This window comes from Erythrolamprus reginae, chromosome 2, assembly GCF_031021105.1.
Source record: "Erythrolamprus reginae isolate rEryReg1 chromosome 2, rEryReg1.hap1, whole genome shotgun sequence".
Taxonomy (NCBI): Eukaryota; Metazoa; Chordata; class Lepidosauria; order Squamata; family Dipsadidae; genus Erythrolamprus; species Erythrolamprus reginae.
This window is the reverse complement of record NC_091951.1, coordinates 251020902-251092990: the sequence shown is the minus strand read 5'-3', so window position 1 is coordinate 251092990 and position 72089 is coordinate 251020902. Positions and strand designations below refer to the sequence as shown.

The following is a 72089-nucleotide window of genomic DNA, read 5'->3' as shown; positions in this document are numbered from 1 at the left end:
TATCACGAGTTGTTCGTAAGATGAGGGGTTCGTATCTTGAGGTACCACTGTATTTGGTTGCTGGAACTCTGGACTTATCTCCAGTGAAGGACTACCAAAATTTTACTACCACACTGTGGGCGTGGCTTATGCAGGACGCCCTGCATTTTCTTTCAAATTTTTCTATTCAAATTGGGTGCTTTGGGGCGGAGCTCCACTTATGCTACCCCACTGCGTCACCCCCACCATCCAGGCAGTAGCCCCACCCCTGCTTATCACCATCTTTCCTCGTGGGACTTTGTTTGTAAACTCAGAGTGACGGAAAAGCATTAGTGGGTTGTGATAATGAGCAATATGGAAACCTTCCTTAACCACTGCCTTGCCCACCTGATGTGAGTTAAAACATGAACTTTTCTGGATAAAATCTGGCACATTGGGACTTCTGACACTCAGGTCGTCGACACAAGCACCTTTTCTGTTCAATCCATGAGAACCTCCTGCTATTCAGATGTTTTTTTTTCAAATCTCAAGTGGAAGTACTTACCATAAATGACTGAGGCAGCTATGGTGAGCAACATCAAGCATTTCACACAGTTTTCCACAGGGTTTTGGCTTCTGTGGAGGAAGGTAGGATCATTAAGGAAAAGTCAATAGACGGGAAAATTCTTAGGATAAAAATGCTAAGGATAAGAATGGGAATTTTGATAGTGGCGAAGGCCACTCAAGGGCATTGCTCATTCTTTTCCCAACCAGAGAGGTTTATTAACAAGTCATTCTGAGGGTTGCTGCTGCTTCATGTTTTTTCTCTCTCCTCTCTTTTCCTTGCTTGATATCTCCCATAAAACAATGCATGGTGTGATGTCATCAAACAGGTTGTTTCCTTAACCCCTAGTGCCAATGGTATCACACTATACATTATGGCTAAGCTAGCTGTTGCATGAGAAAGGGAGGAAAAACCTAGGACAGGGGTAGACAAAGTTGGCTCTTCTATGACTTGTGAACTTCAGCTCCCAGAATTCCTGAGCAAGTCATGCTAGCTCAGGAATTCTGGGAGTTGAAGTCCACATGTCATAGAAGAGCCAACTTTGCCTAGCGCTGACCTAGGAAGATGCATCTATTGAGTTCAACCAGTTCAGTGCTGTTTAAGGTGTTAGCGACATTGTTAGGTATCAGATAGGGGCCTTTCCCAAACTGGATATGCAGATATGGAATTGGAAATTGCCTGCATGTAAAACAGGTCAAGCATCAAATTCTAGGCAATGCTCAGGTTATTACATTGCTTGAGATATGGAAAAGCAGAAGTGAGAGTAAAATAAATAGTAGAGTTGATGAAAACCAGCAAGAGGGTCAGCAGAAAGACTACTTGTGAAGTAGAGGAAGACATAACATAAGCTTTTTTCCTGCAAGTAATGGAGGAGAGAGGCAGCTTGAGTCTATGCAAAGGATTCAAGAGGTCCATGGGTGTTTCAGCTGGGTTTATTTCAACATGGCCAACTCTCCATAGGATGATTCACTGCGGGACATGAATTACAGTAATATCAAAGAAATTATGGAATAGAATCACTGAAGAATGGAAAATTTAATATTTTAAAATTTATTTTAAATAATAAAATTGAATTGTTAAATTGTCCCATGGCGAGTTGTCCTGAGGTGCGTTAGCTATGGTGAGTTGGCAGTGGCAGGTTTGGATGCAGCAACTTGGCTGGGCTGGATTGATTGATTGATTGATTGACTGACTGACTGACTGACTGACTGACTCAATCATTCATTCATTCATTCATTCATTCATTCATTCATTCATTCATTCATTCATTTGTGTTTCTGAATGGTTGTCCCATTTCCATTCCCAACTCAGCCAGTGTGGACAACTTTCACCATCAAAGAAATTGCTGAATACATTGCCTGGAGAAGATACGTGGTTTGGAGAATCTGAGAGAAGTAGACTTGAATTTAGAGGGAAGGGCTTGGGACTAGGAAGAGAGAGAGAGAGAGCGAGGAACTGCAAATGGGACCATGCAGAATCTGTCACTGCACAACCCCATTATTATTATTATTATTATTATTATTATTATTATTATTATTAATTGGATTTGTATGCCAATTAATAATAATATTATTATTAGCATGCACACACACACCCGCCTCCCCCACACATGCGCACAGGCCTCACTTAAACCTCCAGACTTCTGTTTGGCCCATTGGGCTGGGATTTTTTTGCCGTCCTCAGGCTTCAGGAAAACCTCCTGAAGCCTGGGGATGGCGAAAAATGGCCAAATGGGACAACCGGAAGTTGGTTTCCGAATTTCCGGTTGGTCCATTGGGCTATTTTCCCAGCAAAAGGAAGCTTTCCTAAAGCCAAGGAAGAGCAAAAATGGCTGAAAAGAAGGCCGACAATCAGCTGGCCAGCACACACATGTATGCTGGAGCTACATAGGGCAATGCCTTGCATGCCCTCAGATATGACTCCGTGTGCCACCTATGGTACACGTGCCATAGGTTTGCCATCATTGAAATATAATATGGTAATGCTCCACATAATAAAATATGTAAATATCCCTAGCAAATAAGATCTTCCTGGGTTTTGATTATTGAGCTTTCTTGACTGGTTAAGTGAATCACTGCAGATGATGAATTAAAAACAGTTGGTTTAGTGAATCTGGCTACCCCATTGACTTTGCTTGTCAGACGGTCATAAAAGGTGATCATAGGATTTTGGGACGCAGCAATGGTCATAAATATGAACTGGTTGCCAAACATCTGAATTTTGATCACATGATCGTGAGGATGCTGCAAAGGATATAATTGTGAAAAATGGTCATAAGTTACTTTATCTAGTACTGTTACAACTTTGAACCATCACTAAATGAACTATTGTAAGTTGAAGACTACTTGTATATAAGGACAAAGGTGATTAATCTTAATCAGGGCCCCAGTATGGCCAAAATAACAACAAAACATTTTTGATATATACGTATGTTTGAAGTAGCTCCATTGAAACCCAGGAATATTTTCTAACAGTTTTTCAGCCTTCTGTTTTTGAAAATCTCTGAAAAACTAAACCACAGTTGGTGCAATTAAAAGACACAGGGTTCTACAAAGGAAGTGAGGCCTGGGCGATGTATTTCTGTAATATATCTGGGATTTGCTATATTTGGATAACAAAGCAGGCTGTTTTCCTAAAGGAATTTGGCAATATGTGAAAGTTCTTAATTTGGGGTGGGGGTAAAGAAAATTTGTATAAGGTGTCTGAGATAACTACATGCTGCAAGGCACCTTTTATCTTTCAGCATGGAGGGAAGAGCTGAAGATCTTGTCTCATTTTGTGTGAACGTTCCTATCTGTACCCAACAAACTGATTTTTGAAAACTTATTTGGAATGAATTAGCTTTATGGCTAATTTAGCTATGCATAAAAATTATAGTTTAGTGTGGGATAACATGATAAGTATGTACAGATAAATTTCTCTTACCCCATGGCTATTCCAAAAGGCAAAGGAGATTTGTTCCTACAGGATTGCACTGTAGTTTGCTATTACATAAAAATAACATTAAACATCATTTTTGAATTTCAACAAATCCAATGAAATCATATTGATGCAATCAAGCAGGAAAGAACTAATTTTTAAAATTATTTTTAGGTATTCAAGATGTACAATACTGGAAAACTTGCTATAACTATTATTATTATTCCTCTATGGATTTCCTATTATATTGTCAAGTATCATGTCCAGGTATGTATGTATGCGGAGTGTATCCTTTTGCTGATTAATTCCAATAACATATTTTATTTCTGATATTAGAAAGCTAGGCTTAGGATATGTTAAAGCCCCACCACCACCACCATCAGAGTCCTGAAATCAGTGCTGAAATGTGCCTTCTATTTTAGCTTCTGAGACACAACAGATTTTTTTTCTGATGATGCAGAAATGATGTTTCCTGATTGGAATAGTGCCTGTCCTTTAAGAAGTATTACTGTGCTGTGCACTCATGATTCGGTGTGGAATGGTAGAACAGGAGAAAAGAAGTGTACTATATTTTTTGGAGTATAAGACACACCGGAGTATAAAACGCACCTTAGCTTTTGGGGAGGAAAATAGGAGGGAAAGCCTGCCTGCCAGATATTCATCTGGCTAGTGTCCTTAGTCTGGTCAGTTTCAGCACATTATTTTATCCCCTGGTTTGGACTTTAAAAAAACCTTATTCGGAGCAAATAGCAATGAAAAAAAGCCTGCAAAGACTTAGGGCTGGAAAAACCTTTCTTAAGAGAGAGTAACAATAAAAAGTCTGCAAGCCAGTAGGACCTGGGAAGATCTGGGAAGATCGTTAGTACTTTGTTAGGGCTGGAAAAAAACTTATTTGGAGCGAGTAGTAATGGGAAAAAAGCTTGCAAAGACTTAAGGGTGGGAAAAAAATCTTCTGACCGATTAGCAATGAAAAAAGCCTGCAAGCCAGTAAAATCAGGAAGATCATTAGTGCCACATTAAGGCTGGAAAAAAAGGCTTCAAAAAAAGCTACATTCAGAGTATAAGACACACCCAACTTTTCAGCCACTTTTAGGGAGGAAAAAGGTACACCTTACACTCCAAAAATACAGTTCTTGAGTTTTGTTTTGTTGTTTTGGGGATTTTTTTTTACTATTCAGTCAATCTGAGATCCAGTGGTGGTACTAAAGGTGATCTTTTTCGTTCCAATCTGATATGGCCCCACCAAGAAAATGCAACATGCAAAAATCTTTAACACCATGCTATTGCAAAATAATAATTGTGAATGCCTAGAGTGTGATCAGAATTTGGTCTAAAATAGTTTTAAGGGGTGAGAGATTCTGTTTAAAGCATATAAACAACGGTGCGTTGTGTCAACATCTTTCCTGAAAACATTGAGTTAATAATTGTTTTTTGTGGAAATGGTACACGAACAGTTAGATTTCATAACTGTTAACTACTCTTTTAAGTACAATGGCTTTTAATATTTTTCTTTTCCTATAGCTATTCAGCATATTGCCTTGGAAGTATTTTCAGTAATACAGTGGTACCTCATGATACGAACTTAATTGGTTCCAGGAGGAGGTTCGTAAGGTGAAAAGTTTGTAAGACGAAACAATGTTTCCTATAGGAATCAATGTAAAAGCAAATAATGCGTGCAAATCCTTCAGGAAAACCCCAAACTTTAGAAGGGAGGTGAACAGAGGGCAGGGAGGAGCAGCTAAAGGGGGCGGGTGGAAGAAGCAAGGCTAGGCTAAAGGGTGAGTGGGAAGGAAGGAAGGCAAGGGGGGCGCCCCTCCCTTTTCTTTCTTCAAAAGACACTCTTTCAGTGCCTGCAAGCACGTTGTTCTCCTACTTTTGTTAATGCAGTCTTTCCCCCTCCAAGCCGTCCCTACCTTTTCTTTCTTCAAAAGACACTCTTTCAGTGTCTGCAAGCACGCTGTTCTCCTACTTTTGTTAATGCAAAGTCTTTCCCCCTCCAAGCTGCCCCTCCCCCCAAAAATCTTAAACACCGGGTTCGTATCTTGAAAAGTTCGTTAGAAGAGGCGTTCGTAAGATGAGGCACCACTGTACTTCTAGTCTTGCATGAACAACTTGCTTTACAGCAATTTAATTGAGTAAGGTCTGGGGTTTGACTTGACCATCTTGGAATGAGAAAGTTCCTCTGCTATAGTTATTTTCTCATGTGTTTAGGATCATTGTGCTGCACGGCTCACATTTGTGTAATACTATACGCAATACTACTTTGATATTATTGGACCCAAATCAGCATGGCTTTACTGAAGGCAAATCATGTCAGACTAATCTCATTGATTTCTTTGACTATGTCACAAAGGTGTTGGATCAAGGTGGTGCCGTGGATATTGCCTATCTGGACTTCAGCAAAGCCTTTGATATGGTTCCACATAAAGAGCTGATAGATAAATTAGTGAAGATTGGACTTAATCCCTGGATAGTTCAGTGGATTTCAAGCTGGCTGAAGCATAGACATCAGAGAGTTATTGTTAATGGCGAGTATTCTGAGCAGAGACAGGTTACAAGCAGTGTGCCACAAGGGTCTGTTCTGGGTCCTATTCTTTTTAATACGTTTGTGAGTGACATAGGGGAAGGTTTGGTAGGGAAGGTTTGCCTTTTTGCCGATGACTCTAAAGTGTGCAATAGGGTTGATATTCCTGGAGGGGTCTGTAATATGGTAAATGATTTAGCTTTACTAGATAAATGGTCAAAGCAATGGAAACTGCAGTTTAATGTTTCCAAATGTAAAATAAAGCACTTGGGGAAAAGGAATCCTCAATCTGAGTATTGCATTGGCAGTTCTGTGTTAGCAAAAACTTCAGAAGAGAAGGATTTAGGGGTAGTGATTTTTGACAGTCTCAAAATGGGTGAGCAGTGTGGTCGGGCAGTAGGAAAAGCAAGTAGGATGCTTGGCTGTATATCTAGAGGTATAACAAGCAGGAAGAGGGAGATTGTGATCCCCTTATATAGAGCGCTGGTGAGACCACATTTGGAATACTGTGTTCAGTTCTGGAGACCTCCCCTACAAAAAGATATTGACAAAATTGAAACATAGAAACATAGAAGACTGATGGCAGAAAAGGACCTCATGGTCCATCTAGTCTGCCCTCATACTATTTCCTGTATTTTATCTTACAATGGATATATGTTTATCCCAGGCATGTTTAAATTGAGTTACTGTGGATTTACCAACCACGTCTGCTGGAAGTTTGTTCCAAGGATCTACTACTCTTTCAGTAAAATAATATTTTCTCATGTTGCCTTTGATCTTTCCCCAACTAACTTCAGATTGTGTCCCCTTGTTCTTGTGTTCACTTTCCTGTTAAAAACACTTCCCTCCTAAACCCTATTTAACTCTTTAACATATTTAAATATTTCGATCATGTCCCCCCTTTTCCTTCTGTCTTCCAGACTATACAGATTGAGTTCATTAAGTCTTTCCTGATACATTTTATACTTAAGACCTTCCACCATTCTTGTAGCCCGTCTTTGGGCCCGTTCAATTTTGTCAATATCTTTTTGTAGGTGAGGTCTCCAGAACTGAACACAGTATTCCAAATGTGGTCTCACCAGCGCTCTATATAAGGGGATCACAATCTCCCTCTTCCTGCTTGTTATACCTCTCGCTATGCAGCCAAGCATCCTACTTGCCTTTCCTACCGCCCGACCACACTGCTCACCCATTTTGAGACTGTCAGAAATCACTACCCCTAAATCCTTCTCTTCTGAAGTTTTTGCTAACACAGAACTGCCAATTCAATACTCAGATTTTTCCCAAGTGCATTATTTTAAATTTGGAAACATTAAACTGCAGTTTCCATTGCTTTGACCATTTATCTAGTAAAGCTAAATCATTTACCATATTACAGATCCCTCCAGGAATATCAACCCTATTGCACACTTAAGAGTCATCGGCAAATAGGCAAACCTTCCCTACCAAACCTTCCCCTATGTCACTCACAAACATATTAAAAAGAATAGGACCCAGAACAGACACTTGTGGCACACCGCTTGTAACCTGTCTCTGCTCAGAATACTCGCCATTAACAATAACTCTCTGATGTCTATGCTTCAGCCAGCTTGAAATCCACTGAACTATCCAGGGATTAAGTCCAATCTTCACTAATTTATCTATCAGCTCTTTATGTGGAACCGTATCAAAGGCTTTGCTGAAGTCCAGATAGGCAATTTCCACGGCACCACCTCGATCCAACACCTTTGTGACATAGTCAAAGAACTCAATGAGATTAGTCTGACATGATTTGCCTTCAGTAAAGCCATGCTGATTTGGGTCCAATAAGTTATTGTTTTTTAGGTGCTGATTTATCCTCTTTTTGAGTAGAGTCTCCATCATTTTAACTACAACTGATGTCAAGCTAACTGGCCTGTTGTTACCAGCTTCTTCTCTACTGCCCTTCTTGTGGATAGGCACAACACTGGCCATTCTCCAATCCTCAGGAACATCTCCTGTTAACAGGGATTGGTTAAACAAATCATTCAGGGGGGTAGCAATGACAGATCTGAGTTCTTTAAGAACTCTGGGGTGGATGCCATCTGGACCCATTGCTTTATTTATCTTTAATCGTTCAAGTTCTTCTAAGACATCGGCTTCTAAGATCACTGGAGCTGAATCCGTACAGCTGGAAGCAATGCTATATCCCTCTACATTATTATTTTGTAATGTGTCTTTTGAGAAAACTGAACAGAAGTAGCTATTGAATGGGTCCAAAGACTGGTTACAAGAATGGTGGAAGGTCTTAAGCATAAAACGTATCAGGAAAGACTTAATGAACTCAATCTGTATAGTCTGGAGGACAGAAGGAAAAGGGGGGACATGATTGAAACATTTAAATATTAAGCAGACGTGGTTGGTAAATCCACAGTAACTGAATTTAAACATGCCTGGGATAAACATATATCCATCCTAAGATAAAATACAGGAAATGCTATAAGGGCAGACTAGATGGACCATGAGGTCTTTTTCTGCCGTCAGTCTTCTATGTTTCTATTCTCCAGAACCTGGTAATACAGTCACCGCAAAGGTGCTTTTTCAAGAGGCAACTGGAATTTCTAGTTTTTCACTTCTCATCCAAAGCAGCTTTTTCAGCGGCATGTTTTTTGCATCTTTGTGACAACCATGACCTGGGTAACTGACTATCTCTATAGACTCGCAATGGCGAACCTATAGCACGTGTGCCACAGGTGGCACATGGAGCCATATCTGAAGGCACATGAGGCTTTGCGCTATGTGTGCTGGCCAGTTTATTTTCAGCTTTCCAGAGGGTGGGGTGAAAGCGGTTTTCACACTCCCTACGCTTCAGGAAAACCTCTAGAGCCTTTGGATGGCAAAAAATGAGCCCAACGGACCAAACGAACTTGCAGTATGCCAGTTGGGCCATTTTTCGCTCTCCCTAGTGTTATGCCAGGCTTCTCGTTAATAGCCCCCAGTGAGAGAGGAATGCAAAGTCAAATACACAGAAGAAAGAAAAGTAGTTTATCTGAAACAGTGTTAAAAGCACACACGTTTAAGCAGAGTCAAATTTCTCTCACCCAGATAACAGTCATGGAATACGGTCAAAAGCAGGAACAAAAGAGAACAATGAAGTCAGCTGTGATTCCTCACAACTCCCCCTTCTTTGAGTCCACAAGAGTTAACTGTGAATTGTTGAAAGAGTCAACAGAAATCCTGGAATAGTCCAATCCTTGGCAATGATCTCTCTCCAAATGAATAAACGCCCACATGCGCACTCCCCAATGCCCATAATTTATCATCAACCCCATTAACCTAATTGCTTAAGAAACAGGTGTTCCCCCTTATCTCCGATGATACCTGTGCAGTTGGTCCCTTCTAACCATGAGCCTGCATATTCGGGCATCTATCCACCGATCCTCCTCTGAGTCTGATGACTCACTAATGGGGTCATTAACTAATGGGCTGCCTGCACCCATCTCTCCGTCTGATTCTGCTTCCCCACCATCTGACCTTGGCAATGAATCCTCACTATCAGAAGCTGCTGACAACAATACAAGTCTCTGTGACCCTGAGGATTCCCCTAAACCAACATCCAAATTCCCTGTTGCAGGAGCTGGCCCCGAGCCAACCACAACACCTAGGCTGTGGAGACTTTCCTGAAGCCTGGGGAGGGCGAAAAACAGCCCAACAGGCCTTCCCGAAGTCCAGAGGCTTTAGTGAAGCCTGCGTGCATTCCCAGTGAAGGCAGTACAGGAGGTTTGTGCATTTATGCGCAGATGGTGGGCGTTGCATATGGGCGTGGACACGCGCGCACATGCTATTGTGCATGCGCGTCCTTACTTGAGCAAAAAAAAAGGTTCACTGATATAGACATTTAGCTATGCATTTTGGAATGAGCACCCTTCAAATTGTGTAGGAGTATGAAGGAATGTGGAGGAAAAAAACCTGCAGGTTGCAGGAACCATTTGCGCTTCAGTTTCAGTTTCAGATGACATAGACTCATCACCAACAGCCTGCGCCTCTCTTCAATAGTGAAGGGACGCAGAGCAGAAAACATCTCGTGCAGCCAAGAAGATTCCACAGAATGTTTGCACTACTCAGGTGACCCTGAGGACACAGATAAACCTCCAAGTGACCTCAGCGACTCTCTAAAATAATGAGATTGACGATTGACGACCGCTCTGTGAGGAATATAAACCCTTTCATTCCCCACCATCTAGCCATAGCTGAAGAAGTTTCTTGGGTGAGAAGCGAAACATCTTCGAAGAAAAACAAGAAAGTTCAGTTGCCTCCTGAAAAACCACCTTTGGGACAACAATGACCTGGATGACTGAGAATCTCCATAAACATTTGGTAGTACAGTCCTGAATTGTGGCGTTGAAAGTGACCTAAGAGATTGAATTCTCTGAGCACTGTAACATTCACTGCTTCATCCCGATGTAGAACTATCAAGCTTTTCTTTGAAAACTTCCAGAGAAGGGGAAGATTGAGAGTTCCTCCTGCCAATATGTTTTTCTTTATATCTTTGAAGTTTCATCCCATTAATTCTAGTCTTACTCGAAACAAGTGAGAATGAGTCAGGACCCTCTACAGCAGGGGTCTTCCATCCAGTCTTGGCAACTTTTAAACTTGTGGACTTATTTATTTATTATTTATTTATTTATTTATTTATTATTTGTATTTGTATGCCGCCCCTCTCCGAAGACTCGGGGCGGCTCACAGCAAGTAGTACAAATCATAAATAATGCAATCAGTTAAAATATTTAAAGCTTTAAAAAACCCCATATACTAACAGACACACACACAAGCATACCATGTATAAATTAAACATGCCCAGGGGGAGATGTTTCAATTCCCCCATGCCTGACTGCAAAGGTGGGTTTTAAGGAGTTTACGGAAGGCAGGAAGAGTAGGGGCAGTTCTAATCTCCGGGGGGAGTTGGTTCCAGAGAGCCGGTGCCGCCACAGAGAAGGCTCTTCCCCTGGGGCCCGCCAAGCGACATTGTTTAGTTGACGGGACCCGGAGAAGGCCCACACTGTGGGACCTAATCGGTCGCTGGGATTCGTGCGGCAGGAGGCGGTCTCGGAGATATTCTGGCCCAATGCCATGAAGGGCTTTAAAGGTCATAACCAACACTTTGAATTGTGACCGGAAATTGATCGGCAGCCAATGCAGACTGCGGAGTGATGGTGAAACATGGGCATACCTAGGTAAGCCCATGACTGCTCTCGCAGCTGCGTTCTGCACGATCTGAAGTTTCCGAACACTTTTCAAAGGTAGCCCCATGTAGAGAGCATTATAGTAGTCGAACCTCGAGGTGATGAGGGCATGAGTGACTGTGAGCAATGAGTCCCGGTCCAGATAGGGCCGCAACTGGTGCACCAGGTGAACCTGGGCAAATGCCCCCCTCGCCACAGCTGAGAGATGGTTTTCTAATGTGAGCTGTGGATCGAGGAGGATGCCCAAGTTGCGGACCCTCTCTGAGGGGGTCAATAATTCCCCCCCCAGGGTAATGGACGGACAGATGGGATTGTCCTTGGGAGGCAAAACCCACAGCCACTCCATCTTATCCGGGTTGAGTTTGAGTCTGTTGACACCCATCCAGGCCCCAACAGCCTCCAAGCACCGGCACATCACTTCCACCGCTTTGTTGACTGGGCATGGGGTAGAGATGTAAAGCTGGGTATCATCAGCATATTGATGATACCTCACCCCATGTCCTTGGATGATCTCACCCAGCGGTTTCATGTAGATGTTAAATAGCAGGGGGGAGAGGACTGAGCCCTGAGGCACCCCACAAGGGAGAAACCTCGGAGCCGACCTCTGACCCCCCACTAACACCGACTGCGACCGGCCAGAGAGGTAGGAGGAGAATCACTGAAGACCAGTGCCTCCCACTCCCAACCCCCCCAGCCGGTGCAGAAGGATACCATGGTCGATGGTATCGAAAGCCGCTGAGAGGTCGAGGAGCACTAGGACAGAGGATAAACCCCTGTCCCGGGCCCGCCAGAGATCATCCATCAACGCGACCAAAGCAGTTTCCATGCTGTAACCGGGCCTGAAACCCGACTGCTGGGGACCTAGATAATCGGCTTCTTCCAAGGACCGCTGGAGCTGGAGTGCCACCACCTTCTCAACAACTTTCCCCATAAAGGGAAGGTTGGAGACTGGACGATAGTTATTAAGTATGGCTGGGTCCAGGGAAGGCTTCTTGAGGAGGGGGTGCACGAGCGCTTCTTTATAGAGTGTTGGAAAAACTCCCCTCCCCAAGGAAGCATTGGTAATCTCCTGGGCCCAGCTCCATGTCACCTCCCTGCTGGCCGAAACCAACCAGGAGGGACACGGATCCAGTAAACAGGTGGCGGAACTCACAGCTCCAATGGCCTTGTCCACTTCATCAGGTGTCACCAGATCAAACTCTTCCCAGGCAGGTGGACAAGTACGTACCCCAGTCACCTCGACTGACTCATTGTCAGTCGACTCTGTTTTACAATTGGAGTCGAGGTTGGCCCGGATCTGAGCGACTTTATCAGTGAAAAACGTGTTAAAGTCCTCGGCACTACTCTGCAAGGGCTCCCCAACTCCCCCCTGGTTAAGAAGGGAGCAGGTCACCCTAAACAGAGTGGCCGGGCGGGATTCCGCTGATGCAATCAAGGCGGCATGGTACGCGCATCTTGCCGCCTTGAGCGCCACTTTGTAAGTCTTAATGAAAGTTCTTACAAGTGTTCGATCAGATTCAGACCTACTCTTCCTCCATCGCTTCTCTAGACATCTCTTTTGGCGTTTCAACTCCCGGAGCTCCTCGTTGAACCATGGGGCTCTACGGGGTCTAGCGCCACGGAGAGGTCGCAAAGGCGCAATCCGGTCAAGAACCTCTGCAGCAGCCCTGTTCCAGGCCTCCGCAAGAGACTCCGCCGAACTGTGGATGAGTGCCTCTGGAATAACCCCAAGCGCCGTCTGAAAGCCCTCTGGGTCCATGAGGCGTCTGGGGCGGAACACCTTCATTGGTTCTGCCTCCCTGCGGGGAAGGATTGGAGCCAGGAAGTCAAGCCATAGTAGAAAATGGTCTGACCATGACAAAGGCAATGCTTCTAAGCCCCTTAGTCTCAGACCATTTCTCAATTGCTCGGAAAGGAATACCATGTCAGGTGTGTGCCCTCCCTTGTGAGTCAGACCCTGTACTACTTGAGTCAGGTCCATGGCTGTCATGGTGGCCATGAACTCCTGTGCCAACCCAGAGGTTTCGCCGAGTGACGGCAGGTTGAAGTCCCCCAGGACAATGAGTCTGGGGAACTCCACCGCCAACCCGGCTACCTCCTCGAGTAGCACAGGCAGGGCTTTTGACATGCAGCTGGGAGGCAGGTACATGAGAAATAAGCCCACCTGAACCCCTAAGTCCAACTTCAACAAGAGAGACTCGCAACCCGCAATTTCCGGAGCAATGAGTCTACGCAGGCAAAGGCTCTCCCTGGCTATAATAGCCACTCCTCCCCCCTTCCCTGGGGTCGAGGTTGATGCCATATCTGAAACCCGGCTGGGCAGATTTCAGAGAGAGGAACACCTCCCTCTGGGCCCAGCCAGGTTTCAGTAATACATGCCAGGTCGGCCTCCTCATCCAGGATCAGATCCCGGATGAGCTTTATTTACCACCGACCTGGCATTAAGCAGCAGCAATCTGAGCCCAGGGCCAGAGTTACACTCATCACCAGTGCCCAAGATTGGGCTCACAGAGCCAGAACAAGGGACCGTCATTAAGCAACGATCCCTCGCTCCCCTGGAACGGCTAACTCTGTGGCCCCCGCCATATCTGCCTCTCCCCAGCAACACAGGGATATTCCGACCCTCTGCCACCCCAGAGATCGGTGCCCCTTCCTCTCCTGTCTCCCGAGCGTCAGGTGGGCCAAATCTATCATTCACACTACTATCAATCAACTCATCCATACCATAACCCCACCCACCCCCAACAACCCAATCATACCAATCATTCCATTCATACCCACAAGTATATTTATCCCAGTCATCCATTACTTAGAACCCCAATTATATTAAAAAGCAATTAAATTAGTAACAATATAAAATAGCAATTAATAGAAATATTAATATTAAAACACCATTAAAACTGAATAAAAATAACAATAAAAATACAGAAAATACAAATATAGGTAATAGTGAATAATTCAATTCATTTGGAAATCCGGTCAGCAGCAACTAATAAAAGTGCTAAAGTTCTCAAAATGCCAAGTTTCCCAAAGTGCCAAGTTTTTCAAAGTGCCAAGTTTTTCAAAGTGCCAAGTTTCTCAAAAGTGCCAGGCTTCTCAAAGTGCCAAGTTCTCAGGGGCAGAGGTTATTCAAAAGTCAAGGATCATTCAGCATCTCTCTCTCTCCCCCCCCGCCCAGAATAGGGAGGGGGCGTCCATGTCTGTATAACTCTCCCACCACCAGACCTTGATCTACCAGTCCTCCTCCCTTGGTCTCCTTTCAGTCTCCTCTCTCCTATCGCAATGGTCGGTCCTCCGTCCGCCAGGTCTCCTCCAGCGCCGAGCGCACCCACCGCACAGCTGCTCGGCATCCCGGTCTGCCTGGCTGGTCGCATTGCCCTCAAGAGCGTCCTCCTCCAACACAGTCCAACTCATTCGGCTCACCCGACTCACCAGCTTGTTCATTCATGGAACTCACCCCAAACTCCTTCACTCGTCCCCCCAGCCTCAATCTTGGCGTGGGAACGTTCCCGGAGCGAGAGAGGAACTCAGGAAGAGGACTCAGAGGTGGGGCACTTCGCTCGCTCCACAGCGGCCGCCAACTTCCGAGCCCCAGCTGATCAGGGCTCTCAGCTCTCCGCTCTCCCACGGCAAAAACAGGGAGAGGACGCCGCACAGGAACCGGGCATCAAGATGAAGAACCTTCGGCCCACCGAGTATGCACGCCGGCTCACTGAATATACACGCCGGCTCACTGAATATGCACCCCGGCTCACCGAATATGCACGCTGGCGGCCGCCATCTTCCGAGCCCCAGCTGATCGGGTGCTCCCAGCTCTCAGCTCTCCCGCGGCAAAACCAAGGAGAGGACGCCGCACAGAAACCGGACACCGAGACAAGGAACTTTCAGCTCACTGAACATGCACACTGGCCTTCAAACTAGTTCAAAACCACCTATATTTTTGATGTTAAAACCTTAGCCCAGCGGAGCAGCGGCATCCCTCCTTCCTTCCCGCTGCTCCGCCGGAACCGGAATCCTGGCTGAGGAATTCTGGGAGTTGAAGTCTACAAGTCTTAAAACTTCCCAAGATTGGAGATCCCTGCTCTACAGTGTGAAGCCCTTCAAATATTTCAGCTAGCTATCACATCTCCTTTCAAACCTCTCTTCTGCTAACCTTATCTAGATCTTTTAATCATGCCTTCGCTTGTAGGACTTCAATGCTTTCACCAGATTCCAATCTCTTCACCATGTTGGTAGCCCTTCTCTGGATTCACTCCAGTTTAAAAAATGTCTTTTAAACTGAGTGGTGTAGGACTGAACATGATAGGCCTAAGGCTGAATGCAATTTTGTGTAATCTGATATCTGTTTATCTTGAGGCTCCTTGAGATATCAATTGCTTTTTTTTTCTTTTTTGCAGCTGCATTATACTGCTGTGACATGTTGAACTTCTACTCCACTAGAACAGTCAAGTTCTCCTTATACAGTGGTACCTCTACTTAGGAACTTAATTCATTCTTTGACCAGATTCTTAAGTAGAAATATTCTTAAGTAGAAGCAATTTTTCCCATAGGAACCAATGTAAAAGCAAATACTGCGTGCAAACCCATTAGGAAAGAAATAAAAGCTCAGGATTTGGGTGGGAGGAGGAGGAGTGAGAGGAGGACAGTTGCTGCCAAAGGAAGAAGATAAAATGAGGGGAATGAAAAAAACCAAAACTTTAAGGCTTAAAAAATAAAAAAGGACTCTGAGGTGGTGAGGAGGAGCACACCCCTCTAATACACCTGGCGTGAGGTGCCACCCATACACTGCCTCCCATACACTGGCTGCTGCTATCTGCTGCCTCTTCCTTCCCATGCTGAAGGGCTCCCTCCTCCTGTCACTCGTTCGCTTTGTAGCCGCCGCCTTTCCTTTGCTGTGGTCCCAGTGGTACTTGGCACGCTGAGCGCAGTGCCAAAGGATCTCAGTGGACATTTGAAAACCATCGGAATTGACAAAATCTCCATCTGTCAATTGCAAAAGGCCGCTTTACTGGGATTGGCAAACATAATTTGCCACTACATCACCTAGGTGCTTGGGAAGCGCCCGACTGGTGATGAAATACAAAATCCAGTATAGTGATCTCATTTGCTGTGTTGTATCAAAATAATGATGATGATGATGATGATGATGATGATGATGATGATGATGATAATAATAATAATAATAATAATAATAATAATATCTGCCAGCACGCAAGCTGTTTCCCTGCAGCATGTGTGTCGCTGCCAGCCAGCTGATTTTTGGTTCATGTGGAGGCTCTGGGAAGGCATTTTCAGCCTCTAGTGGGGGCAGGGGAGGTGTCAAGGTTCCAAGTAACATCTGAACTAAATCAGAATCTGAGTCAAAGTACTCCTCAAAGTTTCAATTTATTTCCGAAGCCATCCTGGCACTCACACTGGGAAACCTGAATCTGAGTTTCCCATTCAGTTGAAAGTTCACATCCCTTGTTCTCCCCACCCACAAACTTGTCACATTGCCCACTCAGATAGTGCCAGCGGGGCAAGTCCTTCCTCCGCTTCCGCCCAGGTGGGTGGGTATAGGATGGCCTTGAACCACTCGAAAGAATGCTTTGTGGTTGCATCTGTTCCCTCATGAAAATCACCCCTCCCAAGTTCCCATAAACATCAGGCAAGTGTGGCAAGCTACTGATTTGTCACCAACTTCTGCACTCGCTTCATGGGTGTCAGAAAGCCTCTGGAGCCTGGAGATGGTGAAAAACAGGCCTACTGGGCCCACCGGAAGTTGGAACATGGGCCATTTTCAGCCTCTAGAAGGCCTTGGGGGTGGAGGAGGCTGTTTTCGCCCTCCCCATGCTCCAAGAAAGACTGTGGAGTCTGGGGAGCGCAAAAGCAGACTTAAGCCCCCCCAAAAAAGTTGGAAAACAGGGGAGGGGGACATGCATGCATGCATGGGGCAATGCGTACATCATGTGTGCATGTGCAGAGGGGTGCATGGTGCATGAGGGGCATTGAATTGTGGGTGTTGGCATGCACACACGCTTTTGGCACCCGAGGGGAAAAAGTTTTGCCATCACTGTCATAAGGTCTTATAGCTCACTAGTGGACAAGTAGTAAAGAATTTTTCTGAGTCCATGTGCTATCAACTAACATTGTTAGGATTGAACCTGAGAGAAGACAAGTCAAACACTCTAGTCCAGTGATGGCGAAACTTTTTTTCCTTGGGTGCCAAAAGCACCAGTGTGCGTGCACTATTGGGCATTTGTGAGTGTCCACACCCATTATCCAATGCCTGGTGAGGGTGAAAATGGCTTCCCCCATCCCCCAGAGGCCATGAGCACCCAGTTTCCCAACTTCTAGTGAGACTGGTAGGCCCATTTTCCACCCTCCCCCACCTCCTAGAGGTCCTCTGAAAGCTAAAAACACCCTCCTAGACTCTGTGCAAAAGCTAAAAATCGTGCACATGTGTGCTGGAGCTGAGCTATGGCAACATCTCATGTGCCAGCAGATATGGCTCTGCATGCAACCTGTGGCACATGTGCCATAGGTTCGCCATCACTGTCCTAGTCAATCCTGGCTTTTTGATAATTCAATTCAATTCAATTCAATTTATTAGATTTGTATGCCGCCCCTCTCCGAAGACTCGGGGCGGCTCAGAACAGTAATAAAAAAACAGTATAACAATGGAACAAATCTAATAATAAAATTATATAAAAACCCCAAACAATTTAAAAAACCATACAGCACATACATACCAAAAATAAAATATAAGAAAGCCTGGGGGAGATGTCTTAATTCCCCCATGCCTGGTGATATAGTGGTGGGTCTTGAGTAACTTGCGAAAGACAAGGAGGGTGGGGGCCGTTCTAATCTCTGGGAGGAGTTGATTCCAGAGGGCCAGGGCCGCCACAGAGAAGGCTATTCCCCTGGGACCTGCCAAATGACATTGTTTGGTCGACGGGACCCGGAGAAGGCCAACTCTGTGAGACCTTATTAGCCACTGGGATTCGTGCGGTAGAAGGCGGTTCCGGAGGTATTCTGGTCCAATGCCAGGTTTATTACCAACACTTTAAAGGTCATTACCAACACTTTGAATTGTGACCGGAAACCGATCGGCAGCCAGTGCAGGCCACAGAGTGTTGTAGAAACGTGGGCGAATCTAGGAAGCCCCACGATAGCTCTCACGGCCGCATTCTGCATGATCTGAAGTTTCCAAACACTTTTCAAAGGTAGCCCCATGTAGAGAGCATTGCAGTAGTTGAACCTCGAGGTGATAAGGGCATGAGCGACTGTGAGCAATGACTCCCTGTCCAAATAGGGCCGCAACTGGTGCACCAGGTGGACCTGGGCAAACGCCCTCCTTGCCACAGCCGAAAGATGGTGTTCCAATGTTAGCTATGGATCGAGCAGGACGCCCAAATTGTGAACCCTCTCTGAGGGGGTCAATAATTCCCCCCCCCCAGGGTAATGGATGGACAGATGGAATTGTCCTTGGGAGGCAAAACCCACAGCCACTCCGTCTTGTCTGGATTGAGTTTGAGCTTGTTGACACCCATCCAGACCCCAACAGCCTCCAGGCATCAGCACATCCCTTCCACTGCTGTCTTGTCTTCATAAATTAAGTTTTTCAGTTTTTAAATCTCCACAAGTAAATGAAAATGTCTTCAGCAGGCACTCGTAAGATTAGCCTCCCAGCCTTCTGACTATGAATGAAATAAGGGTAGAAGAACACATAGGGTTAAAAAAAATGGACCCAAGTGACTTTTTTTTTTTTGGTGCTTTGAGCAATCAATAAATGAACGGTCATAAGTCGAGGACTACTTCCCTGGAGGCCTGCATGTGTTTATGTTCAACAGGAAGGAAAGCTTTCTGAGACACACACATACACATTGTGTGTGTGTCCGTCCGTCCCCCCCGGGCTCACCAGCCCGACAATGAGAGTTGTGGCCCAGTTTGAGTTTCATTATGGAGGGATGTCATGCCATCATTGACACGGAGGTGAGAGTTGGTTCCACACTCCTTGACCAAATGCTTGACAATCCCCAATATGACCCTCTTGGCAAGCTAAATACGGTGTGTGTGTGTTTGTGTGGGTGGCACCATTCTTGGTTTGAGCGTTTACCTAACTGGAAAGAAAACTAACTTCAGATTGTGTCCCCTTGTTTTTGTGTTCACTTTCCTATTAAAAACACTTCCCTCCTGAACCTTATTTAACCCTTTGACATATTTATTTTTTTATTTATTTTTTATTTTAGTCATTTGTCCAATACACAAATACATAGGAAGAAAAATAGACATGTGGTAATATATATAAGGGTAAAAGTTAACTAAGAGGAGAGGATATATGAAAGGAAGAGAATATATATGATAGGTGAAAGAAAGGAAAGACAATTGGACAGGGGACGAAAGGCACACCAATGCACTTATGTACGCCCTTTACTGGCCTCTTAGGAACCTGGAGAGGTCAATTGTGGAGAGTCTGAGAAATGTTGGAGGTTAGGGGTTGACACAATTGAGTCCGGTAATGAGTTCCACGCTTCGATAACTCGATTGTTGAAATCATATTTTTTACAGTCAAGTTTGGAGCAGTTTGTATTAAGTTTGAATCTGTTGCGTGCTCTTGTGTTGTTGCAGTTGAAGCTGACGTAGTCATTGACCGGTAGGATGTTGCAGCATATGACCTTGTGGGCAATACTCAAATCGTGTTTTAGGTGCCGCAGTTCTAGGCTTTCTAGGCCCAGGATTGTTAGTCTATTTTCGTAGGGTATTCTGTTTCGAGTGGAGGAGCGAAGGGCTCTTCTGGTGAAATATCTTTGGACATTTTCAAGGGTGTTGATGTCTGAGATGTGGTATGGATTCCAGACAGATAAATGTTTCAATCATGTGCCCCCTTTTCCTTCTGTCCTCCAGACTATACAGATCGAGTTCATTAAGTCTTTCCTGATAAGCATAAAACATATCAGAAAAGACTTAATGAACATGATTGAAACATTTAAATATGTCAAAGGGTTAAATAAGTTTCAGGAGGGAAGTGTTTTTAATAGGAAAGTGAACACAAGAACAAGGAGACACAATCTGAAGTTAGTTGTGGGAAAGATCAAAAGCAACCTGAGAAAATATTTTTGTACTGAAAGAGTAGTAGATACTTGGAACAAACTTCCAGCAGACGTGGTTGGTAAATCCACAGTAACTGAATTTAAACATGCCTGGGATAAACATATATTCATCCTAAGATAAAATACAACTTTTAATGGGAAGGTTTAAAACAAGAACTGTTGAATGAAAGAAGCCAGAATGAGTTTATTTGCAGAAATCTAGCACACGTTGACTCACTTAGGAAGTTTGGGAAAGTTGTCACTTTGGTGACATCCAACCACGCTTTCACACTAACCATAGGTTGTATGACACAAGAGAAGACTGAAGAGCCTCCGTGGTCCAGTGGTTAGAGTGCAGTATTGCAGGCTATTTCTGCTGATCACTGGCTGCCAGGAGTTTCGCAGATTGAATCTCAGGAGGCTCAAGGTTGAGTAAAATGAGGACCCAGATTGTTGGGGGCAATAGGCTTACTCTCTGTAAACCGCTTAGAGAGAGCTGTAAAGTGTGAAGCGGTATATAAGTCTAAATGCTATTGCTATTGCTATTGTATCTTTTCTTTTTTTCACACCTCCCTCTCTCCCTCTGCATCCAATCAACTGGTGGATGGGCAAATGGCAGTTGGCCGTCTTAGAACTCAGGCTGACAATTGACATATAACGGATGAAGGAAGGTAGTGAAATAAGAGCCGGGGAAAGACTCAGAAGTTATTGTGGAGTGCCAGAGATTGCTGGGCGAGGCCTTTCTCTCTGAAGTAAGGGGACCCTTACAGGTATGCTGGGGTACAATTTTCCTTATGGTCTACAGCAGTGATGGCAAACCTTTCTTTCCTCTGGTGCCAAGAGAGCATGGGTGCGCGCTATTGCTCATGCGTGAGTGCCCACACCCATAATTCAATGCCTGACGAAGGCAAAAATAGCTTCCCCTGTCCCCTGGAGACCCTCTGGAGGCAAAAAATGGCCTGTTCCCCAACTTCTGGTGGGCCCAATAGGCTCATGTTTTGCCCTCCCTCACCCCTCCTGAGGCTCTCTAGAAACCAAAAACTCCCAGGGCCTCTGTGTGAGCCAAAAATCAGCTGGCCAGCACACACATGCTCATTGGAGCTGAGTTAAGGCAATGGCTCACATACCAGCAGACATGGCTCCGCGTGCCACCTGTGGCACCCATGCCATAGGTTCACCATTACTGGTCTACAGCTTCCTTTGTTCCCTTCCACAAGCAGGCAATTTCCTCGGTCAGCTGAAGAGGGTTCATTTCTGAACTCCCTCCCAGATTCCCACAAGCAACCTCAATGGGGATCCAAGCAGAAAGTTTTGTTCCCAATCCCTTTTTGTTTTTTTCATTCTGTTTCTCCATTTAATTAAGAAAATAGGGATCTCTGGAAGAATCATCCACAAGGAATCACGAGCTGTTTATTATATAAAGTAAGACTGACCTCTAGTGAAAGTATCCAGCACTTCAACTCATTTATTTTTCTTCTTCTTCACCTGGCAGTAAATTTGTGTGATTTGGAAAAAATAGAATAAAATTTAAAAAGTCCTTTAGCTTTGAATCCTCATATTTCATACTGAGAATTCCTCCCAAAGAAGGAAAAAGGCATTCTCAGAGATCTGATTTTCTGGATCAACTTCTATTTCAGATGGTGCAGAAAGTACGATCATCTGTTAATAGGAAAAAAATATAGCAAAATGTTAGATCTTTTCACAACACATACGTTCTCTGGATTGTGCCAAAGAAGATGATTATAACAAGCAACTTTTTAGAAGAGGGTTAGTTAGAAACAAAGGAAGGTTGGTTTGATGTATTTAGTAAACCATTATCTCCACTGCAGGTCCAAGAACTGAATCTGGGATCAATTTATTTGTTTGTTTGTTTTATATTGTTTTATATTACTCACCCATAGTGACTCAAGGAAGCTTACAGAATATAAAACCACATTTGAAACAATAAAGCTAATAAAAAGAATCAAATAAATCAATATAGTATAATATAATAAAATCACCCCCTACCCCATTCCCTACCCTGGCAGTAGCAGATCATACGAGCCATTTAATGGGCTCCATCCCATTCTGGGTTCCCCAGGCCCATTGGCAGAACCAGGTCTTCAGCGCCTTCCGCAAGTGTAAAGAGTAGGGGCCATTCTAATCTCTGTGGGAAATACAGTGGTGGCTTGCTCCCAGTTCGCCCGAGTTCTGCGAACTGGTAGTAGTGGTGATGGAAGGCTCCACCCACCTGCCCAGGATGCATGCGCAGAAGTGTTTAATGTGTGCACAAGTGCATGCATGAACCAATAGCAACATGTTTTAGGACCCACTACTGGGAATGATGTTCCAAGAAAGGGAGCCACCACGGAGAAAGCCCTTCTTCTGGGTCCCACCAGGTGTATCTCCCTCGGGGATGGGACCTACAACATTCCCCGCCTCCCTGTTCTGATGGCTTGGGTAGATGTGATCGGTAGGAGATGGTCCCTCAGATATTCCTGCTTTTGCAACTGAGACAAAGTATGTACCCTTCCTTTCTGATCCTTCCCTAAATAACTTGATTAAAGGATTTTTGTGATGGACACATGAGTTTCGGCTTCTATTTGGCTAACACCAAAAACGCCTCTACGAATATGCAGAAGTATGCTCCAAAGAGGAACAAAATTCTCTGCTGGCAATACCATATGCCCTATTGTGATGTCATGAGATGATCATGTATACTTCACTGTAGGCCTATTGTGAATCACACGCTGGAGGTCAGGCGGTTAATCTGCACACATCACAGAAGTGCATTGGAAAGACAGAATGGAGGCGATTTTGATGAATGTGGAAAGCAGGGTGCTTGTTTGTGCATGTAACTTTTTGGTGCTGAGATTTTGAGAGCACAATAATTTAGAAGCAACCAACAGAATTCTTTCAAAATACGTCCAATCGTCACGTTGTCCTTTCAGTCATGGATGGGAGACGCTCTGTGCGGAGGTATCCAGCTCAAGCAATGCCAGGTTTTCAAGATAACCCTGCTGAGCAAGGTAGCAATTCCAGGGCAAAAAGAGGATCGGGCAAGACCCAGTCAAAGAAGTAAGAAGAATGCATGGATTTAGTTACTGTAACATAATGAATACCGTATTTTTGGAGTATAAGACGCACCCTTTCCCTCCCTAAAAGAGGTTGATAATTAGGGTGCATCTTATACTCTAAATGTAGCTTTTTTCCAGCCCTAACTAGCTGCTAACGATCTTCCCAGCTCTTACCTTGCAGGCTCTTTCATTGTTTCTCTCTGTGAAGAATGTTTTCTAAGCCCTAATTCTTTGCAGGGTTTTTTCATTGCTCTAACTTGCTCTCAATAAGTTTATTTCCTGCCCTAACCAGGTACTAACAATGTTCACAGCTCTTACCGGCTTGCAAGCTCTTTCACTGTTATTCCCTGCTAAGAATATTTTACAAGCCCTAAGTCTTTGCAGGGTTTTTTCCATTGCTCTACTTGCTGCGAATGTTTCTTTCCAGGTGCTAATGATGTTCCCAGCTCTTACTGGCTTGCAAGCTCTTTCATTGTTATTCTCTCTGAATAAAGTTTTTTTAAAGCCCTAAGGAGGGCTTTAACTATTTTTCTTCACACACACACACACACACACACACTGCTCAAAAAAATAAAGGGAATACTCAAATAACACATGTAGATCTGAATGGATGAAATATTCTCATTGAATACTTTGTTCTGTACAAAGTTGAATGTATACAACAGCATGTGAAATTGATTGTCAATCAGTATTGCTTCCTAAGTAGATAGTTTGATTTCACAGAAGTTTGATTTACTTGGAGTTATATTGTGCTGTTTAAGTGTCCCCTTTATTTTTTTGAGCAGTCTATATAAAATGTATGATAGGTCAAATTGGGCTGCAAATAGATGTAGAAGTTTATGAAACTGGGACCTCTTTTGCAAGGGAGAGAGCTATTATTGTTGCAATATACTGTATTTGTCAGTGTTCAACTAGTAGGGATGATATGTTTTATTTATTTTTGTCATTTTAACTCACATCTTTTTGAAAATGTTTTAATTTAGTTTAGCTTCTGTTAATTTTTTCCCTCTTTGGATTTTGTGCTTTAATTATTGAATATTAAAAAGTATTGGGAAAAAGTATAATTTAAATGTACACATCTCCCTTTCACAGTCCACATGAACTCACATGAACAATGAAAACAATACAATGAAATTTTGGGAAAGATGGGTGTAACAATGAGGTTAAAAGGTTTTTCATGCACCTCCCCTGGATCCTGTCTTCATTGCTGCAGGACAGTTACACCATTTTGGGGAAACTGTAGGCTAGAACCAATTTTTAGGAATAGCAAATAGTATTTTAATATGCTTTGTTGACACAATGGATGGAGTGAAGACACTAAGGAACATCATTCTTAGGATAATGCATTGTATTTCAGGCAGCCCCCAATGACAGCTAAAAGCATGAAAAAAGCTTTATTTAGGAGCCGTGGTGGCACAGTGGTTGGAACACAGCATTGCAGGCTCACTCACTGCTCACTGCCAGAAGTTCAAACCTGACCGGTTCAAGGTTAACTCAGCCTTCCATCTTTCCGAGATCGGTAAAATGAGGACCCAGGTGGTTGAGGGCAATATGCTGACTCTTTAAACCACTTAGAGGGGACAGTAAAGCACTATGAAGTGGTATATACGTCTATGTGCTATGGCTCAATGCTAAAGTGTTCGTATTTTTCACGGTAATTAAAAAAGCCGGCACCCCAATATAACAGTACATTTGTAGAGCATTTGCAACTCTTCTTCTTTCAGCTGGTTCCTGCTTAATTCTTCAGGAGGTTGTCCAAGGACATCTACTACCTCATCTAGCCAGATGTCTTCAATTTATGATCAGAGAGAAGACAAGGGGGGTAAGTCTAAGAAACATTTAGGCTTTGGATACCCACTAATGATTAGAGGCCAGGGATTTAAAAAAAAAATCCAAAGAAAATATGTCAGGATTGCATCTTGAATCTTTTTGCTAGTTTAGATCTATGCAGTGTATACAAATCCACTAAAGTAGGAGTCTCCAACTTTGGCAACTTTAAGCCTAGAGGACTTCAATTCCCACAATTCCCCAGCCATCACTGCTGGCTAGGAAATTTTTGGGAGTTGAAGTCCCCCAGACTTAAAGTTACCAAGGTTGGAGACCCCTGCATAATTTTGCATTTACCCTCATATGTTATCTCTCTTGCAATTGATGCATTCAAGAGGGCCAAGATACAAGAATAGGAAAGAAAACAAACTACTGTACAGATTGTAGAAATGTATATTGATGCAGATGGAAGTCAGATCAGATACTGCAAATCCAGTCTGTCTACAGAAATTATTGATATAGGATGATAGTGATGACTGGATAATGAGAATGGGTTTTCTTCGACAGGAGTCATCATTGCTGGTGAGAGTTGCTGTAGCCACTCGTCATCTGATTCCACAGCTTCATCTGAAAGTATGCTGAGTATGTAGCAGTTCCACTTTCCTACAGCTTTCCTGAAAATATGGTGCATTTCATAAATAAAGTTATTCAAGCAGAAGTTAGACCAGCCTTTAATCAGGGATGGAAGTTAATCCTCCAAGACAACTTCCAACTTTAGAGTATCATATTGTTTAGTCTTTAAGACATCATCATCATCATCATCACAACAACAACAACAATCCTAATAATAATGGAATAATATTTAAGTAGATTGGCAAATACAAACTCTTCTGGAGTTTCTTTCTTATCTACTTGACCCAACAATTGTCCCAAAGGTGCTTTTTTGATAGAATGATAGTAGCAAGTTGCTTCACCTCATGCTTTTCTGGAACACCAGTTCTGTAATACAGAATCTTATGTGTTCGTCCAAGCCTATAGTAAGCTCTAAAATGCAGGAATGACCAATTTGAGAATATCCTCACCCATTTTACTCATCTACTGTACATCTTCCTATATGTAGAAAGGGACAGTTCATCTCAGAAAATGTTCACTTCTAAGGCTGACCCATTGGATATAATAAATGAGCATTTAACTCTAAAAGTCCATCTGCTTTTAGTAAGATTTAAGAAGGCCTAATCTTCTCTGGATTGAATCTAAGGTCAATAGTACTGATTGGCTATGTTAATATAATTTACAGTTTACCTATAATCTACCTAAGAACGTCTCTACTTACAAACTTTTCTAGATAAGAACCGGGTATTCAATATTTTTTTGCCTCTTCTCAAGAACCTATTCCACTTACAAACCCAAGCCTCCAAAACTGTAACCGGAAAAGGCAGGGAGAAGCCTCTGTGGGGCCCCTCTAGGAATCTCCTGGGACAAAACAGGGCCAGAAAAGGCAGTGAGAAGCCTCTATGGGGCCTCTCTAGGGATCTCCTGGGAGGAAACAGGGCCTCCAGCCTCCCTGTGGTTTCCCCAATCACACGCATTATTTGCTTTTATGTTGATTCCTGTGGGAAAATTGCTGCTTCTTACAAACTTTTCTACTTAAGAACCTGGTCACGGAACGAATTAAGTTCGTAAGTAGAGGTACCACTGTACTGTGTTTCAGATTGAGCCCATTCCTTGTAAATAATTTTGCATATCAGTAATTTGGAGATCCTTATTTGTTAAAATGGGATGAAGATCTAAATCTCAGTGCAACCTACTATTTTATTTTGGAGTTTAATGTTCCACTATTTGGTTTAATTCTACATCTCAGGCTGTGACATGATGAATCACACATAGCAACAGCATAGATGGTGCATAGAGCAAATAGGGCTAACTGTTGTATTTGCCAAGAGTTTGAATTGTGAATTTACCAATTTTATTTATTTATTTATTGCTAGGAAGGTATTTTGATGAGCCTTGGTGGGGCAGTAGTTGAGGTGCAGTATTGCAACCTACTTCTACTGATCACCGGCTGCCAGCAGTTTGGCAGATCAAATCTCAGTAGGCTCAAGATGGACTCAGCCTTCCATCCTTCCAAGGTGGGAAAAATGAGGATCCAGACTGTTGGGGGCAATATGCTTATTCTCTGTAAACCGCTTAAAGAAGGCTGGAAAGCACTGTGAAGCGGTATATAAGTCTAAATGCTATTATCTTAGTCCTCAGGCAGATCAGATGACCAAACAAGCATATTCCCAGTTACTTTATAAACCTTCAGAATCAACACCTTAATTGTTTTGTGAATTGTTCTGTTTCACAGAAACCATATGCTGCATTCCTAGCATTATTGTGTTTTCTTTTATCTGCTGTCTTCGAAAATTCTGCTGCTGTATTAGGTAAGTAGCAATGTAAAAATGTCCAAAACCTCTTTTGGAATGACATCATAATCAAGACAGCTAACTCTGCATCTAATCGTCTTCTCCATCACAGAAGTTCTACGTTGGGTGGGGTAGAGGTTGAAAATATCATATATTAGATGACATGAAAGACTTTAAATAGGCTAAAGAGGTGTTACCCTAACACATTGGTGACTAACATTTTTATTGTCACTTGCCGAAAGCATACTTGCACACCCATAATGCAATGCGTGTGCGACACCCCCCCAGCCTCGCAATTGCCCATGCAACTCCCCTGCTTACACCCCGCATATGTGCCAACTCCCCCTATGCTCTCCCACTCCCTGAATATGCAAGTGACCCCCTGCCCCTCCACTCCCTGCATGCATTTTTGACCCATGTGTCCGACCCTGCACCTGCATGCACATCCCCATGAATTTAAATATTTAAAAATTATTTTGTTTATAAATCCATGTTATATATTAAAATAATGTATTATAACTATAAAATATTTAATTATTGTGTTTTAATGGTGCCTTTTATGCACAAATTAATTATCCTTAATTTCTTCCTTCCTTGACTTTAAAAGTAACAGATTCTGCATGGTCCCATTTGCAGTTCCTCTCTCTCTCTCTCTTTTCATAGTCCCAAGTCCCTCCCTCTAAATTCAAGTCTACTTCTCTCAGATTCTCCAAACCACATATCTTCTCCAGCCAATGTATTCAGCAATTTCTTTGGTGGTGAAAGTTGTCCACACTGGCTGAGTTGGGAATGGAAATGGGACAACCATTCAGAAACACAAATGAATGAATGAATGAAAGAAAGAATGAATGAATGAATGAATGAATGAATGAATCAGTCAATCAACCAATCAACCAATGAATGAATCAATCAATCCAGCCCAGTCAAGTTGCTGCAACAAAACCTGCCACTGTCAATTCACCATGGCCAACTCACATCAGGACAACTCGCCATGGGACAATTTAACAATTCAATTTTATTATTTAAAATAAATTTTAAAATATTAAATTTTCCATTCTTCAGTGATTCTATTCCACCATTTCTTTGATATTAGTGTAATTCTTGTCTCGCAGTGAATCATCCTATGGAGAGTTGGCCATGTTGAAATAAACCCAGCTGAAACACCCATGGACTTCTTGAATCCTTTGCATAGACTCAAGCTGCCTCTCTCCTCCATTACTTGCAGGAAGAAAGCTTATGTTATGTCTTCCTCTACTTCACAAGTAGTCTTTCTGCTTATCCTCTTGCTGGTTTTCATCAACTCTACTATTTATTTTACTCTCACTTCTGCTTTTCCATATCTCAAGCAATGTAATAACCTGAGCATTGCCTAGAATTTGATGCTTGACCTGTTTTACATGCAGGCAATTTCCAATTCCATATCTGCATATCCAGTTTGCAAAATGCCCCTATCTGATACCTAACAATGTTGCTAACACCTTAAGCTGAACTGGTTGAACTCAATAGATGCATCTTCCTAGGTCAGTGCTAGGCAAAGTTGGCTCTTCTATGACATGTGGACTTCAACTCCCAGAATTCCTGAGCTAGTATGACTGGCTCAGGAATTCTGGGAGCTGAAGTTCACAAGTCATAGAAGAGCCAACTTTGTCTACCCCTGTCCTAGGTGTTTCTTCCCTTTCTCATGCAACAGCTAGCATAGCCATAATGTATGGTGTGATAACATTGGCACTAGGGGTTAAGGAAACACCCTGTTTGATGACATCACACCATGCATTGTTTTATGGCAGATATCAAGCAAGGAAAAGAGAGGAGAGAGAAAAAACATGAAGCAGCAGCAACCCTCAGAATGACTTGTTAATAAACCTCTCTGGTTGGGAAAAGAACGAGCAATGCCCTTGAGTGGCCTTCGCCACTATCAAAATTCCCATTCTTATCCTTAGCATTTTTATCCTAAGAATTTTCCCGTCTATTGACTTTTCCTTAATGATCCTACCTTCCTCCACAGAAGCCAAAGGGAAAACTGTGTGAAATGCTTGATGTTGCTCACCATAGCTGCCTCAGTCATTTATGGTAAGTACTTCCACTTGAGATTTGAAAAAAAACCATCTGACTAGCAGGAGGTTCTCATGGATTGAACAGAAAAGGTGCTTGTGTCGACGACCTGAGTGTCAGAAGTCCCAATGTGCCAGATTTTATCCAGAAAAGTTCATGTTTTAACTCACATCAGGTGGGCAAGGCAGTGGTTAAGGAAGGTTTCCTTATTGCTCATTTTCACAACCCACTAATGCTTTTCCGTCACTCTGAGTTTACAAACAAAGTCCCACGAGGAAAGAGGGTGATAAGCAGGGGTGGGGCTACTGCCTGGATGGTGGGGGTGACGCAGTGGGGTAGCAAAAATGGAGCTCTGCCCCAGAGCACCCAATTTGCATTGAAAGATGTTGAAAGAAAATGCACGGCGTCCTGCAGAAGCCACGCCCACAGTGTGGTAGTAAAATTTTGGTAGCCCTTCACTGGAAATAAGTCCAGAGTTCCAGCAACCAAATAATAGTCCAAGAGTGTAAAGTCTGAGAGCTGAGACCAAGCCCAAAATTCAAGGAACAGGATCCAGTGAAGCTGGGAAGAAGCACATCAAAACAAGCAAGTGTTCCCGACAGACACACCTTCTCAAGCATCTGATTCAATCAACCTTCCCCAGCTTTCCTTCTGAGGAAGGACGGGGCTGCTTCCTTGTAAGCAACCTCGCTGATCTCCTCTGTGCCCCTCTCCACTCTGCTCTCCTCATCCGTTCCTTGTCAGAGGCAGTCTAGAGCAGCGGCGGGTTCCACTTACCTGCATACCGGTGCGCTGCACGGGCATCCTACTCATTCGGATGGTCATGGATGTGCGCCTGTGCATCCGTTCCCACATGTGATTTTGCTTTTGCGCATGCGCAGGAAACAAAAACTTGCTGAAATCTCCTGAGGGGATGCTCGCTTGCATACAATTTCGGTGATTTTTTGCTTCCACACATGTGGAGAAGCAAAAAATCAATGACATTTCACGCACCTGGGTATCCCCTCGCAGGATTTTTTAAAAAAAAGATGGCGCCAGTCACCAGAATATTGAAGACGGCATCAGAGTGGTTTCACGCAAATTGCACAATCTAGCGGAATGGAGCTCCGAGGCGTACAGGTAGCAGCCCACCACTGAGAGGCTACCATCTCTGTTGGTCCTGTGCAGCTGCTCTGCTCCTGCAGGAGGATCCCCATCCGGTTGCCCCCCCCCCCGACTCCCACTGCCAGATGGACTTGGGACTTCCTCATCCTCATGCCCTCGACTTTACACTCATTTATAGAGGACTATGTCTTCCCTGTTGGACAGTCCCAGCTCCAACTCCTGCTCCTCTGAACCAGGATCCAACTGCAGATTCTTGCAGGATGAATACGCATGGAACTGCACAGCGGAAGTATCCAACCTGCAAACAAGGGCATGTTATTGTATATCCTATGACCGTTCACCTTTTTCTCAGATACAGATTTTTCTCTCAGTACTGAAAGAGCTTCTGTAAGAGACAATTTGGGTAGGTGGTTGAAGTAAATGAAGGCTGTTTGAATGGTAAGTATCGGTAGAAAAAAGTGAGATTTTAAATGCTCCTTCAGGTAGTGGGAAATGGTTGTGTGTGGTGATATTTTTCTTAGATGAACTTCTATATTACTCTGTGTTTATAAAACTAAAAAGCTTTTCTATTCTTTCAAAAGGAAGGAGAGAACGCGCCCAGTGTTCAATAAAGTTGCCAAATAAACATTTTATAAGAGTTTAAACAGGAATCGGGACTGTCGGTTAATATGGAAAAATCAGAGATTATGTGTTTAAATACAGATCAGAGAGAACAGATAGAAATCAGGAAAGAATCAGGGTTGAAATTAGTACTTAAAAATATAAAATATTTGGGAATTTGGTTTTTGAAAAACCCAGTGAAAATTGAAGAGATGAATTATAGATTAATATGGAGGAAAATGTTGAAACAGATGAGGAGCTGGAAAGAGAAAAAGCTAAGGAGACTCGCTAAAATAAGAGCATTAAAAATGATGATAGCTCCCAAAATGATGTACCTTTTTCAGGTGCTGCTGGTGGGGCTATCCGCATGTAAGGTTAAAGAGTGGGACAAAAAACTAAATTATTGGATTGAAGAAGATAAGAGACCAAGAATAAGGAAAAAGTGGTTAATTGCGAATGAAAAGGGGGGAATGGGGAGTTCCATGTTTGGAGCTGTATAGGGAAGCTTTTCAAATGGAAAGGTTAATGGAGTTGCAATTATGTGAAAATAAATGGGTGAAATTGGAAAAACAGATAAACGGGATGAAGAATAGAGAATTAATATTTAGAAAGTGGAACAGGAGCGACTTAGGTAAATTAATAGGGCCCATGAAAGGGACTATGGAAATTTGGAAAAAATGGCAGGGGAAAATAGGATTATATAAATCTAAACCGTCATCGCTTTATGTAATAAATAGATAAAATGAAACAAATTTAAATAGGGTTATAGGAGAGTTGAAGGGAAGAGGGACAAATAAGATAGAACAGTTATATGAGAAGGATGGCAGGCCAAGTAGAAATCATATAGAATGGTGGTTAGGTAAGGGAAGGTGGCTACAAATTAATGCAATATGTAAATATCTTAATGAAAGGGAGAATAAAGAAGTACTATGGAGGGAGGAGACAGGGTTAGAGAAAATAATAAGAGAAAAAAGTGAGGAGATAAGGGCGCAAGCAACCAATATATATAAATTGCTAGTGCAGTCAAAAGGGGATACGATTGATGGATTGACTAAATGGTGGCAAAATGAGATACAAGTAGAGGTACAAGAGATGGAAAATATAGTAGAAAATATAAGGAAAATTAAAAATACAAGAATCAGGGAAATGAGAAGGAAAATATTACATAAGTGGTATTTTACTCCCGTTCAACTCGCACACTTTCAGCAGAATGTCAGGGGGAATTGTTGGCATGGGTGTCCAGACAAAGGAGTGTTCATGCATATGTTTTGGGAATGCCCGATAGTGCAGGAATTTTGGCAAAAAGTGAAAGAGGATATCAATAGAATGCTAAATATACAATGGACAATCACTAAGGAAATGGCAGTACTAGTAAAAAGCAAGGCGATGGGAAAATTTAGAGAAATAAAAAAAGCAGCAATAGAAAGCGCTCAGGCAGTAATAGTTTTGGGTTGGAAGGATGCGACAAAATGGACAATGCAAAATTGGTATGGGGACGTGATGGACCACATTCAATTTGAAATTATGGAAAAAAGGATAAATTCGGATAATGAAACTGAGTTGGGACAGCTGATGGGATGGTGGGACAAGGTATGACGATATATGATGAGCAGAATCCGAGACCAAGCTACAAGAAATAAATTGGAATCACTCTATAATATGTAAACAGATATATTGCTCTTGGGTTAAGTGGACTATACAAGAAACTCCCCCAATTTGGTGGTGGGGAATGTGTGTGTGTCGGGGTGGTGGGCACAATTCATTATGCACTGTTTTATGTTGTGTTGTTAAAAATCAATAAAAATATTGTTTAAAAAAAAAGTTGCCAAATTTCAGTGTAGGTAGGATTAATGTCCTTCTTAAAGAGTTTTGAGAAAAGAGGATAACATGCTAGAGGAACATCTTTCCTAATATTCTGTGTAATTTTAGCAATTTCTTGGACATGAAGCTTCAAGACAAAAGGCATTTGTAGAGTTCATTGTAGAAACTTCCCAGTTTTGTTTGTTTCTTACAGGCACCGTTTACATTGCTTGTCAATACCTGAAATTATCCGATGGCCTGTCATCCAAGGTAAACACCATTGCATGTAAGGGACAGAAAAGGAAGTCATCGAAATAGTTTGGGGACAGATTGGGGAACTCATAGAGAATTTGAGAATTTGGTCTCAAGACAAAAAGGCTGCCACACACAAAGATCCTTTCTTCAGTAACAATTCTCAATGGAAACAAGCCCTTGCTCGATAATAAGAGGCCATCAAAGATGATGTTCACATTTGTTTTCTTGGGTTTTGAGGCTACCAGAAATGTTGTATCTGGAAAACAGCAAGTGAATTTGAGTATAATCTGTCATCATGGAAGTGACAGTTAAAATCTGGATTTTATTTTTTAAATATAAAAGAATGGCTCAAGTAGCAAACTTGGCTCCACTACTTTTGCATTCTCCAAAAATAGGTACTCCTTATTTAGTGACTGCAATTGACAAACTACAACTCCGTTGTTCAGCAAAGCTGTCACTAAGCAAAAAATCACATGACCACAATTCTGCTTATTATTTTACTTCAGCTTTCCCTTGCTTTGAAGCAGGGGTGTCACAATCATGGCACAGCTGCATCACACACTGGCCACCCCCACACCCCGGTTTAGTGAAGGGGGGAAAAAGTCACAATACGTCACATAATGACAACATGACAACATGAGTTTGACATCCCTGCTTTACAGCATTAGGATATAACCCCAAACAGTTGTGTGAACCCAAGCATAAGAACATAAGAAGAGCCACGCTGAATCAGGCCAAAGCCCATCGAGTCCAGCATTCTGTGTTACACATTGGCCCCCTAATTGTACATGGGGATCTTGAGCAGAAGGAGAAGGCAAACCCCTCCCTTTCCCTTGACCCCCAACAAATGGTACACAAGGGAATCCTGCCTGCCTCAACCAACATAGAGGCGGCACATGGACATCCATTTCAATAACCACCGATACACTTGGCATCCATGAATCTGTCTAATCTTGCCTTGAAGCTATCAAGGCTGACAGCTGAATTCCATAAACCAACGACCCTCTGGGTGAAGAAATATTTCCCTTGATTTGTCCTCGCTTTCTTACCTATGTGCTTTAAGGAGTGCCCCCTTGCCCTAGTATTGTGTAATAGAGAAAAGAATTTTCTCTATCCACCTTTTCTATCCCATGCATGATTTTATACACTTCGATCAAGTCACCCCTTAAACGCCGTCTTTCAAGGCTGAAGGGACCAAGGCGTTGCAACCTGGTATCATAAGGGAGGGGCTCCAAGCAGTGTGGAAGGTGTAGGGAGAACTCAATTTATGAAGAACCTGGAGAAAAGGCCAAATCATATGCCCCCTTTCCCCTACTCCCCATCGTTTGAAATGCTTACCCTGGCACTGAGATAATTAGAAAAAATGGGAATGGTGTTTGCATTTACATTCACTGGAAAGAGAGTGAACAGGTACATGATGGGGAATATGCATTGAAAGGAGTGTAGCTGCAGCTTCTTGGGAGGCAAATGCCTTCAGGGGTGAAAGTGACTAGGATTTTGTCAATTCCAGGCAGCAGCTGCTTCCAGGCTGTAATCAACTAATTAACGTTACACAACTGAGCCTGTTAAGTTGTTCTCAGCAGTTTTGGAGTAACCACTGCTACACAAACAAGCAGCTCAGGAAGTGACAGCTTGCTTGGGTTTGATATAGCAATTAAAATGCTGGCTTAGAAACCAGGAGACACTGAGTTCTAGTGCTGCCTTAACCTTGAAAGTCAGCTGGGTGATCTTGGCTCAGTCACACACACTCACCTTAACTCACTTCAGATTGTTATTGTGGGGAAAATAAGAGGAAGAAGGTATTTTGGGATATTTTGTAAAATATATATATATAATGGAAAGTAGGATACAAACAAGCAAACATAAATTAAAATGTATTGGGTCTACCAGAGGGTATGGGATAAGCACAAGGCAATGTGGATAGGTAACCAAATGATGATGTAAAGATAAATGTGGTTATTGATTCCAAAGTTAGTTTTTCATCATCTATGTAATGGTAAATTCTCACTATCTGAGGCAATCACTAAATGATAAGATTATAATTTACTGCATAATTCTGGCTGGGTAGGTATGGAATTGAATTTAAGTCAAGAAGCATATACTGTGTGTATATATATATATATATATTCTAAAATGGTCATAAATTAACTACAGTTAACTATGACTGAGGTCCATGTTACAAATTGTTCATATAAAAGTTGAATCATATATGTTTTTTTCCTTCCAACAGGAACTAACAAAAATGTATGAAACTGAGCTGAACAATCTCTGGTAAGGCTATTATACATCCCTCCAAAATATCTTAAAGAAAAAGACTTTACTCATTAATTAAATGTATAAACTGCTTAAATCTATCTCATGACTCTGGGAAATTTACAAAATACAATAGTTAAAAACAAGAATGCACACAAGCTTTTTAAAAAAAAAAAAGTCTAGAAATCGTCACCCAATAAACCAAAACATTGGAAAGAGGCCTCTCCCCCTTCAAACCTAAAATATGAAAGAAAAGTTATGGTTTAAAGGAAAAGAACTGTACAAATCTCGGGGAATGTGGCTTATTGAAATGCAGCCAGGCTTAGAACTACAGGAACTAAGACAGGGCTGCCCAACCTTGGCAAATTTCCAGAATTCCCCAGCCAGGCATGCCTTGGTCTAGGAATGTAAGCCTCAAGCTTCTTTCTTTCTTTCTTTCTTTCTTTCTTTCTTTCTTTCTTTCTTTCTTTCTTTCTTTCTTTCTTTCTTACTTACTTACTTACTTACTTACTCACTTACTTACTTACTTATTTGTTTTTTATTTATTTATTTATTTGTATGCCGCCCGTCTCCGTAGACTCAGGGCGGTTAACAACAGTAATAAAAAACATCATGTAAATCCAATACTAAAAACAACTAAAAACCCCTTATTATAAAACTAAACATCCATACAAACAAACAAACATACCATGCATAAATTATAAAGGCCTAGGGGGAAAGAATGTCTCAATTCCCCCATGGCTGATGACAAAGGTGGGTTTTAAGGAGCTTACGAAAGGCAAGGAGGGTGGGGGCAATTCTAATCTCTGCGGGGAGTTGATTCCAGAGGGTCGGGGCCACCACAGAGAAGGCTTTTCCCCTGGGCCCCGCCAAGCAACATTGTTTTGTTGACGGGACCCGGAGAAGGCCCACTCTGTGGGACCTAACCGGTCACTGGGATTCGTGCGGCAGAAGGCGGTCTTGTAGATACCCTAGTCCGGTGTCATGAAGGGCTTTATAGGTAATGACCAACACTTTGAATTGTGACTGGAACTGATCGGCAACCAATGCAGACTGCGGAGTGTTGGTGTTACATGGGCATTTTTGGGAAAGCCCATGATAGCTCTTGCAGCTGCCTTTTGCATGATCTGAAGTTTCCGAACACTTTTCATACGTAGCCCCATGTAGAGAGCATTACAGTAGTCGAGCCTCGAGGTGATGAGGGCATGAGTGACTGTGAGCAGTGACTCCCAGTCCAAATAGGGCCGCAACTGGTGCTCCAGGCGAACCTGGGCAAATGCCCCCCTCACCACAGCTGAAAGATGTTTCTCTAATGTGAGCTGTGGATCAAGGAGGACACCCAAGTTGCGGACCCTCTCTGAGGGGGGTCAATATTCCCCCCCAGGGTGATGGACGGACAATTCGAATTGTCTTTGGGAGGCAAAACCCACAGCCACTCCATCTTATCAGGGTTGAGTTTGAGTCGGTTGACACCCATCCAGGCCCCAACAGCCTCCAGGCACCGGCACATCACTTCCACTGCTTCATTGACTGGACATGGGGTGGAGATGTAAAGCTGGGTATCATCAGCGTACTGATGATACCTCACCCCATGCCCTTGGATGATCTCGCCCAGCGGTTTCATGTAGATATTAAATAGCAGGAGGGAGAGGACCGACCCCTGAGGCACCCCACAATGGAGAGACCTCGGGTTCGACCTCTGATCCCCCACTAACACCAACTGCAACCGACCTTATCTCATGTACATTAGGGTTAAAATAATAGGTTGTCCAATCCCATCATTGGCCTACACCAGGGGTAGGCAAAATTGGCTCTTCTATGACTTGTGGACTTCAACTCCCAGAATTCCTCAGCTAGCATGATTGGCTCAGTCATTCTGGGAGTTGAAGTCCACGTGTCATAGAAGAGCCAATTTTGCCTATTCCTGGCCTACACCAATCCCTTTGGAGGCAATCCTAAGACTGAAAACACATTGGAAGTCCTCTCTGGATAAATATGCATTTGCTTTTGGTTAGAGACTACAGTGCAACATTCTTTCACACCCAAGGAGAAAATATTTAAGCTGCAATTCTATCCGCCTTTCTGTGGAAGTAAGTTCCCCTGAATTCAAAAAGATTCATTCCTGACTATATTTAGGGCAGGGCTGTCAAATCCAAGGCCCATGGGCCACATCCGGCCCGCGGGACTGCCCTGGAAACAGTAAAGATTGGCTTCTTGGTGCCTCTGCTGCCACTAAGTGATGTTGAGCTGACCATGCCCACTATGGCCACGCCTACCTCCCCCCAAGATCAAACACAACCCTGATGCGCCCCTCAATGAAATTGAGTTTGACATCCCTGGTTTACCGTATTTGGGTCAGGCATGCTTAATATCTCCTTTCTTGATTCTAACATCCTTCAGATTCAGCGGAAATGCCTTAATATCCAGTCTTATGTAACCACAATAGTTAGCTGGTGCATTGCAGGCCCAGGAATGGTCTGGAAAACAGTTATGATTACAGTCAGTCCTCAACTTACAACCACAATTGAGCCCAAATGTTTTTGTTGCTAAATGAGACATTTGTTAAGTGAATTTTGCCCCTGTTTACCACTATTTTGCTACGCTGGTTAAGTGAAACTCTGCCTTTCTTAAGTAAATAGCATGGTTATTAAATGAATCTGGCTTCCCTAATTGACTTTGTTTATAAAAAGGTTGCAAAAAGATTATCACAACACTGGGACTCTGCAACCGTCATAAATATGAATCAGTTGCCAAGCATCTGAATCTTTGTCATGTGACCATGGGGAGGCCGCAACCATAGTTCCCTCTAAGCTGAGCAGTGAGCAATCGCTCACTTAAAAATCATCATCAACTCAGAGTTTTCCAAACCTGCCCAGAAGCCGAGAGGGAAAGAGTGAGAGGGAAGGAGAGAGAGAGGAAGAGAGGAAGAGAGAGAAACAGATAGAAAAAAGAGAGGAAGGAAAAGAGAAAGAAAAAGAATGGGAGTAAAGAGGAGAGAAAGAAAATCAAAATCTAGTTGAAACTAGCTCAACTATTTAAGTGGCATTTTGATATTGATAGAGTTGCCCTATTATGAGCTCACTGTTATAGACACACAGTACAGTATTTTATTTTGAAATTCTCTGAGACAAAACAGGGTGGGTTTTTTATTTGTTTGTTTGTTTGTTTGTTTGTTTGTTTGTTTATTAATTATTTCTGTGCCACCCAGTCCCGAAGGAACTGCCGCTCAGACACTATACTTTTCTGCCCACCCCCCAAAAAAATTAGAGGGAACACTGGCCGCAACAGTCCTAAATGTGAAAAGTGGTCGGAAATCACTTTTTTCAGTGCCACTGTAATTTCAGACTTATTAAATGAATGGTTGTAAGTCAAGGACCAGCTGTATCACACTAGTCTACAGCAAAAATCCAGGCAACACTAGACGGAAGCAACAATAGAACGGGTTTGTATCCTTTTGTTTTGCCATTTAACAGTTTTTCAGAGTTTTGCGTATAATCCTGACACCCATTTTCCCTCCTTTATTACAAGGAAATCTCAACATCTGCTGGAAGATCAATTCCATGAAATTCAGGACCTTAAGAATGAAATGGATCAACTGCATTCTGAGATCAGCAACCTCCAGAAAGGCATTCTGCAGTCCACCAAGCAAATTCTTCAGGAAAGTGACTTACCAGGAGAAGAGAAAGTAGGAAGCTGCAACTAATCTCAGAAATTCTCTGGTTTCGATCTTTCCAGATTATAATTTTCTTTTGCACATCTATTAGCTACCATAGAATGTCATTTTTCCCCCTTTTACAAAACTGAAGTCTGTTAGTTGTTCTCATGGCCAGCCTCTCTCGTACCAAATATGCTTAAAAAATACAATAGGGAAAACATTGAACCACAGTGAGGGCTTCTTTCCTGCTGCAAAAGGGTAAATTATAATTTCATACTGGGCACTAGTATTCCATGTTGCATCCAGTTTTGGTCGCCACAATATCAACAAAATGTTGAGAAACAAGGATGGTGCTAATTGGGTATATCTACTCTAATGAAAAGAAGGATTAGGGATGACACAAAAGCAGTGTTCCAATATTTGAAGGACTGCAGAGAGCAGAGAGCATCAACCTGTTTTCCAAAGCACCTGAAGGCAAGACAAGAAACAATGGATGGAAACTAATCAAGGGAAAAAGCAACCAAGAACCAAGGAGAAATTTCCCAACAGGGAGAACAATCAACCAGTGGCATAGTTTGGACAATCCTAGACCTATGGTGGTGAATCTATAGCATCATGCGAGAGGTGGCATGCAGAGCCCTCTCTGTGGGCACGTGCGTCATCACCCCAGCCTAGCTCCATCGCATTTCTTTGTCGGTTTCATTTTCAGGGAAACAAAAGTTTGTGGGACTAAAAAAAAATATTCACTCAATCAATTCCAACTTCTCATGAAAGGAGAAGATCTCACAAAGTTGGAATTGATTGAGTGATATTTTTTTTTAGTCCCACAAACTTTTGTTTCCCTGAAAATGAAACCGACAAAGAAATGCGATGGAGCTAGGCTGGGGCGATGACGCACATGCCCACAGAGAGGGCTCTGCATGCCACCTCTCGCATGATGCTATAGATTCACCACCATAGCTCAGGTGTTTCCCAATGGAGGAGATGGGGTCCTCCTCCTCCTGAAATTCATTACGACACAGAGCCGCAATGCAACCCTGGATCGTCTAGGCCAGGGGTAGGCAAAGTTGTCTCTTTTATGACATATGGACTTCAACTCCCAGAATTCCTGAGCTAGCATGATCGGCTCAGGAATTCTGGGAGTTGAAGTAAAAAAGTCATAGAAGAGACAACTTTGCCTACCCCTGGTCTAGGCTCCTTCTGGCCTCAGTTGCTTTTCCTGCAGAGCTGCCTGTGTTGGGGTGCCATGCCTCCCTGCCAGCCAGCTGAAATTCGGTGCACTGCTCCTAGGCTCATCAGCCTCCAGATTCCCACCACCCAGCACCAGTTTTGGAGGGGTGGGGTGGAGAAACAGATGAAGGCAATGAGAGAGAGAGGGAGGGAAGGAGAGAGAGAAACAGAGGGATGGAAACAGGGTGAGAAAGAGAGAAGCAAAGGCAGAGAGAGAGAGAGGGAGGGAAAGAGGAAGAGAAAGAAAAAGGCAGAGAGGAAGGGAAAGGGGAAGAGAGGCAAGGAAAGAGAGAGAGAAACAGAAAGGGAAGGAGAAAAAGAGAAATGATATTACAAAAGTTTTTATTGTTATTGAGCATAATATTTCAAAAGTAGAAAAAATGAAGGGGCATAAAAGTGCATTTATCACATTTTTCATAGAACAATTAGCTGAACTCTGCCTTTATCATTATTTTAGGTAGTAAAACCTCAGTATTCAGTTAAATTGCCTTGTTGGCACTTTGCGACAAGTAAGTGGGTTTTGGCTTCCAGTCTCTAAAAGGTTCGCCACCACTGCCCTAGTCATAGGTTTCCCACTGTTCATGATAGAGATGCTTATAATAAAAGTTGTTCTAGTATGTTTTAAGTCTTTATGGTGAAGACAAAACAATTACTGCTTTTGGAGAGTTGAGTGGTATAGAAATTAAATAAAATAGTAAATTATGGGATTATCCTTTACCAAAAGTTTAAAGGAAATTTGTATATCTCCAACCTACTACATGAGATAGTCTGTTTGAATTGATTGATGACTCTAAGAATTATTAAATCTACCTCTCCTTTCTACATACTTTTCTTCTCCACAGAAGTTCCAGCCTTTATGTTTAAAAACCATGAGCATTGCATAGAGATTTCTGCACTGATATAAATTTTTGTCTTTTGACATTAGCCCCCAAATGCCTGTGTCCCAGGGCTGGCTATAGTGTATGCTTCATAGACATCATATTTTCACATAATTAACTGACAGATGAAAACATCTTAATGCTATCTAAAAGAATCGTGGTACACACTGTTTTAAGCACCACCAACCATTCTTCCTTAGCTAAAATCTGATAGAAAAATATTATTAGATACCAGTTAATATTCCTTTATGGGCTATTCATTTGGGCACATTTATTTCCTGTCTTTACTCAGCAAACTTGAGAAACAAACCATTTGCCGAGTTGGCAAATTTTGGCTTTTTTGACATGATGCTTTATTGTCCATATTTGTGTATCTGTTGTTAACAGTTGGAATTAAGTCTATGGTTCTATTCATAACTTACGATGTCTAACGTATGTAACTGATATTTGTATAAATCATTTCCCTGGTGTATTTTTCTTCTCCTTTGCAGGAAATGATTGATATGCTGAATTTGGCTTTTAAGAAGATTTTTGAAGACGATATACAGAAGGCTGACTGGGCTCAAAAGTCAATAGGTAATGTCCTGAAAGATGGAGTGGCTTTGGTTTTGCAACTCACAGCCAGGAGTGTCTTTGCATAAACTGCGAGTTGTGCAGTAGTTAAACCCAGTTCTGGATCTTGAGAACCGGGTTGCCCTTGAGAAGTATCTGAAAGCTTCGGTTGATTTAAATGTTTAATGGGCATCACATTTGAATCCCTGAACTGAAGCTTGGGGGGAAAAAATAAGAAAGTGATTTAAAATCATATCTGACAGATTTTTCTCTTTCTACACTAAACTCTACAAAAGATGAATTACTATTGGATAATTACAGTATATATGAGTGAATTTAATTTCTGATGAAAAGTTTCTTTATATTTTATTCTGTGCTTATTCTAGCCTTTATAAAAGTATCATCTATCTACATGGAGACTACGCGGGAACTAATATTGGGAAATTACATGTGAATGAATGTAATTTCTGATAAGAAATCTCTTTATATTTTACCCTACTAATTCTAGACTTTAAAAAACATGTGTCACAAGAAAATACATCTAAATGTTCACTAGAAATAGAAAACAACTTGAGGTTACATAATCATCTGTCTGTCTGTCTAGGAGCCACGATTGATAAAGACAGGACATCTAAGTCTTTCGATTTTTTACACCAGGAAAACTGTTGGTTTCCATTTATCGCTTCAGCCAACCCTCCTGAAACTATTTTACAGGTGCAGTATTTCTATCATTGCTATTAGTTAATTAAGAAGAATAGTACAATTTCTCAGCTAGAAAAATAGTACTGCCCCGAGTCCAGTTTCTATCTCATAACTATATACATGTCATTATTTTCTTCTGAATGTTTTCTTTAACTTCTCAATCTAGCCTACACTATAGCCCTTGGATTTCCTAGAGATCTTGTATTCCAGATCGAAATGTTGATAAAATCTGACTTCATTTAATTTTAAGGAAAGCTCAGTGCTTTCCTTAAAATTAAAGGATGCACATATTTGTGAATGGCTCTGCAAACTTTTTCTGCAGTTCTTCAGGGCCTGTTTTGTTCTGACTTGAAAATCTAACTGTTGCTTTTAATTGCATTAAACTAAGGCAGAGTTCAGAAGTTACAATAATATGATTTCGGTTGGTTTAGAGCAGGGAGAGGGAGGGTGAAGAACTACCAAATTTTTTACTACCACACTGTGGGCGTGTTTTATGCAGGACGCGCTACATTTTCTTTCAACATCTTTCAGTGCAAATTGGGTGCTCTAGGGTGGAGTTCCAATTTCGCTACTCCACTGCGTCCCCTCCCATCCGGGCAGTAGCCCAACCCTGGGGAGGGATGCACAAAACTCTCCAGCTCAAAAACAGAATATTCCAGAGAAGAACAAAATCTTCTCCTTTTTATGTTGTTTCTGAATGTATATCTGGAATAGTTTGTGAAGTTCTGAGTTGCTGTATTTAAGAAGATTTTAAATGATGGCAAAAGCTGTGATGACGCAGTAGTTAGAATGCAGGATTGCAGGGTAACTGCTCACTGCCAGAAATTCAATCCTGACCACTTTAAAGTTGATTCAGTTTTCCTTCTTTCTGAAGTAGGTAAAATTTGGGGCTGCTAATGTTGTAAACATCTCAGAGAGTGCTGTAAAGCACGGTGGAATGGTATATAAATCTAAGTACTATTACTATTGCTATAGTGTAGACTGTTTCTCCTTATTTATGCTTTCTGGACGTTGGAAAGCAAAAGAAGAATTCTCTCCCATTTCTATAGAAGTCTTCATTATTGGGCTTCAGAATGGAAGAAAATGGCCCCTTGTATATTGCTGAAGCATTGGCTGCTGGTGATAAATGCTTGGTGATAAATACACACACACACACACACACACTTCAAAAAGATAAAGGGAACACTTAACACAATATAACTCCAAGTAAATCAAACTTCTGTGTAATCAAACTGTCCACTTGGGAAGCAACACTGATTGACAATCTATTTCACATGCTGTTGTGCACATTCAACTTTGTACAGAATAAAGTATTCAATGAGAATATTTCATTCATTCAGATCTAGGATGTGTTATTTGAGTGTTCCCTTTATTTTTTTTGAGCAATACACACACACGTTTATTAGTAAGGAGTATGCATAAGCACACTATTGTGCCTACCATCCCTGTCTTATTGTCCTATTTGCTTGTACCTACTTTACTTATCTTTGTGTTTATATCAATACGTACCTGCTATTACTTACACGTTTTGATAAACAAACGCATAAATTTAAAAAATAAAATAAATCTGCCAACCTTCTGGGAATATTTCTTTAATCCCATCCATCCCCTTTCTCTGTTCTTTTCACCTTGTACTCTCCTCACTTTATGTAATCCTTTTTCCCAATTCGTCATCCAATCCCTTCATTTCTAGAGGGATAAAAATAAAAATGTTGGAGATCCTGGTCCTTTCTTGCCCATCCTCTTCACTACTCCCCTCAATGAGATTAAAAGGCAGATAGACAGAAAGAGAATGAGAAAGAGGGAATGCCTCATTTACAACGGAGGAATGAGGGAAGAATGACATTTTCCTGGTTGCAAATGATTGGAAAATTTACACTAGTTGGGATATTATTCTGGTTTAATTACAAAACTCTATTTACCCACTAATAGTTTACTTTGCTGGTGTATCTGACCTCTTAATAAGCCAGAGAAAACACAGATTAGAGGTCAGAAGTAATTTTGTCACACATTCACAATAAAGTTCACCCTACTCATGGAGAAATCCCAGTAATTATTGTACTCACACATCAAATCAATCTGCAGGACCTGAATTCATTTTTTTAAATTGATTTTTAACAATTTTAAGATACCCACAACATAAAACAAGTGTATAGTGAAAAGTGCCCACCACCCAACAAGCATACATACCCCACCATCAAATTGAGGGTGTTTCTTGTATAAACCATTTTAACCCCAGAGCAATGTATCTATTTACATATTATAGAGTGATTCCAATTTTGAGCATTTTATTTATGTGAATGGTCTCCTGTTTGTAGCCGGATGTTTACCCTGGAAACTGCTGGGCATTCTCAGGATCTGAAGGCCAAGTCGTAATTAAGCTGCCTGAAAAAGTCCGACTGACAGCCGTTACAGTTCAGCACATCTCTAAAGCAATAGCTTTTTCGGAAGGAATCACAAGCGCCTTAAAAGATTTTTTGGTTTATGTAAGTACAATACTGTTTTAACTTATCTTATATCTTTCCTCTAACTCCAATTTAGGAAGCACCAAGGCTACTATGCCCTTGATATTGAGCTGAAATAGGATATGGAGCCATTCTGGTATCGAGGTTAAGATGAAGGATTAGAAATCAGTGCTCCGAGTTCTATTTCTCCCTTTAGTATAAAAGCCAGCAGAGTTTAGGCCAGTCATTCTCCCTCAGACCAATTCATCTCTCAAAGTTCTTGGGGAAAAATGGGAGGTGGGAGCATTATGAACATATAGCAATGAGCTGCCAAAATGTTTACTGCCACACTGTGGGCATGGTTTATTTTGTGGGTGTGGCTTGCCTGCCATGTGACCAGGTGGGAGTAGCTTGACAATCATGTGACCAGGGTGGCTTAAAGGTCACCGGGGTGGCTTAAAGGTCATGTGACTGGGTGGTAGTGTCTTGACGACTCTTTTTCAGTTGATTAAGTCACGTTATTTGAATAGCCACCAAAAGGACAAATGATAGACAGCATTATTTGTTGAGGAGCACAGTAACATTTTAAGGTTTTGTACTAAACCCATAAGGTTCAGTATGATAACAGATTAAGCAAGTAGCTCAATTTTCTTTAATTGCTATAAAAGTTAAGATCTAGATAATGATTAAAATGATTAAAGTGTTTATGGGTAAAACATACTATTTAATTATTTACTATTTTAAAAGCAATTAAGGATCATACTAAGGTACTAGAGAAGGAAGGACAATAAAAAAATTATTAAGTATTCTATAAATAGTGCATGAACTTACAACTCCCACTGTGTCCCCCTCCCATGGGGGCCGCAGCCCATTATTGTGTACAGATCTTAAATTGTAACAAATAAAAGTAAGATACAAATTTAAGAAAAATATTAATCAATACCTTAATTTGTGATATGCAAGCTATTGCTCCCTTCAAAAAGCTCCTTTTGAAGGGATTGGTACATAATACACTGCCAGGTTCTCTGGACTGGCAACCTATCAGTAGAGGCTGGATAAACTAGCAATATTTGGAGTAATGAGCTAAATGGCCATTCCCCCTGTAGAATTCTAAGACAAGCAATTATATCTGCCCAACTCTATCAGCTTCCACCCTAAGTAGTCTATTAATTTCTCTTATCCAATGACATGGCCTCACCTTCCCTGGTGTCTTTAATTCAGAAAATGACTAACAATTTCTTTGCTGCTTCCCATATGAATTCATTTAAAGACTGTCCCTTTCCCTACTCCATAGGATACTTCCATAAGGTCCCATAATCTGGGACATTTCCTGCCTTCACTACAACCCCTGTACAGGATAGTGATTTGGAATACAATATGTGGGAGGAGGAGGATGAAATGGACAAAACCTTTGCCTGCTACTTCCAGGGAAAGTCAGAGTCCAGATCAGTACACCAGAGTTGCTGAAAATTAGCAGCATAGCTTTCTGACATAAGCCCTAACATAGGCATCTTAACATTCCTATATCTTCTCTTCTACTCTTTCTTAGATATATTTTACTATGAGTATATCCTCTATATAACCTACATCATGTATTTTACTATGTGTATACCCACTAAAACCCTCATTGTGTAGTGGACAAAATCAATCAATCAATCAATAAAATAAACATGTTAAAAATAATCTGGCAATAACCAGGGTGAAAAATCACACCACTCTCCGTAGCTCTCTGCCCGTTTCTAATAAAATAATTCTGCTCAGCATTAAAAGATTGCCTGCTTGTCAAGACTCAAAATTCCTTTTTTTTGTTTTGTTTCTGCATTGACCTGCCTTTGTTGGCCAAGAACTGCTTCCAGGTTGTCCTTCAGGGCTGCTGCAGCATTCAACTCTTCTACACTGATTCCCTCCTTTTAATTTTAGGGGCTAAATGATGAAACAAAAGAGGAGATCCTGCTGGGAACATTCAAGTATGATAATGAGAAGGAATTAATTCAGACATTCCAACTGAAGGTAAACTAGAAATGGGAGAAGTGGGGTAGAGGTAAAACTAAAGTAGGATAGAGTAAAACCGAAGGGGCTGTGTCAGAGGGAGTTGTTTTGAAAGAATCTCTCCAATTTCTGCCCCATCTACTAAAAATCAGACAACTTTTAATTCAGTACTTTAAGGAGTGGATTAGGCCAGAGCTGGAAAACCAGAGCTCCTCCTGAGGAAATATAGTTTAGATCAGTGATTTTCAACCTTTTTTGTGCCATGGCACATTTTTTACATTTACAAAATCCTGGCGCAAACCACCAACCAAAATGACCCTCTAACACAGTACATATTATATATATAGTTAATACAGTGATCCCTCGAGTTTCGCGATCTCGATCTTTGCGAAACGCTATATCGTGATTTTTCCACCCAATGACGTCACTCCCTTCCTTTCTCATCTTTCTTTCTCTCTCTCTTTCTCTATCTTGCTTCTTCCTCTCTCACACTCTCTTCTTCCCTCTCTCATCTCTTTCTTTCCTTCTCTCTCTTTCTCTATCTCTCCCCCTCTTGCTCTCGAGCGGCGGGCGGCACCCAGGGAAGGTTCCTTCGGCCGCCCAGCAGCTGATCTGCTCAGCAGCGCAGTAGCAGCGAGGAGCCGAAGATGGGGTTTCCCCTTTGCGTGGGCAACGGGGAAACCCCATCTTCGGCTCCTCGCTGCTACTGCGCTGCCGAGCAGATCAGCTGCTGGGCGGCCGAAGGAACCTTCCCTGGGTCTTCAACTCCCAGAATTCCCCGCCGCCCACGCAAAGGGGAAACCCCGATCATGCACCGAGCGGCGGACAAGTGGCGGCCGGACAAGCGGTGGACGGAAAAGCGGCGGGCAGAAAAGCGGCGGGCGGAAAAGCGGCGGAAAAGCGGCGGGCGGACAAGGGGCGGGCGGACAAGCGGCGGACAAGCGGCGGGCAGAAAAGCGGCGGGCAGGCGGGCAGGCAGGCAGCTCCTCAGCTGCTGGGCGGCGGAAGGAACCTTCCCTGGGTCTTCCCAGGTGCGGAAGTAAAAACACCATCTGCGCATGCGCGGCCATGGAAAAAGGGGTGCGCATGCGCAGATGGTGTTTTTACTTCCGCACCACTACATCCCAAAAAATCGATTATCGCGAGGGGTCTTGGAACGGAACCCTCGCGATAATAGAGGGATCACTGTAATATAGTTCAAATATCTATATACACCATCAGGATAGACATAACCAGCTGAGGCTTCATCTAGTGGTGGCAACATTTACCTCCAGTTCTGACCAGGATTAAAAATCGGGACCATGGGGAGGAGTAGCAGCTTCAACTACTCACTGCAGCCACACGATGACAAGTGTGCAGCAGCCTGAGCGGGGACCTTCCTGGGTGTGGATGAGAGGCGGCCTGCTATTGGTTCATCGCTAGTGGTCAGGATGAATCCTAGAATGTGATTGGTCAGTGAGCATTCCCTGTGCCTCCACTCTTCCTGTTGCTGATAGCTGAAGGGATTGTTTATATTCGGATGGAGGTGGCTGGCGGCCGGCCGGATAAATGGCCTCCGCGGGCCATAGTTTGGGGACCCATGTTTAATTTCCCCACGGAACACCTGACCATGTCTCACGGCACAGTAGTATGCCGCGGCACACTGGTTGAAAAACACTGGTTTAGATAATCTGTGGCACTATAAAGATAGTCCCCGACTTACAGCAGTTGACTTAATGGCTGTTCAAAGTTTCAGTAGCATTGAAGAAAGTGATTTATGACCATTTTTTCACACGTGTAACCATTGCAGCACCCCTATTTGTACACTTGACACCTGACTCACAATTTGGACAGCTGCAGTGTCTCGGGGTCCATGTGATTAACTTTTGCAACCTTCTGACAAGAAAAGTCAATGGGGAAACCAGATTCACGTAACAATTTGTTAAGTAACAATGTGTTTCTAGTTAAACAAATGTGGCAAGAAAGGTCGTAAAATGGGGCAAAACTCACTTAGCAAAGGTCTCACTCAACAACATAAATTTTGAGCTCAATTGGGGTCATATGTTGAACTCTATCTATATTGATGGGAGCTAATGGGACATAGCAAAACAAAAAACAAAAAAATCCCACCACAAATCTTCTTTCTGATGTATAACAATCCCAAAGCAGTTATATCAGCATTTGGGAAACAGGTCTACAGATTTATTTTATTTATTTATTTGATTTTTATGCCGCCCTTCTCCTTAGACTCAGGGCAGCTTACAACATATTAGCAATAGCACTTTTTTAACAGAGCCAGCATATTGCCCCCATAATCCAGGTCCTCATTTTACCCACCTTGGAAGGATGGAAGCCTGAGTCAACCTTGAGCCGGTGATGCGATTTGAACCGCTGACCTACAGATCTACAGTCAGCTTCAGTGGCCTGCAGTACAGCATTCTACCTGCTGCGCCACCCCGGCTCTTGTATATAGATATACAGTATAGGCTTTGCACTCTTCTATTAAACCGATAGAGCCATTCAAGAGGATGACTTCATCTCGATTGCTTTTTATTATGATTGTTCTTTTCCCTCATCTACATTTCAGAATGAACAAGAGAAGGCGTTCCAGTATGTAAAGATCAAAGTGGAGAGCAACTGGGGAAATCCAGAGTACACGTGCATTTATCGAACCAGGGTGCATGGAATGATGGCCAATATAAACCATTTGGGCAAGAAAGTGGATGAAATCTAACAAGATAAATAAATCCTGCGACTTTCCCATATTAAATTTAAATTAAATTTATTAAATTTAAAATATTTTGTTGGTTCTTCCAAGACAAACACCACATCATCTGCGAATGCTTGTGTTTTATAAATTTCTTTTTTAATCTTCAATCCTTTTATTTCCTTATCTGCTCTTATTTTAACAATGTCTCTAATGTTAAAATAAATAATAGTGGCGATATTGGACAAGTTTGTCTTACTCCTCGTTGTATATGTACTTTTTTGGTCTGTTCACCATTTATTATAATTTTAGCTGTTTGTTCTGTATATATAGTGTCTATTATATTTAAAAACTTTGTTCCTACCTCCATCTTGTTTAGTTGTACTTTCATAAAGTTCCAATCTACATTATCAAATGCCTTTTTCACATCCAAAAATATAAGCACCATTTGCTTTTCTGGATGTTGCTCATAATATTCTAATGTATTTACTATTATTCTTAAATTATTTTTGATTTGTCTTCCTGGTAAAAATCCATTTTGATCACTATGTATCATATTATTTATAATACTTTTAAGTCTATTAGCAAACATTGATATAAAATTTTTATAATCTACGTTTAATAGTGAGATAGGTCTATAATTTTCAATTTTTTCTTTTTCCGTGTCAGCTTTATGTATTAAAGTTATTAAAGTTTCTGACGATGTTTTTGGTAATTTACCTTCTATCAATATTTGATTATATGTCTCAAGCATATTTGAGAAAAGTATTTCTGTGTCCAATTTATAAAATTCGGCTGGTATTGAATCTGGGCCAGTCGCTTTATAATTTTTTGTTTCTTTATAGATTGTTTTAATTCTATATCTGTAATACGTTTGTTTAGTCTTTGCTGTTGTGTTTCAGTTAATGCTGGTAACTCTATTTTTTCCAAATATTTGAAAATTAAATCCTGACTTATTTCTTCTTTCGTATAATTGTTAATAAAAAAATTTATCCATTTTTTGTACTCTGGGTCTTTTATTATAGTTATATTCATTGTCCAATTTTTTATTTTCCTTTTACCTTTCCAATATATGGATAAGGGGTTGTGATCTGCCCAAGTATTTGTCTCTATTTCTATTTTACTAATTTGTTCCATTATATGGGCAGGGGCCCAGGCCATATCAATTCTAGACCAAGTCTTGTGTGGGTTAGAGTAAAAAGTATAATGGTTATCTTTTAGGTATTCTTCTCGCCATACATTTTTAATGATAGTTCCGTACTGATTTTCCAGAACGTCCCAGGTAAAATTACCTTTTTTTTCTTTTCTTTTCTCTTCCCAGTATAATCCATTTGGTCATCTGCAATTGCATTGAAGTCCCCTATTATTATCATATTTTCAATTGATAATTCATTAATTTTTTCGTGCAGATCTTTATAGAATTGTTTTTGATTATCATTTGGTGCATAAATTGAGACAATTACAAGATGTTTTGTTTCTAAATCTAATTGCACTATTAAAATCCGTCCATCACTGTCATTATATATTTCTTTGCATTCAATTAATTCATCAACATACATTGCTACACCTCTTTTCTTTTGATTTGCCAAGCTAGTATATAATTTCCCCAATTTTGAGTTTTTAAGGAGACTTCATTTTGATTTTTTAATATGAACTTCTTGTAAAATATTTATCTGAGCTTTTTGTTTCATCAGTTTAGTTAACACTTGATTTCTTTTCCTCGGGTTGTTCAATCCATTTACCTTGACTGAAAATATTTTCAGATCTTGTATCATCTTTATTTTTAGTACCTTTTAACTTCTTTTGGTTCTCGAAGTCGGGTTTCCAAAATTAGCTTCTGTGAAGCCTGTGTTTGTTTTTGCTCCACTGCCAGTGGTTCCTCCCCTCCACCACATGTAGCCCCCATCGTAACATCACTACTCTTTGGTTCTATCCGAATTTGTTCAATTCTATCCAATCCGCTGCGTGCTAGGAAAGATCTTGCTTATTCCACGTTTTCTATTTTCACTCTCATTGATTGCCAAGTCAAACCCTCTGGTACCAGCCATCTGAAAACAATGTTCTTTCTGATCAAGATGCTTGTAAGAAAGTAGTATTCTCTTCTATCTCTCGAACTCTCTTCGGGACTTGTTTGAGGATCATGATTTCTTTCCCATTACGTTGAGTGGTTTCATTTTTTGTCAGTCTCAGTATCTCGTCTTTGATAATTCTTCTTGAAAACTTAATATGAACTTCTCTAGGTAAGTTATGGCGTCTTGCATAGCCAGTCTGGACTCAGTAAACTTCATCAATTTCTCTTATCAATTCTGCTGGGTCCGCCTGCATGATGCCTCCTATGACTTCTGCCATTTTTGCGGACAAATCTTAATCTCTTTCTTCATCAATATTTTGGAACCTCAGACCATGTGAAGCGGATTGGAGTTCTAGGTTGGTTATTGCTATATCAAAATCTCTGCGGGCTGCATAGTTGCGATCTTCATATTCTTCCACTCTCTGTCCCATGACTTGAATTTTTCCCTCTGTCATTTGTATTCTTTTTTCGCTGTCTTGTAAGTTTTGTTGCATGACTTTTATATTTCCATCCATTTCGGCAACATTTCCTTTGACTACATTTAGTTCAGTTTTAAGTTCAGCAATTTCTTTTTTAATCTCATCTTTCATCTCCTTCATTTCTTGTCTCATTTCTTGCTTCTTTTCTTGTAGATACATTTTCATTTCTTCTTTATTCGTATTTTGTCTGAGTTTGTGTCGTTTGTACGACCTCTTGAATGCCTGCTAGTGCTTTTTGAATAGTCTGGAAATTAGAGTCCATAGATGGCTTTTCTTTTTTTCTTTCTTTTTTCTTTTTAATAAATTTTTATTGATTTTTATACGATAGTTACATAAAACAAACATATAACAGTGCACAGTGCATGTGCCCATCACCTAACAACTAGACACCCCCCATCACCCCCACCCCCCATACAAGAGGATTCAAAGATTTTGATTTATTTATCTATAATTCCTTGGCTCTATCTTGCATTGAGTATTACTAAAAGAGTGATTGCAGTTTATTTTTCACATTTACATCACAGATTCTACTCAACATATAATCTTTCACCTTATTCCATCATACCATCAGCTTCTCCAATTTGTTCTCGTCAAAATTATTTAATCTTATTTCCATAATTTGGTCCACCATGTACCAGTACCAATTTTGTAATGTCCATTTTGTGGAATCTTTCCAACCCAATACCACCACCGCTTGAGCGCTTTCCAATGCTGCAGATTTAATTTCCTTGAATTCTCCTAGTTTCCTTTGTTTAATTAAAGTTGCTATTTCTTTTGTAATTGTCCAGTTGATTTTTAACATTTTGTTAATTCATTCTGTACTTCATTCCAGTATTTCTGAATTTCTGCACACTCCCAGAACATATGCATAAAAATTCCCTTTTCTTGGCACCCATGCCAACAATTGCCCTTCTCTTTCCCCTGGAAGTGAGCAAGTTGTACTGGTGTATAGTACCATTTATGTAAAAATTTCCTTCTCATCTCTTTAACTCTCGTATTTTTAATCTTATATATATTTTCTACTATTTCTTTCATTTCACTTTCATCTATTTGTAAATCATTTTTCCAGCATCTTGTCAAACTTTTTGTTACTTCCTCTTCCACCTGCAGAAGCATACTATATATATTACCGGCTTGTGCTTTACTCTCATTAATCTTTTCTCTTATTATTTTTTCTAAACAATTTTCTTCTCGTAAGAGAGCTTCTTTATTCTCACTTTTATTTAAATATATGCTTATTGCATTAATCTGCAGCCATTTCTGTTGACCAATCCACCATTCCAATCGAGTTCTGCTAACTCTTCCATCTTTCTCATATAATTGTTCAATTCTCGTTATCCCTTTGCTATTTAATACTTTAATAATTCTGCTTAAGTTAACATCATCACCTGTATTCAATACGTGTAATGTTGATAGCTTGGAATTCCTAGTTCCACATTTCCTCTGCCATTTAGACCATATTTCTAAACATGCTTTGAGAGGGTCAATTAAATTACTGATTTCTGTTCTACTCCAATTTTTAAATAATAACTCTTTATTATTTATATTATTAATTTCCTTTTCTAAATTTACCCATTTCTTTTCCCCCCATACCTGTAATTCCATTAATCTTTCTATTTGAAATGCTTCTCTATATAGTACTAAGCACGGGATTCCCCACCCCCCTCTTTCTCTTGTGCAAACTGCCAATGTTTTCTTATTCTAGGCTTTTTGTTTCCTTCAATCCAAAAATTTCATTTACTATCCCATTCTCTTAGTTTTGCCCCAGGGAAGGTACCCGGTAGAACCTGAAATAAATACATCATTTTTGGTATTATCATCATTTTAAGGGCCCTAATCTTAGCCATTCTTCCCAACTTTTTCCCCTTCCAATTTTTTATCTGCTTCTGAATTTTTTTCCATATTAAATTATAGTTGGCCGTCACTATTTTTATTGGATTCTTAAACAACTAAATTCCTAGGTATTTCATTTTTTTACAGCCTAATTTCAATCCTGATATTTTTTGTATCTCAATTTGCTCTTTGGGGCCAGTATTTAAACAGATTATCTCAGATTTCTCTATATTAACCATAAGTCCCGATTGATCTTTAAATTCCTGGAGCAATATCATTATTCTTTTCATCATTTCGATTGGGGTTTCAGATATCACTATAGCATCATCTGCAAACAAATTTAATTTCAATTCAAATTTTCCTATTTGGTAACCTCTCCATTCCTTATCCTTTCTAATTTTATTTGCTAAAGTCTCAATTGCCAGTACAAATAACATTGGGGATAGTGGGCAACCCTGCTTAGTTCCATTCTGAATTTTAATCATTTCTGTTCTGTTACCATTTACTCTGATTTGAGCTATATTATCCTTATAAATTGTTTCTATAATTCTACAGAATGAATCTCCCATATTTAAATCTTTACATAATTGAAATAGGTAATCATGATTAACTTTATCAAAGGCTTTGTACACATCTAACTTTAGTATACTTAGTTTTCTTTTGGTATTGGTAGCATGGTGTATAACATTGACCACGTTTCTAATTGGTTCATAAATCTTTCTTCCTTTAACAAATCCATATTGGTCTTCTCCAATTACTTTTGGTAAAATATTCTCCACCCTGTTTGCCAATATTTTCATAAATATTTTATAGTCCTGATTTAATAAGCTGATAGGGCGATAAGAACTTGGGTCAGTTAAATCACGATCCGGCTTTGGGATAGTTATAATTTCTGAGATTTTCCACGTCTGTGGAGTTTCAGAAGTCTTAATTACATTATTAAACTATTTTTCCATATGCGGTAATAATTCATTCATATAAGTCTTATAATATTCAGCAGTAAAACCATCTGGACCTGGGGCTTTAGCAGGTTTCAACCCTTTAATGACTCTAGATATCTCATCATTTGTAATTTTTGCATTTAGCATTTGTCTATCTTCTTCCGTTAATTTCTCTTTAACCTCTATGGTTTGCAATGTAATGTGTTCTTTTTTATATAAATTCCCATAAAAGTCACTCATTATTTTTTCCATTTCTGCATTACTACGTTTAATTACACCTTCCTTATCCTTTAAAGCAGGGATATGGGATTTCTCTTTTCTTTTTTTCAAATAGTGTACCATTTGTTTCATTGATTTGTTCCCCCATCCCCTGATTCTTTGTTTTATAATCATCTTCATTTTATTCCATCTTTCTTCATCAAGTGATTGTAATTTCTTTTTCTTAAATAATAATAGTGTATTCCAAGCTCTATTTCTTGTAATTTTTAAAGTTTCTTGGATTAAATCTATTTCTCTTAATAGATTTTTTTCTTTCAACTTCCCAGGATTTCCTAATAAAAGCTTCAGTACTAATACAATTACCCCTCATAACAGCCTTATGTGTATCCCAAACTATTGTTTGCTTAATTTCACCTGTTGCGTTAATACAAAAAAATCCATTCAGTTCCTTTTGTAATTTAATTCTATTTTCCTCATTAGCTGAAACCACAGGGTTGTATCTCCAAATCCTTTGTTGCCTGCCAGCCTCTAATTCAATCACTGCTAGTAATGGAGCATGGTCTGATAACCAAATGCTTTTCACTTCCACTTTCTTGAGCCGTGCCTCGGCTGTTTTATTAATTAACATATAATCAATGCAACTAAATTTATTATGTCTTGCTGAATAAAATGTGTCCCTATTTACTATATTTTCATGTAAATCCATCATATTAATTTTATTTAAATGTAATTTTTTATTTTCCCCCCTCCCTGCTGTTAATTCCAAGTTGAAATCGCCTACTAAAATCACTGTACCTTCCGCAAAATTATCTAATTTACGTTTTACATTCATTATAAATTGTTTTGCATTTACATTGGGGGCATAAATTATGGCTAAGGTTACTAGCTTATTATTTATTTTCCCCTTAATAAATAGCATTCTACCGTCTTTGTCTCTTTTAATATTAGTTAATTGAAATAACAATCTTTGGTTGATCAATATGGCGACTCCTCTAGATTTTGCCGTCCCTCTCGACTCATAAACTTGTTGCCACTCGCCATTTGTAACTAATTTATCTGTTTTTTCCCTCCCTTTGTGAGTTTCTGATAAAAATAAAATATCGGCTTTACTATCCCTAGCCAGCTTCATGATTCTATAACATTTTTTTCTGTGATGAAAGACCATTTACATTCAACGACAATAACACTGTCTCACCCATTTACATAATTTTAAATACATTTCTGCCTCCTGCAAAACAGAGCCTACCGGAAAAATGCTTTTTAGTTACCATGAATCCCCACCCTAGTGCCTCTTCCCTAGCACCCCCCCCCAATGGGAGGCAACGAAAAAACCTTTCGTTATCGAGAGGCACCCCTGGATTTGCGTTCCACTAGAAAGCTCCCCCGTCTCTCCCCATTTAATACCATATCAAAAGATTCCCCCCTCCTTCCCTCTTCTCCCCTTATTAGTTAGCGAGAAAAAAAGAAAAATACACAAAGAAGAGATTAATTAGTTGAAAACCATAATACCATATTAAGTGGCTTTTCTTTTTCTTTCTCTTTGGCCAGCATTGTAGTGATGGTCCTTTGTTGTACTCCTGGAGAGAGGGATCAGGTGGGGAAGGGAAGAAAACAAAGCTTCTAGCACATAGTTAATTATTAAGAAAAATAGGAATATAATATATAATATAATTCTAATAAAGAAATTTATAAAAATTTTAAAAGAAGTAATAGGTAAAGGAGAAAGAAGAAAAGAGAAGAGAAAAAGAAGGAAAAATCTATTACAGATTTGTTTAAGAGAAAAGGAAAATATTTATTTAAAAATTGTTTCTTATATTCAAAAAATATAAAAAGGTAACAAAAAAGAAAATAGTCAAAAAATAACAATAATAATCACACTTTGAGTTAAAAAGAAAAGGAGAAAAAAATGAAAAAATATCAAAAATAAAAAAAAGGTCCAAAAAGTTCTAATAAGTCCAAGTAAACCAAATTTGCATTATGCTTTAATAAGAATATCCAAAGAATATAAATCCAAAACCAATGTCCAATATGATTTCCAAGTTCAAATAATTATAAAAATAAAATCCAGGTCTCCTTATTTTGTAAAAAGAAAGAGAAAAAGAAAAATACGAAAAATATCCTCATGCCTCTAATATCATGCAAAAAAAAAAAAAATAGTCCCAGCAAATCCAAAAAGGAGAAAATGAGAAAAATTGAAAAAAGAAGAAAGGCTAAATTTTAAAAATAGGAAATTGAAATAAACAATCCAAAATTTATTCCAGATAATTATACCTTCAATGTAATTTCATTCAGATAACGTGATTTCAATTCAGCTCATAAGTTCATGTATTCAATTCATTAATATATCTTACTTCATCCACTCAGTTAATTACCAAATGAGTCTTTAATTTTTTTAATTGAAAAAAGGAAAAATATATTTTAAAAAAATGAATAACAAACAGGAAAGAATAGAAACACCACACTATAATCTTAAAATTGAAAAAAAAGAGAAAGTTGTACTTAGTTTTAACAAAGTCAAGCAGTTCCGGCTAATCTTCTTTTCCGCGTATGGATATCACTTACAGTTTTTTTCTTTTGTTTGTGTTCGCCTTCAGGCTAAAATCTTCTTTAACAAACTTGTAGGAATACCAAAAGAGTTCCGTGTGGTGCTGTTAATCTCCTTTATCTGCCGATCTGTTCCTCATAGACTTCTGTTCTATTTTTAACTTCCACTATCGGCGACCACTATGGCTGTGTCCAGGCAGCCGCTTGGGCACAGCTCTCCATTCCTGCAGCTGCGGGGCTATCCCTAATCCCCGCGGCCGCGGCGATCCCTCCCGGGGGATCCAGGAGGCCCCCTGTCCTGGGCTGACCCCTCCGGAGTCAGCACAACGCGAAACGGCGTCCTGCAGGGTGGAAAGGAAGACTGCGGAGCCAGGGCTGAGCCTCCGCTCCTCCGGCGTGATCGGGCTCCACCCGGAAGTGAAACTACTGTAGTTGTTAAACTAATGTTGATTTCAGTTGAAAATTCAGTTAGAATTGTTGTTAAACTAATGTAGTTGTTAAACTAATGTAGTTGTTAAACTAATGTTGATTTCAGTAGAAAATTCAGTTAGAATTGTTGTTAAACTAATGTAGTTGTTAAAGTAATGTAGTTGTTAAAGTAATGTGTAGTTGTTAAACTAATGTGAGTAGCATGAGTAGATTCTGTCCAATCTCTCAAAAAGATGAGGTGACTGGAGGTGATCTCCCAATAAAATATTTCAGTTCAGATTATAGCATAGAGGCAAATGTACAGAGATATTAAAAGTTCAAATAAATGAGTCATATTTCCAACAAAAATTACCTTAATGTGGAAGACTAATAATACATACAATAAGTATCACTGTATCAAGAAATGGGGTAAATATCCATGTAGTTATAAAATTATGTCTTAATGAATCACTCTGTTGACTGAAAAATAATATGTATCAAGAAAAGCAGTGTCATGAAATGTTAAGGAGCTTTCAACTAAGGCTCACCCTCCATAGATTTGTACACACTGAACAACCTTTCAGCTTTAAATTTACAGGTAAGTCGAAAAACATTTCAATAACAAAAATATACTTTCCACTCAGTTGATGAGCCTGGTGTAGTGTTGGCTATCTTGTTTAACATGTTCCAAGCCATGCAATCCTTCTATGGGTCAATAAATCCTGTTTAGGAAGAAAATTATTTGAAAAGATAAATATAAGACCAATGATTCCAACAGGCAAATTAGTTGTTAAAGAAAGTTAGCTTACCAGAACCAGAAGAATTTGTCTGCTTTCACCTTAATTCCACATATCTTTTTCCTTTAGGGAAAATAAATCAGAAAAGGTTAGCATTGTAGCTATATGTGTCATATTCATGTGGTGGGCATTGCCCAACCAGATGGCTGGGTTCCATAATGTGATAGGATAAAGGTGAAGCCAATAGTCCAAGACTTAAAACTGTCCAGTTCATTCCTATTAATTCCAGGCTGCGCATGTATTATTATACCTTTCCGTGCATAACTCCCTAGATAAAATGAGATCTTTCAAAAGTCATAGATATATACATATTTCTTGTATGAATGGATTAGTGAAGAGTGAAGACAGCAATAAGACATGAAAAGTGCCCGGGAAGATGAGCAAATTATCAGCAAATGAATTATATGGGCTCCTCAATTTGGGCTCAAGACAATGGAGAATATGTTGGCAGATGATGGGACGTCCCCAATCGCATGCTGATTATCATTGGCTCTTTGCATTTTCTCCCACTCTCTGGAAATCAACCCAAAATTTGCCATTGGCTCCCAAGGAACAAAGTGAAAAAAACTTAAAACGGGGGGGATGGAGGAGAGAGAAGGGAAGACATTGTAACAATGGATTAGTTCCAGAATTAACTCATCTTCCCAGGTGCTTTTCTTGTCTTCTTGCTGTCTTCCGCAAAATTATTCTACAGCGCTAGAAGCTCTCCCATCATCCGCATCCATTAGGCCTTTCATTTTAAGTTTCCAATTTTGACAGGCTTGCACTTCTGGCCTGCTAAATTGCCTGAGACAATCATTTTAGCTCAACCTCCTTTACTTAGCCCTTTAAAAGAATCTTTCACACTCTCACTGGTAGAAAGAAAAGGGTAATGAAACATCTGCAAGAAAGCAGAAAGTTCAGAGGATCCAAGGGCCCCTCAGAGCTGACTTCACGCTTCGGATGGGGACAGCTCAGGTATCCTGATATCATAATTAATACAGCCCAATAAGTGCAACACATACTTTTATATGTTTTGTCCCTATATTATATACAATTACTTTACTAGGAATCACTAATATTAAGATTAGGAATACTAATCATTAAGGGGCATGCATAAGCGCACCAGTGTGCCTACCGTCCCCGTCCCTAATGGTCCCTTTTATTCATATCCATTTCATGTATTCATAATTATGTTTTTATATCTGTTATCTAATACAGAGGTCTCCAACCTTGGCAACTTTAAGCCTGCAAGACTTCAACTCCCAGAATTGCCCAGCCAGCAAAGCAACCTGGGCTGGGAAATTCTGGGAGTTGAAGTCCGCCAGGCTTAAAGTTACAAAGTTTGGAGACCCCTGATCTAATGCATTCTTGATGAAATAAAAAATAAATTAATTAATAACTCTTGCATATAGAAAAGGCATTCAAGGTAATCCTTTCTCGTTCGTTTTAAAATACCAAACGAAGATATTTCAAGACGCTTGTAGAGTCGCCCGGCCTAATTCCCCATAATCATAAGAAAAATAATGAATAGGGAAAATCTATGGGCAATAGATTTATTATAACCGGAAACAGATGCCCCTCCGTATAGCCCCTGATATAGCTTGTCTTTACTCCTCTCTCTATGGCCGACCACGGGAAGTGACATTCCCCTTTCCACCCACCCAAGACTGTCCTGTCGCCGCAGAAAGGTCGTGCAGGTGCAGAGGGGCGCGGGGCCCGAAGAGTACCCGAGGAGGTGATCGGGTACATCCCGGATGAGAAGCTCCGGCGGCAGCAACTGCGAGACCTGCACCGCCGCTGGCTCAAAGACCAGGAGCTGAGCCCCCAGGAACCGGTCCTTCCCCCGCTGAAGGTCGGCTGGGAGGAAGGTTTCTGGCAGCACTTCCTCCAGCCCTAGAAGTTCTGGAAGAGACAGGTGAAGCCCAGCACAAGTGGTGGTGGTGAGGGGATAGGGGATTCCGGTCGGATTCCCGTGCTTTCTGGCCACGGCGGCTGAGGACGATGGGGGTTGTAGTACAGCATCTGGCCCGGGCACCAGTTTCAGGGAAGGTGCCTCTATCTAAAGCAAAGGAAGGTTTTTGATCGATTTAAGATTGCAACTCTACATTTTATTGGGATTAAAGGTAGAAATTCACTTTTGCAATAACGACAAATGAAATGATGATAATAAGTGTAATGCGTAAACAAAAAAAGGGAAATGTGTAACAATTTATTTATTTATTTTATTTGACTTCTATGCCACCCAATCCCGGAGGACTCAGGGTGGCAATGTTGAATTATTGCAATAGTTATTTTGCTGGCTGGGGAATTCTGGGAGTTGAAGTCCAAATATCTTCAAATTGCCACGGTTGGGAAACACTGCTCTAATTGACTTTCTTGCTTAAAGATTCCTCTCTAGTATTTACCTGGTGTCTTTTTAAAGTAGAGGTATTGAATCAGTAGGTCATTGGGTCACGTCATTGTCTCAAGAAAGCTAAAATGTTTGAGTTTGATTTATAAATATATATATTGGACTTTTATGCCGCCCCTCGCCATGTGCTCCGGATCGCCTTGGGCCAGGCAAGAAGCCCCTCAGACAGAGATAAAGGGAAACTCCATCCCACCCAACCTGGCCAACAGCTCTGCTCCCCTAGGAGTGACTGCCAGGATCCCCTCTCCATGTCTTTGGGCACGCGCACTTGTTGCTCTTGCCGTTGCTGGTCTTTGTTTTCGCATGCACACTGGAAACCAGAAGACCAGCTGGCCGCTGCACATGCGTGCACTGGAAACAAGGTCATCTTTGTGAATCGCAAATGCACAATGGGCGACTGCTCTTTTGTTTTCCAGTGTGCCCGTGCACATCAAAACCTGTTGGCTGACATGCAGGAACCCAGAAGAACAATGGGCAACAGCTTCCGGCACATGTGCCATAGGTTTGCCATCACAACTATAGGCCTCTTGTATCTGGGCTCAAAGTCCAGAGAGGTATTAGTTAGCAGCAACGCAAAACAGAAAACTCTAACTTTTTGAAGGCAGCTAGTGACTGTTCAGGCTTTTGCAACCCAGTTTGAATATGAATATAGGTAGTCCTCAACTTATAAACAGAACTGAGCCCCAAATTTATTTATTTATTTATTTATTTATTTATTTATTTATTTATTTATTTATTTATTTATTTATTTATTTATTCATTCATTCATTCATTCATTCATTCATTTCCTTCCTTCTTTCTTTTTTTCCTTCCATCCACCCACCCATCCATCCGTCCATCCATCTCTTGATTGGACTTGTATGCTGCCCCTCTCCGTGGACTCAGAACAGCTCATTTTGCCCTATTTTACGACCTCTCTCACCACGGTTGTTGAGTGAATCACTGCAGCTGTTAAGTTAATCCGGCTTCCCCACTGACTTTGCTTGTCAGAAAGTCAGAAAAGGAGATCACATGACCTCGACACACTCATAAATATGAGTCGGTTGTTAAGTGTCTGAATTTTGATCGCATCAACACGGGGATGCAGCAATGGGGATAAGTGTGAAAAACATTAATAAGTCGCTTTTTTCAATGTTGGTGTAGCTTCGAATGGTTACTAAAGTGAATTGTTAAGTCGACGACAATCTGTAAAGTCCTCCTGAATGGAAAGGTTACTTATTTGTGGTCGAATCCAGCTATTTTAAAATGTTTGATAGGAACAGTCAATGAACCTGCATTGAGAGGCAAAACTCACTTAAGAACTCTCTCCCTTTGCACAACAATGTTGGGCGCAAATTGTGCTCATATATTGAGGTTGGAGTAGCAATTGGATTGTGCTTCCAGGTTTGTTCCTTGACATAGTTACACATGTGGGAACAGTATTATAAGCATTTTGCCATCCCAGATGGGGAGGCAAGGAAAACCTTTCGTTATGGCATTGCCTCTCTCTCTCACCACAAAATGCACAAATTCTATTTCAGGGTCCCCAAACTTGGCAATTTTAAGACTTGTGGACTTCAACTCCCAGAATTCTCCAGCCAGCTATGAATTCTGGGAGTTGAAGTCCACAAGTTGCCAAGTTTGAAAACCTTTTCTCTATTGTTTATCAGGGGAACTATATTTAGTGGACCAAAAATTCTTTCTGAGTTCCCAAAAAACCCCAGACTTAGCCAGAGGGTACTAGAAGACAATGACCTACCAATTCTACAGTGCTTTAAAATGTTTATCAACATTCCATCTGGAATAAAATGTCAATATGGAATATTGTTAAGTCACATATAGCTGTTTAAGTCTTTGCAAGCTTTTTTCCCATTACTACTCACTCCAAATAAGTTTTTTCCCAGCCCTAACAAAGTGCTAACGATCTTCCCAGATCTTACTGGCTTGCAGGCTTTTTATTGTTACTTTCTCTTAAGAAAGGTTTTTCCAGCCCTAAGTCTTTGCAGGCTTTTTTTCATTGCTATTTGCTCCGAATAAGGTTTTTTTAAAGTCCAAACCAGGGGATAAAATAATGTGCTGAAGCTGACCAGACTAAGGACACTAGCCAGATGAATATCTGGCAGGCAGGCTTTCCCTCCTATTTTCCTCCCCAAAAGCTAAGGTGCGTTTTATACTCCGGTGCGTCTTATACTCCAAAAATATGATACACTTCTTTTCTCCTGTTCTACCGTTCCACACCAAATCATGAGTGCATAGCACAGTAATACTTCTTAAAGGACAGGCACTATTCCAATCAGGAAACATCATTTCTGCTTCATCAGAAATAAATCTGTTGTGTCTCAGAAGCTAAAATAGAAGGCACATTTCAGCACTGATTTCAGCACTCTGATGGTGGTGGTAGTGGGGCTTTAACATATCCTAAGCCTAGCTTTCTAATATCAGAAATAAAATATGTTATTATAATTAATCAGCAAAAGGATACACTCCGCATAGATACATACCTGGACATGATACTTGACAATATACAGTAATAGGAAATCCATAGAGGAATAATAATAATAGTTATAGCAAGTTTTCCAGTATTGTACATCTTGAATACCTAAAAATAATTTTAAAAATTAGTTCTTTCCTGCTTGATTGCATCAATATGATTTCATTGGATTTGTTGAAATTCAAAAATGATGTTTAATGTTATTTTTATGTAATAGCAAACTACAGTGCAATCCTGTAGGAACAAATCTCCTTTGCCTTTTGGAATAGCCATGAGGTAAGAGAAATTTATCTGTACATACTTATAATGTTATCCCACACTAAACTATAATTTTTATGCATAGGTGAATTAGCCATAAAGCTAATTCATTCCAAATAAGTTTTCAAAAATCAGTTTGTTGGGTACAGATAGGAACGTTCACACAAAACGAGACAAGATCTTCAGCTCTTCCCTCCATTCTGAAAGATAAAAGGTGCCTTGCAGCATGTAGTTATCTCAGAGACCTTATACAAATTTTCTTCCCCCCCCCCCCAAATTAAGAACTTTCACATATTGCCAAATTCCTTTAGGAAAACAGCCTGCTTTGTTATCCAAATATAGCAAATCCCAGATATATTACAGAAATACATCGCCCAGGCCTCACTTCCTTTGTAGAGCCCTGTGTCTTTTAATTGCACCAGCTGTGATTTAGTTTTGCAGAGATTTTCAAAAACAGAAGGCTGAAAAACTGTTAGAAAATATTCCTGGGTTTCAATGGAGCTACTTCAAACATACGTATATATCAAAGATGTTTTGTTGTTATTTTGGCCATACTGGGGCCCTGATTAAGATTAATCACCTTTGTCCTTATATACAAGTAGTCTTCAACTTACAATAGTTCATTTAGTGATGGTTCAAAGTTGTAACAGTGCTAGATAAAGTAACTTATGACCATTTTTCACAATTACATCCTTTGCAGCATCCTCACGATCATGTGATCAAAATTCAGATGTTTGGCAACCAGTTCATATTTATGACCATTGCTGCGTCCCAAAATCCTATGATCACCTTTTATGACCTTCTGACAAGCAAAGTCAATGTGGTAGCCAGATTCACTAAACCAACTGTTTTTAATTCATCATCTGCAGTGATACACTTAACAGCTGTGGCAAGAAAAGTTGTAAAATGGGCCAAAGCTCACTAACAACTGTCTCACTTAACCACCAAAATTGTGGGCTCCGTTGTGGTCATAAGTCAAAATTCGCTGCATGCAGCAAATGGCTGTGATTCTCCTTTATACTACAATCTCTATTTTTTTATCTTATTTTCTACTATGCTTTTACCTTTTTACATCATGACCGACTCAGACTCAATCTGAAATAGGGGTAGCATCTAAATCCAACCCAGTCAAGAAAGCTCAATAATCAAAACCCAGGAAGATCTTATTTGCTAGGGATATTTACATATTTTATTAAGTGGAGCATTACCATATTATATTTCAATGATGGCAAACCTATGGCACGTGTACCATAGGTGGCACACGGAGCCATATCTGAAGGCATGCAAGGCATTGCCCTATGTAGCTCCAGCATACATGTGTGTGCTGGCCAGCTGATTGTCGGCCTTCTTTTCAGCCATTTTTTGCTCTTCCTTGGCTTTAGGAAAGCTTCCTTTTGCTGGGAAAATAGCCCAATGGACCAACCGGAAATTCGGAAACCAACTTCCGGTTGTCCCATTCGGCCATTTTTCGCCATCCCCAGGCTTCAGGAGGTTTCAGGACGGCAAAAAAATCCCAGCCCAATGGGCCAAACAGAAGTCTGGAGGTTTAAGTGAGGCCTGTGCGCATGTGTGGGGGAGGCGGGTGTGTGTGTGCATGCTAATAATAATATTATTATGAATTGGCATAAAAATCCAATTAATAATAAAATAATAATAATAATAATAATAATAATAATAATAATAATAATAATAATGGGGTTGTGCAGTGACAGATTCTGCATGGTCCCATTTGCAGTTCCTCTCTCTCTCTCTCTCTTCCTAGTCCCAAGTCCTTCCCTCTAAATTCAAGTCTACTTCTCTCAGATTCTCCAAACCACGTATCTTCTCCAGGCAATGTATTCAGCAATTTCTTTGATGGTGAAAGTTGTCCACACTGGCTGAGTTGGGAATGGAAATGGGACAACCATTCAGAAACACAAATGAATGAATGAATGAATGAATGAATGAATGAATGAATGTATGAATGAATGAATGAATGAATGAATGAATGATTGAGTCAGTCAGTCAGTCAGTCAGTCAATCAATCAATCAATCAATCAATCCAGCCCAGCCAAGTTGCTGCAACCAAACCTGCCACTGCCAACTCACCATGGCTAACGCACCTCAGGACAACTCGCCATGGGACAATTTAACAATTCAATTTTATTATTTAAAATAAATTTTAAAATATTAAATTTTCCATTCTTCAGTGATTCTATTCCATAATTTCTTTGAAATTACTGTAATTCATGTCCCGCAGTGAATCATCCTATGGAGAGTTGGCCATGTTGAAATAAACCCAGCTGAAACACCCATGGACCTCTTGAATCCTTTGCATAGACTCAAGCTGCCTCTCTCCTCCATTACTTGCAGGAAAAAAGCTTATGTTATGTCTTCCTCTACTTCACAAGTAGTCTTTCTGCTGATCCTCTTGCTGGTTTTCATCAACTCTACTATTTATTTTACTCTCACTTCTGCTTTTCCATATCTCAAGCAATGTAATAACCTGAGCATTGCCTAGAATTTGATGCTTGACCTGTTTTACATGCAGGCAATTTCCAATTCTGCATATCCAGTTTGGGAAAGGCCCCTATCTGATACCTAACAATGTCGCTAACACCTTAAACAGCACTGAATTGGTTGAACTCAATAGATGCATCTTCCTAGGTCAGCGCTAGGCAAAGTTGGCTCTTCTATGACATGTGGACTTCAACTCCCAGAATTCCTGAGCTAGCATGACTTGCTCAGGAATTCTGGGAGCTGAAGTTCACAAGTCATAGAAGAGCCAACTTTGTCTACCCCTGTCCTAGGTTTTTCCTCCCTTTCTCATGCAACAGCTAGCATAGCCATAATGTATAGTGTGATACCATTGGCACTAGGGGTTAAGGAAACAACCTGTTTGATGACATCACACCATGCATTGTTTTATGGCAGATATCAAGCAAGGAAAAGAGAGGAGAGAGAAAAAACATGAAGCAGCAGCAACCCTCAGAATGACTTGTTAATAAACCTCTCTGGTTGGGAAAAGAACGAGCAATGCCCTTGAGTGGCCTTCGCCACTATCAAAATTCCCATTCTTATCCTTAGCATTTTTATCCTAAGAATTTTCCCGTCTATTGACTTTTCCTTAATGATCCTACCTTCCTCCACAGAAGCCAAAACCCTGTGGAAAACTGTGTGAAATGCTTGATGTTGCTCACCATAGCTGCCTCAGTACTTCCAGTTGAGATTTGAAAAAAAAAAATCTGAATAGCAGGAGGTTCTCATGGATTGAACAGAAAGGTGCTTGTGTCGACGACCTGAGTGTCAGAAGTCCCAATGTGCCAGATTTTATCCAGAAAAGTTCATGTTTTAACTCACGTCAGGTGGGCAAGGCAGTGGTTAAGGAAGGTTTCCTTATTGCTCATTATCACAACCCACTAATGCTTTTCCGTCACTCTGAGTTTACAAACAAAATCCCACGAGGAAAGATGGTGATAAGCAGGGGTGGGGCTACTGCCTGGATGGTGGGGGTGACGCAGTGGGGTAGCAAAAGTGGAGCTCTGCCCCAAAGCACCCAATTTGCATAGAAAAATGTTGAAAGAAAATGCAGGGCGTCCTGCATAAGCCACGCCCACAGTGTGGTAGTAAAATTTTGGTAGCCCTTCACTGGAGATAAGTCCAGAGTTCCAGCAACCAAATACAGTGGTACCTGAAGATATGAACCCCTCGTCTTACAAACAACTCATGATACGAACCCGGGGTTCAGAAAATTTTTGCCTCTTCTTACGAATTTTGTTCGAGTTACGAACCGGCATTCGGAGACTGCTGGGAAGCCGTGCGGCTGTTTAAAAAGGTGACAGCCGGGCGGCGGGGCTTCCTAGAAGCCTCCCGAACGGCGGTTCGTAACTTGAAAAACGTTCGTAAGAAGAGGCAAAATTTTTCTGAACCCCGGGTTCTGTTCGGGAGGTTGCTGGGAAGCCCCCCAGGCCGGCTGTGACCTTTTAAAACAGCCGCACGGCTTCCCAGCTGTCTCCCGAAGCCGAACGCGGAAGTTCGGCTTTGGCGTTCGGATTTGGGAGACAGCTGGGAAGCTGCGCGGCTGTTTTAAAAGGTCACAGCCGGCCTGGGGGGCTTCCCAGCACCCCCCCAACCCCAAACTTTTGCTGAACTTCTGGGTTCGGGGTTCGGGAGGTTGCTGGGAAGCCCCCCAGGCCGGCTGTCACCTTTTAAAACAGTCGCGCGGCTTCCCAGTAGTCGCCGAACGCCGGTTTTTTGCAGGGGGTTTTTTTTGGTTGCATGGATTAATTGACTTTACATTGTTTCCTATGGGAAACAATGTTTCGTCTTACGAACCTTTCGACTTACGAACCTCCTCCTTGCACCAATTAAGTTCGTATCATGAGGTATTACTGTAATAGTCCAAGAGTGTAAAGTCTGAGAGCTGAGACCAAGCACAAAATTCAAGGAACAGGATCCAGCGAAGCTGGGAAGAAGCACATCAAAACAAGAAAGTGTTCCCGACAGACACACCTTCTCAAGCATCTGAGTCAATCAACCTTCCCCAGCTTTCCTTCTGAGGAAGGACGGGGCTGCTTCCTTGTAATCAACCTCACTGATCTCCTCTGTGCCCCTCTCTACTCTGCTCTCCTCATCCGTTCCTTGTCAGAGGCAGTCTAGAGCAGCGGCAAGTTCCACTTACCTGCATACCGGTGCGCTGCATGGGCATCCTACTCATTTGGGTGGTCATGGATGTGCGCCTGTGCGTGCGTTCTCACATGTGATTTTGCTTTTGCGCATGCGCAGGAAACAAAAACTTGCTGAAATCTCCTGAGGGGACACTCACTCGCATGCAATTTCGGTGACTTTTTGCTTCCACACATGTAGAGAAGCAAAAAATCAATGACATTTCGCGCACCTGAGCATCCCCTCGCAGGATTTTGCTTCTGCGAATGTGCAGGAAGCAAAAAAGACGTTTTTTTTAAAAAAAAAGATGGCGCCAGTCACCAGAATATTGAAGATGGCATCAGAGTGGTTGCACGCAAATTACGCAATCTAGCGGAATGGAGCTCTGAGGCATACAGGTAGCAGCCCACCACTGAGAGGCTACCATCTCTGTTAGTCCTGTGCAGCTGCTCTGCTTTTGCAGGAGGATCCCCATCCGGTTGCCCCCCCCCTACTCTCACTGCCAGACGACCTTGGAACTTCCTCATCCTCATCCCCTTGACTTTCCACTCATTTATAGAGGACTATGTCTTCCCTGTTGGACAGTCCCAGCTCCAACTCCTGCTCCTCTGAACCAGGATCCAACTGCAGATTCTTGCAGGACGAATACGCATGGAACTGCACAGCAGAAGTATCCAACCTGCAAACAAGGGCATGTTATTGTATATCCTATGACCGTTCACCTTTTTCTCAGATACAGATTTTTCTCTCAGTACTGAAAGAGCTTCTGTAAGAGACAATTTGGGTAGGTGGTTGAAATAAATGAAGGCTGTTTGAATGGTAAGTATCAGTAGAAAAAAGTGAGATTTTAAATGCTCCTTCAGGTAGTGGGAAATGGTTGTGTGTGGTGATATTTTTCTTATATGCACTTCTATATTACTCTGTGTTTATAAAACTAAAAAGCTTTTCTATTCTTTCAAAAGGAAAGAGAGAACGTGCCCAGCGTTCAATAAAGTTGCCAAATTTCAGTGTAGGTAGGATTAATGTCTATGGATGCTGTCAAAGTCCCTAGTGAAGACCATGTCCTCAAAAAGGGGCTAAGAGCAACCCAGCCGTGTGGGGTCACTCACAAACAGAAATCCTAGAAAGAAAGCTTGGACACATTGTCTCTCTGGGTGAAGTGACATGGTGTAGAGCCATGTACTCCTTTTTATTTGGGAACGTAAGGAAATGGGGATAATTACATATACATGTCAAATGATACATTCAATAATATTACTTCAAACATATCTTTTGAGTTCTTCCTTTTCCCATAGACATCAAGAAACAATTTCCTAGAAAACTCTTCCTTAGAGCAGATGTTCCTCACACCTAATTTCTCTGAAGTCTTCTGCAGTATCTCACTAATCTTCCTTAATCACCCTGTCGTCCTGTTGTATGCTTCAGGCAATGTAAATTCCCCCTTTGATCCTGTCCCGGAGTGGTGAAAACTTTGTTTATTGTTTATTTGAGCCCTTTTGTTTCCCTGTTGTAATTGCCAGGAATGCAGATTAGGCAGGTTAGTGCCCTTCCTGTCCTGGGTTATAGAATCAGGGTAAGAGTATTTTTATGCTAGAGGTCCAGATTTATAAATCCTATTCTAACATTTATGCTATACTGCATCATCTCCTCCTTTTTTATTTGTTATTGAACGCAAGTACCTATGTCAGTACTCTGTTCTTATTTTTTCATCACAGGAGACGTGAAAGGGCTTATTTTCCATCGGATCATCACAAAACGGTCCTAGGGGGGGTTTGAGGGGTTGAGCAGACTCATACAATACATCGTGAACAAAGGCAGAACGACACATAGAAAACAAGGAAGGAATACATTGGGTAAAACAACATAACAATATAGCGGCTGAAATGATACCTATCACATACATAAAAATTACCCTTAACCAAGAGCCATCCGGAAACCATGACCATAGAGCATTCCACCAATTAGGTAATATGTCTGTGTCTATGTTGTACACCAATTGTTTCATCTCCTTAATGTGTTCTTCTATGGTGGCAGAGTTATCAGTGAGATTGAAACAACACATGTTCTTAACTGCCTGACAACCTTGATGGTGGAGTAACAGTAAAAAGTCAATGGCAGCCCTGTTATCTAATATCGCATGTCTCAGGTCAGATTGCTCTTCATTTAAAGCAGCCAAGGCAATGGAGGTTCTGTTAATATCTTTTGCCAAGGCACAAGCAAGATTTCCTATCAAATGCTGATTGTACACTGCCAAAGCGGGCACCCCTAGAAGTGAGGCAGTTTAAGAAATATATTCAGCTTTGTTCAATAAGGCAATGTTATCATCACAGGTGTTATCCAAGGGAATAATAGTTCTGCATTGCCGATAATGGTGAGACAAAAATACATCTTGCTTGGAGGGGAGAACAGGAATTAGACGGTTCAGGCTACAAACGGTTTCAGATAAGTTTGCTGGGATATAGTTGAAGGTCCTGTCACCACATGTAAAAAACCAGCCTGGGGGAAGCAGAACATGACCATAGGCAAATGATACATTTTGAATGGTTGAGCAATTGCGCTTCCACGTGGCAGGTGACAATTTCAAGCAGCATGGGTGGGACTGATGGGTGGAACAATTAACAATACGGGCACACGTCACATCTGCTCCTATGGCAACGTGAGGGGTATATAATGACATTGCTCCAGAAGGGAGACGATATGACTTGGGACACCATTCATAAAACCGGGCATAATGTAGTTCCTGGGCAGTTAAAAACATAGACAAAGAGGAATAATTAAGGAACACAGAAAGGGGGGTGCATACAGGAATCAGACAATACCCTCAAACCATATGCATATCAACAGCTTGCGACAAACAGAATGTAGACAAGTTGGAAAGATTTGCGAGACGTAGCCAAATATTATACTCCACCCGTTGTTGCAGGTCCATAGAACATCTAGGGCGGAGCACGGGAACAAGTAGTCAAAGCAATAATAAAAAATATGCACAAAAAACACAATAGAAAAATAAAAACATGTAAGAAAAATGGCGTACATGACATTGGTCCATTTAATTTATCCCATAGAGTGAAATGGGAGGCGTGTTTGTGAATGCGCAAAACAGGGCATCCTCGTGGTGGAAAGTGTCCTGGAGGGTCAGGAAAAACTTCATCATAAGGTGGAGGTTGATGCAGTCCAGATTCCTGGATGGGCATGGGAACAGCCTCTGTAGGTGAGGTGGACATCATTGATTAAGGATACAGCACTCAGAGAGGTCAGGGAGGGATTACTTCTTTTCCTTACTTTTTGGCAAAAAGGGGCGGATGTGTCGGTCAGGAACTAGTTGCACTGCAGTGTAACCTCGGTCCCAGGTGATGAGATCTGCGGG

At 41.1% G+C, this 72089-nt stretch overlaps 1 protein-coding gene across 1 annotated transcript; it reads left to right on the top strand.

The window, feature by feature from the left end:
• The first annotated feature begins 23170 nt into the window (after positions 1 to 23170).
• On the top strand, positions 23171 to 49693 carry LOC139159556 (SUN domain-containing protein 3-like). The gene is made up of 13 exons (XM_070736866.1): positions 23171 to 23295; positions 25019 to 25116; positions 25629 to 25703; positions 27409 to 27484; positions 29472 to 29536; positions 33237 to 33292; positions 35508 to 35548; positions 39059 to 39215; positions 41785 to 41869; positions 42450 to 42559; positions 44866 to 45033; positions 46912 to 47001; positions 49547 to 49693. Exons 1-13 carry the CDS (start codon positions 23171 to 23173, stop codon positions 49691 to 49693), a joined length of 1293 nt encoding a protein of 430 aa, XP_070592967.1.
• Positions 49694 to 72089: the final 22396 nt, after the last annotated feature.

Coding starts and splice junctions, on each gene's coding strand:
- LOC139159556 (XM_070736866.1), top strand. CDS start 23,171: ATGGATGGGAGACGCTCTGTGCGGAGGTATCCAGCTCAAGCAATGCCA. Junction 41,870..42,449: donor CTGGGCTCAAAAGTCAATAG/GTAATGTCCTGA, acceptor CTGTCTGTCTAG/GAGCCACGATTGATAAAGAC. Junction 42,560..44,865: donor CTCCTGAAACTATTTTACAG/GTGCAGTATTTC, acceptor TCCTGTTTGTAG/CCGGATGTTTACCCTGGAAA.